Here is a 71,543-nt window from a genome sequence, read left to right as displayed (position 1 = left end):
TGGTGTCAATCTTCAATAACCAATAGCATGTGCATCTTGAGCTTCAAGCTCTAGCAGGATTCGAACTCTCAACCTAACAAACACCAGCAGTGTGTAATGAGTGTGAATGTTAATTGCCTGATGTCATTCAGGTGCTGTTCAATGGTGTGACTCAGAAGGCTCAATGGTATGGAGTGATGACACGAAGATGGCAGGTTTCGGTGCAACACAAGTTAACTTTATTTGAGTTTCAATTCATCTGTTCTTTTGTTCTTTACTTGTATGTGTGCTGCATCAAAGAGGAAACAAACAGAAAATGGAGTAATCAGTGAAATGGGGTAAATCAGTACAGATCCCAACTCACAAACAAACCAATTGACATTTGAACAATAAACTGAAATCATAAGGCTATATAAGGTACAACTAAACAATACTTGACATCCCAAGTCAACCAACATCACCTAATCATCTCTCACATGGGACTCCAACACACCAAACCAACAAACAAAGACCTTAACTTTACACATGATGGCAGAGCTACTCTACAAACTGATAAACATCACAAAAGTCATAGTGAGGGTGATTAAAGTGATGACTTACGTTAACTCAAAGACGCACACAGAGCAGGACACACTGGAGTGCTGGGTTGAGATGAACAAAAGAGCGAACTGAGGGCGAGCAAACAATTTATCCTGGTCTGAGCCCCTGCTCCGGAGCTACAGGGTTTCCCAGCGGGTAAACTTTGGAAAGATTTGCAAAGATTTGGAAAAGATTTTTGAAAGACTACAGTCTCAGACCCTCTCACATCTAAAGACAAGTAGTAGAGTTTTAAGTCACAGACTATGATTTTGCAATGACTAGGGATCTTGCAGGGTCACTATTTACAAGACTGCAACATGATTCCTTTAAATTATTAACCATTGTGCAATAGATAAGCAGGAACTGAAAATTATAGCCTACTAAACTCAAAGTCGTATTTTCATGTTTCTGCAGCATTGTTTCATGCGTGACATCCTTAACCGATATAGAGTTGTTCTGTCAAGTGGAAGAGCCGACTAAATATGTATAAGAAATGACAAATATTATAAGAATAACAAATAATTATAGGCTACAGCTTATAATTATACAGTAATACTTGCCTTGCACTACAAGTCCATATTGACAAGTAGCTGTAATGTTATAGTGTGTTATCCTCCACAACCCAACAGCATTCTATTGTAGTATGCTAACATCCACAACCCACTAATGGTTCAAGTGGGATTTGAACTCTCAACCTAAGGATTACCAGTACAAGGCATTATCCCACTGAGCCACTGTCAATCCTACATGTTGGCCAGTCACATTCACATGGTGAAAATGTGTATTGGTAAACACACAAGAAAAACTCCAAGCATGGAGGGGCGATTAGACATTTATAGAGAAGAACAGTAATGGATGAAATATAAATATGATAGACTTAATGATGAAGGAAAAATAGTAAACAAAGAAGTTCCCCTATATGTCATAGAGTGTGTCGGCATTCTGATTCTTGGCAACTAATGAGTGTGAATGTTAATTGTCTGATGTCATTCAGATGCTGTTCAATAGTGTGAATCTTCAATAACCAATATCATGTGCATCTTGAGCCTAAAGCTCTAGGAGGATTCGAACTCTCAACCTAACAAACACCAGCACTAGGCATTATCCCACTCTGCCACTGACAATCATACACATTCAGCAGTCACATTCAAATGGTGAAAATGTGTGTTGGTAAACACACAAGAAAAACTCCAAGTCCACATTTGACAATAAAATGAAGGGCTTTCCTGAAAAAATACACCTGAAAACTTTTAGATATTCTGGGGCAATTAGACATTTATAGAGAAGAACAGTAATGGATGAAATATAAATATGATAGACTTAATGATGAAGGAAAAATAGTAAACAAAGAAGTTCCCCTATATGTCATAGAGTGTGTCGGCATTCTGATTCTTGGCAACTAATGAGTGTGAATGTTAATTGTCTGATGTCATTCAGGTGCTGTTCAATAGTGTGAATCTTCAATAACCAATATCATGTGCATCTTGAGCCTAAAGCTCTAGGAGGATTCGAACTCTCAACCTAACAAACACCAGCACTAGGCATTATCCCACTCTGCCACTGACAATCATACACATTCAGCAGTCACATTCAAATGGTGAAAATGTGTGTTGGTAAACACACAAGAAAAACTCCAAGTACACATTTGACAATAAAATGAAGGGCTTTCCTGAAAGAGTACACCTGAAAACTTTTGGATATTCTGGGGCAATTAGACATTTATAGAGAAGAACAGTAATGGATGAAATATAAATATGATAGACTTAATGATGAAGGAAAAATAGTAAACAAAGAAGTTCCCCTATATGTCATAGAGTGTGTCGGCATTCTGATTCTTGGCAACTAATGAGTGTGAATGTTAATTGTCTGATGTCATTCAGGTGCTGTTCAATAGTGTGAATCTTCAATAACCAATAGCATGTGCATCTTGAGCCTAAAGCTCTAGCAGGATTCGAACTCTCAACCTAACAAACACCAGCACTAGGCATTATCCCACTCAGCCACTGACAATCATACACATTGAGCAGTCACATTCAAATGGTGAAAATGTGTGTTGGCAAACACACAACATCAAGAAAATTCCTAGCATACATTTGACAATAGAATTAAGGGCTTTATAAAAAAGAGTACATATCTGAAAATGTGCACTGTTAATGGTATCCACCTAATGATGGTTGTATGGTTGTTATCCAAGAAAAAAAAATTACTCATATAGGAATATAGGTGATATAGGAGAAATGGGCTGAGTGGTCGAACTTTATTGGCCTATATCTCTGAAATGGAACAACGTATCCAAATTCTTTTGATAACTTTTGTGAGGCTTTGTCTAAACATTGTCTGTGAGAATTTTGGTGAAGATTTGATAATTTTTGAAGCCTGTGAAACTTTTTATGATGTTTGGCTTTTCTCTGAAATTGTGGCAAAAGTAAACATTTTTAGAGCATAAGACCAGGGTGAAAAAGATGCATCTGAATGTAGAGATTAATATGATGAAAGAATTTTGAGTCTAGGTGAATCTGGTAAGGAGAAATAAGCATTTTTGACAAGAGCGCCACCTTTGGGTGCAGTACCCCAAATTTGGGTTATGGGTAGTGGGGGGTACTGGTAACAATACTTGAAAATGTCAAGTTTCTAGGACTTACGGTTTATAGGAATATAGGTGATCTAGGAAAAAAGGCCTAAGTGGTCTAACTTTATTGGCCTATATCTCTGAAATGGAACAAAATATCAAAATTCTGAGCGATAACTTTTGTGAGGCTTGGTCTAAACATTGTCTGTGAGAATTTTGGTGAAGATTCGATTATTTTTGAAGAGTGTGAAACTTTTTATAATGTTTGGCTTTTCCATGAAATTGTGGAAAAAGTAAACATTTGTAGACCATAAGACCAGGGCCAAAAAGATGCATCTGAGTTTAGAGATTAATATTCTGAAAGAATTTTGAGTCTAGGTGAATCTGGTAAGGAGAATTAAGCATAATTAACTTTTTTTTCCAATAGCGCCACCTTTGGGTGCAGTACCCCAAATTTTGGGTTATGGGTAGAGGGGGGTACTGGTAACCATACCTGAAAATTTCAAGAGTTTTGGAGTTACGGTTTAGGCTGCAGTATGATTTTTACAGAATTTTGGCCAAAAAATGAACGGTACAGAAACAATAGGGTTCCTGCAGCTACGCTGCTCGGACCCCTAAAAATAGAAACACAATGGGTGCCTTCGCAGCTTCGCTGCTTGGCCCCCAATGACAATGAAGCACTAAACAGATGCTGAAAACAGCACTGGTATTTCACACGGCAAAAGTGGGGGTGGGGGGTCCAAACTAACAATTTTAAAGAGTGGGTGGGTGTTTTGTAAGAATTTAAGAAATGTTTGTATATTTTGCATCAATCAGATGCACTTTCAAAATAAATTCAGAGGTCAGACTTGCTTATTTTTATGGAAATATTTGTGCTGTAGCCTAAGCATAGTGAAATTTGCTGACGACACAACTCTGGTGGGTCTCATCACCAAGGGCGACGAGACTCAATACAGGTTGGAGGTCGACCATCTGACCACGTGGTGCAGGGACAACAACCTCCTGCTGAACGTCAGCAAGACCAAAGAGATTGTTGTTGACTTCCGGAGATGTCACACCCAACACCTGCCACTGACCATCGACGGTGCTGTGGTGGAGAGAGCGAGCAGCACCAAATTCCTGGGGGTGCATATCAGTGAAGACCTCTCCTGGACCACCAACACAGCATCACTGGCGAAGAGAGCTCAGCGCCGCCTGTACTTCCTGCGGAAACTCAGGCGAGCAAGTGCTCCACCAGCCATCATGACCACATTCTACCGAGGCACCATTGAGAGCATCCTCTCCAGCTGTATCGCTGTGTGGGGCGGAAGCTGCACTGAATACAACAGGAAAGCCCTGCAGCGCATAGTGAACACAGCTGGAAGGATTATTGGTGCTTCACTCCCCTCCCTGAAGGACATTTACACCACCCACCTCACCCGCAAGGCGACCAAAATTGTGAGTGATGCAAGTCACCCCGCTCACAATCTGTTTGATCTACTGCCCTCTGGGAAGAGGTACAGAAGCCTGCGCTCCCGCACTACCAGACTCACCAACAGCTTCATACACCAAGCTGTTAGGATGCTGAACTCTCTCCCTCCTCTCCCCCCTCCACCCTCAGCTACATAACATCCTGGACATTGGACCCACAATGGCCGCCTGCACCACTCCACTTGCACACTTGTACACTTTGCAACTTGTTGTTGTTGTCCTGAAAACACAACACTTCTGCTGCTCTTACATAACTTGCACCACTATGCCACTTTATTTCTTACTTAGGTCAAACAGAACTACCTCAGCCTCTTATTGGCCTGACTTTGCACTAGTATTTTATTTTATTGACTGTCTATGCACAATTTCAACCATTTTTTTGCTGCTCTTATTTTTTCATTATATGTGCCCTCTTATTTACTTATTTACTTACTTTTTGTTTACTTGAATGTTATGTTTGTCTGTGGACTTAAAATTGGTAAAATATGTCTTGTCTCCACCGTGGGATAGTGAGAAACGTAATTTCGATCTCTTTGTATGTCTGGAACATGTGAAGAAATTGACAATAAAGCTGACTTTGACTTTGACTTTGACTTTGAAGCTATTTTGCACTTCAGAATTATAACCATGCACACACAGGTGGAATAGTTATGGTGATATTGCAATAAGTTCACAACCACAAAAACATATGCTACATTTCACAGTTCAGAAATGTGTGTACATTTCAGCACTCCATGAAATTATGCAGAAGTGGTCACCTGTGTTATTCAGCTAGTTTATTTAAGATAATATATTGGTCATTGTAATGGCCATAGCCTATAGCCTACATGATATTCCTTTTTCAGGATGTACCCATATCTGCATGATGTGAATGTTTGCATATGGCTTATGTCAGGCTTTATATCAATATTTGTGTCTCGTTATTTGATTTTCTTCATATTTTTGCATTAATGTCACTAGGAAGCATGCCAATATAAATATATTCATTTATCTGTAATGGGATTGGCTGGAACCTGACAATATAAGAACCATGATAGTGGGATAATCTATGGCTGAGCAATTTACAAAAATGTATGTAGGCCTACTGACAAATAGTTAACATTAGAATACATTATAATTTCGCCCCAATGAGGCTATGTAGAAATGTGTTGCAATTTCAAAACCGGATTACTCAGGAACCACTTATTGCACAGAGGCATGCATAAAGCATCCTCGTATTCGGTAGGTTTGCTGTTTATTGTGAAATAGGGTTTTCCACGTGTTGTGTGAAGGGTTAGTGAAATATTAAACCGAGAGTAATGGGTAAATGCAAATATGATTAGCCTAAATTGCACGTCGGTTCAATGTTAATTCTCTCGGGAACCATTTATAACAGCAACTTGGCGCTAGTATCATTGGAAAGCTTAGATTCTGCACGTTCACATGATGTGTGATATCATATGTATAGGTTTAGTTTAGTTGAACCACATCTGCCAGGTATTTGACCTACCAGGTTGACACTTCAGCGTGAAAAATACTCAATAATACTCAAAGCATACCTGAAGCCGGGGAAATGCGGGGGGGGGGGGGGATGCGCCTGGGATGGCTTCTGAAGTAGCATCGCAAATGAGAGAAAATTTAGAAAATTCCAGACAGGGGGTGCTCTTGAACCCTCTCACCGTCTCTGAAAGCATAATCGTGGCTCAACAGGTAGATCTATAGGCTAAACTCATTTTTCAGGCATCTGACCGACCGGGTTGACACTTCAGCGTGAGAAATCGGGGGTGTGGCGTGTGAGCGTGTGAAACTAATCAAATGCGTGTGTCTCACGGCCAATGCGTGAGAGTTGGCACCTATGCATACCTGTGTTGCAGCATGTAGGCTAATGTTAGCTGCATTATGTAATGACATACAATGTCGGAAATGCTAAAGGTTAGCCTGTCGGCTAGTGCTAGCCTACCTGAAAAGTTTGAGTAGTCTATTTGATAGTGTATTGGCCCTGACTAAGTTCGTGTGATGTATAAACCCCAATCCTTGTTGATACAAGTACGAATATTCGTCAAGAAAGTTTTTAATCACATTAAGATTTTCGCCATAGGCAGTAAAAAACTCCGCCATCTTTGTCAATTTGTGGGATTGTTCAGGATTGTGGGTAATGAAGTACTTATCCAAGAGATCGCGAATAAAAGGCATTTATCTCAAAACAAGGTTAGTGCCCCACGAACTCTTGGTGTCTATAGGAGCATATACAATCGCTTAGTACAACCGTAGTTGGTTTTAAGTCTACCACGTGCAGTTAAGTTTTTATGGCTTACACCGCAATTGTCAATGGAGAAATTGCATTGAATTTTTACATCCGGCATCGGCTGTGGGCGAGACTGTTAACAAACTATAAGCTATAGAGCTGCACAGTCACGGTTTTGTCATAACTCCCTCTATGCATTTTTGCATTTAGAATAGCTCTGAAACCGTGGGTGAACACGTCGCAGGGGGGGCGCCAGTGCGTGGATATCTCAATTGCAAAATTAAACAATATTTCTATCGGGCGCCTACCATGGACTAGGCTGGGTGAACTGAAGCCTGATCTGCCGGCGATTCCTTTTTGATTTCTTAAAAGATTGTGCTTGGTCTGGCGAAAGCCAGACTAACCATGGACCTCATAGTTGCAAAATGCAAGGGAACATGAATCAGCATATTATTTGCACAAACAATAACGGACAGTAGCTCTTCAACTTGGCCCGTTAAAATGTGTATGAACAGTCTAGCAACCAGGGCTCTCAAGTTTTGAAGTTTGCAAGGAGTGAGACTTTGTTTCTCAGGGGGTAGGGGGCGTGGCATTGGCACAGTGCCACGCCCCCTTCCCCCCTGATCGAAGTACATGAAAGTCCTACGTCTGCTTGAACTACTCGTGGCGCCACGCCCCCTCCCCCGATCAACAGACCCACCCTCCCCATGTCCCATCGACCCAGCTTCATGAGAGAGCACAAATTCCATTATTTCAAACACACTGTTTTATTTATTCTAGAACCCTATAGTAAATAATAATAACATAAATTATGATAATAATTTCACCCAAATGGGCCCTTTGAACAGCAGTGGCTCATTCTGCTCTATAAACAAACAGAAAACAACAAAATGAGAAAAAGCACATTTAGCCCCAAAATGGTCTCTTGAACAGTGGTGGTTCTGTCCGTGTGTGTGTGTGTGTGTTTATGAGTAATGTTGTGTGTTGTAAGTGTTTGTGGCAGATTTTGATGCCTTGATGACTGATACTGGGGGCTCCCATTTAAAGCACTGTGGTTCAATGTCAGCTATTTTCAGTCATGAGGCCATACTTAAAAATATTCTTGTTTGCAGTAACAGCCAAAAAAATTAAAAAAATGGGTCAGTAGGTAGGTCAATATTTTTTTTTTCAAGATTCAAAGTAAAAAAAAAAGTACAATTTTGGTCATGGTGATTACGTAGGTATGAATTTAAACAAATGTGCATATTGTGACGTAACTGACTGGGTCCTCAACCCGTGCCTTCAGGCGCATCACTGCAAACCTCAATCTGATGCAGGTTATGTAGACCAGCCTTTCTCAAACTTCTTTGACCTGAGGCCCAGTCATGGCAGACTTTGGGGTCATAGGGCTCATCTACACGTACCAAACCCCACTCCCTCCAAATCAAATTGTCATTATCATTATCACAATCATTATTATGCCTATATTGTTATACATGCACTTCTTACTTAAATGTTTTGTGACATGCACATCAGAGGACTGCTTTACTAATGTAAGATATAATTAGTTTCATTGCTTTTGCATGGTTGCATGATGCTTGCATAAGAAAAGAAATACTTCTCAAAACAGCAACAATTATATGGGTGCTATTGTTTTGGGATGTTTCCCTCATGCAAGCATCATACATTGGTAGGAAATGGAGGAAAAAAATACATGTTTTTTAATGAAGTTTAATTTAAATGCCGGATTCAGGAAACACAATACCAGCTTTTTTGGCGAGCAGATAGGCGTAAATCACTGATCTGTTGATCTTTAACAGATAGAAAGAAGGCTACAATAGCTTTGGGCCACGTTATATTCAAATTTGACTATACAATACTCAGTGCTATACAGTGTATTATACAGTGTCTTCTCTGTTTCTATGGAAGTTCCAAAAATCAACGTTGTTCTATTTAGTGTCGTTAAACAATTAAATAGCATTCAACAGGTTGAAGCGGAGCTTTGATACACTGTAAAAAATAACATTACATCTTACTGCAGTAACACAAGTATACTTTACTTACTATAGGCTGACCTAGTGTTCTTACTAGAGTAACATTAGTAATGTGCTGAACTTGCATCAATGGGGTCTAAAACTTGAGATACACGAGTAAGCTTCACAACTCAGACCTGAGTAAACTGGACTCACGCAGTGCACACGCGCACCGTCAGCAGAGGGAACATTCTGGATTCCACAGCCAACGGTCGGCAGTGTTAACGTTACGGTGTGGCTGACTTTTGGGATGGGAGTGTAACGCAGCTTCACCAGTGACTTGCTCTGTCCGGTAAGTTTACAGTATGTATTAATGTGTCAAATGTTTACAGTATAGGTTGAACTAACAGCATGTGTGCAAAACTGTACATTCGGTTTCATTAACAGCTGGGGTAATGTTAAGTTCAACTTGCTAAGTGGCCGATATATGCGCTAGCTGCTAACTGTTTGCAGCTAACTGATAGCAGCTATGCGAGTTAACATTGCCTCAGACCATGCAGAGCAGAAAACAAATATTCTAGGTATTCAAGCCCTTTGATATTTTTTGTTATCGAAGTTATGAGGAAGTGGTGGCGCCTGGGGTCTAGAACTAGCAGCTAGGCTGTATAAATTTGCCAATAGCAGTTGTCTTCATGAGCTCTTAATGAAGTTTAGTTCTAACGTTTCTCATGAGAAACGCTTGCTAGCATGCTAAGTTGATTCAAAACATGTAAAGATTAAACTGTGTATGGTTTACGTCGATATTCCTACTGTATTGATAAAACAATTAGGATAATTGAACTCATAACCTTACTGACCGAGAAAGCCATGGTCTTTTATCTAAAATCTTTCGTTGTGATTTAGCAAGAGGACTTCGGTTGCAGTGTGTGGAATTTAAATGAAGGTGCAAAATGGCGTCATATAATTCCAACGTATGATTGACATTTTAAATTCTATTGTGATAAATGTACTAGGCCTGAAGCAATAGAGAAAATTCAGTTGCCAAATCATAATATTTTTAGCTTAACAGTATTAATTAGGTCTCTGGAGAAATAATTTAAATGAACATTTAACTCTTTCCCGACAGGGCCAAAACAGGCCAAAAATGACTCCTTTGATATTTCATTCTGCTGTGGGTGACCTAAGCATATCTCAAAGAAACCATCCATTTTCTCTTGAAGCCAGATAGTTAGGCTACACAAATATATGTTTGACATGACAATTATGTATTATTTATATATACTAATTAGCATAAATTAGCATACCATTTGCATATTTCGGGCACATTTTTTGAGTTTGTGAAGCTCCTCAGCTTCAACACAGCATGTTATAAAAAAACTGAAATAGCAGAAAGTTGCATTTACCTGTTGGCTAAATAAATACCAAGTTTGGTAGCAATTGGGTGAAAGGAACTCTAAATAACTAATTTTGAAATTATGTATACAGACGAGCCTAAATAACCATTATATAGTTTTATTATCAATTAGTTGCAATATCACATTTGTATCAAAAAAAATAACTTACAATTTCATCTCATACATATTATTTTGGTTAATAATCATGTTTTTTTTTTTGTCAATGTGTAATAATCATCAACAGTTTAGACTGTTAAAACAGATGAACAGTTAAAATTACCCAACAGAGTCAGTGTTGCTGAAAATGACCCAACAGATTCAGATACCTCCCACACGGAGTTACACTACAGATTTGGCCCCTACCCTCTCACACCACACAGTTTCATATCACTAGACAACATGGGCATATGTACTTTTAAAAACAGATGAACAGTATGTCATTACTACCACTGAACCTCGGTCGATTGTCATTACTCGCCATGTTGAAATATCGCGATTGGCGCTTGACAACCAATCACAAAATATAAAATCTAACCAATAGCAAAAATACAACACATATCCAAGGAAAACCTATTTATTTGATTGGCTTAGACACTCATTGACATACAAAGACGTTTTCACGGGGTTTCAGTGAAGAAAAATGATACTTTTATTAATTTCCGTCATCAGTACGTACGTACTGATTTCTCTATGGGCTGTCGGGAAAGAGTTAAAGTGATACATTTAATCAGCTGTTTTAGTTAAACATGGCCAATAGATGCATATTGATAATAATTTTGCCCTCTTTTTTCTTTTTGCAGTTGGAAAACTGAAAATGCAGAGCAATGAACTGGACATGTAAGTTGTGCTTGTTTGGATGTGAAGTCAGAGGTCAGTTGCTCAAACACTACAGATTGAAACATGGAGGTTACACCAGAATACGACCGAAAAAAACTGCAGAGGGTGGTGAAAACTGGCCAACGCATCACCGGTTCCTCACTCCCCTCCATCAAGGCCATCCAGGGCAAGTGATGCTTGCGTAAGGCGCGCAGCATCATCAAAGACTGTTCTCACCTCAACCACAGACTGTTCACCCCACTCCCCTCTGGGAGGCGTTACAGGTCTCTCTGCACCCGAACCAGCAGGTTCAGAGGAAGCTTCTTCCCTGCGGCTGTCACCCTACTGAACTCTAGCTCTGCATCCTGGTGACAACCAACCAACTAAGCACCCGCCCGATGCCTCCTTGCCTGTGCCTGTTGAGGTGTCCACCATGACCATGGAAACCTTGACTGGGGAAACCCACCCCCGCAGACAATTGCACTACTCTATCCCACCCATAGTGTTCTATTTATTTACAAATGTACATACTGTAATTACACTTATACATGGCATTTTCTACTGCTCTTCATACTATTTATCCTGCACATACACGTATTTTTACTACTGTTATAATGTTACTGTTTCTGCACTACAGTACTGTTACCACACTGCACATAGCTGTATACTGTACATATATGTCTATATGGTTCATACCGAATATCCATATTTATTCTGCTAATTCACTGCACATATTTATACCTAATTTATATTACTCTAAACCACCTTCTGTAAACCAACTGTATACTACTGTTTACACCGCATATTTCTTATCCTGTCTATGCACCACCTGTCTTTGTAAATCACATTGCATTTTTCTGCTTTTTTTGCACTTCTATTTAGACGCAAACTGCATTTTGTTGTCTTTGTACTTGTACTCTGCAAAAAGACAATAAAGTTATCTAATCTAATAGTGACAACTATTTGTGTACATTCTGCAAGTAAACTTTACTATCCAACATAAAGTACCCTTTACAACTCAAAGTAAGGGTAACTCATTTAACAGTAGTAAATACAACTTTGTTTTTAAGTAAGCTTTACTCGAGGGCATGAAGTAAACTTTACTAGTTGGAAGTAAGTAACCAGAACTTTAAAGTCTTAAGTAAGGATAACTTCTTCTAAGTAAGCATTACTTGTAGACATCAAGTAAACATAACTTGGAAGAGAAAAGTTTTGTTTACTTAACTTATTTAAGGCAACGAGTTTCCACCCTTTTTTCAAGTAACCATTACTTATTATTTTTTACAGTGTACCAACGTTATCGATTAGTTTCAGTTTCTCTCGCGCAGACGCCTGCATTGAATGAATGCTCATACCACCACTTTATTGTATGGCTCCATGTTTAATGACATCGATAGCAGAAACGTTTTAGTTTCTTTTTTGTCGGTCCGCGGTATCTTGATCAACTGTGCAGCAAATTATCAGACGAAGCACCGGGCCTAATTTCACTCCACGACTCCGCGGACCAGCAGTCTCCACGTTGCGGACCCACATCAAAACATAACTATTTCCTGATTGGTTGAGAAATCCTATTTTCTGATTGGCCGATAGGTTAGTAACTGAACAGCAGCTCTCTGAGCTGAATGAGCGCACAGACAGCAACGTTTTGTGACACGTTTGTAAAATATAGCCCTTAGAAATGTCTGTGCGGGCAAGTTAATAATTTCTCGGAGTGAGAAATGCCATGTGTGGCGTGTGAGCGTGTGAAGTCATTGAAATGCGTGTGTCTCACGCTCAATGCGTGAGACTTGAGAGATCTGCGGCTTATAGAATTGCTCTTTTTAATACAGCATGCACATTCCAAAAGTACATTTCTGTTTCCCTGTATGTTAGCAGTAGTCAAAGCTTCGTAGAAAGCAGAATTCTCAATGAAATATTACTCAAATTGAATTAAAATACATAATGTAGATAAGACTGATACTTTTATTTTACACAAAACTGGAGAATCTGATATGGAAGATGTGTGCTCCACTGAAACATACAAATCTTAGAGTGATGTGGGAGCTATGTAAAGGAAGATAGCATGTAAAGAAAGATAGTCTTGACTTTTGGATTTATACATTTTGTAGTGTTCTAAAGTACATTGACCCTGAGATCACAACACAACAGTCTACCACATCACCACCTGCTGGACATCAGAGCGAACTGTGTCCCTGAACTGCATCAGCTGGTCCAGTCTACCACATCGCCACCTGCTGGACAGCAGAGCGAACTGTGTCCCTGACTTGCATCAGCTGGTCCAGGCCACTTTTCAGCTGCTTGGCCAGTTCCCGGATCTTTCTGGCGAACTTGGTCTCCGAGCCCTTCTTGAGCTGCTCCTTGTCCTCCTTGGAGAAGTAGATGTCCATGCTCATTGCGAATCCGTCCAGAACGCCGGAGGACCTTCCGTTCGCTCTCACAGAAATAGATTGGCTGCCGACCACCTGTGCCAACCTCAACACTCTCATGGCGTCCTTGTCTATGCCCCGTAGGATGCCAAGGTTGCACTTCATCAAGCACTCCATCCCCGTGCTGACGAAGTTCAGACAGGCCTCCACATCCTCCATCTGAATCTTGTAGTTCTGCATGATCTCCTCTACTCTCTTCCTCTCCTTGGTGTTGGACATTTTGTTCTTGATGGCCATCGATGCCCCGGTCACGCCCCCCGCTGCGGCTACTCCGATGCCAACAGCGGCCACCGCTAAAGACGCCCCAAAGGTAAAAGGTGCCAGGGCCAAACCTGCGACCGCTGCCACCCCGCCGACTGCCCCCGAGGTGCCCCCTGCAATGCCAGCGATCCTTGTTTTTTTGTGCAGCTCGTCCAGTTTGTCGGCCATGCAGTAGAGCTGGGTGATGTGGTCATTGAAGATCTGACCGCGGAAGAACAGGAGACCCTCAAACAGGTGCAGCGCCAGTCTTACCCGATGAGCCTCATTAGAGATCATCCTACATGGTGCAAGGTAGAGCAGACAAGCAAACACACTGACTAAAAAGGCTTTAAATACAGTGAATATGAGACAAAACATGCTAGAATGAGCTGTTTTCGACTGTCTTAGGAAACCACATACGTCAAATTGTTTTCATCGAATTGGTGATATATGCGCTCTGTCTCTGAAACACACACAAGGCAGCCGAATAGGTGAGTGTTTGACATGGGCAATGAATCATGAACATGAATGGCAGATATAGAAATAAAAGGCATTCAGAATCCAGAGAACACCACTCCTCATCCATGTACTTGGATATGTTACCTTAATCCATCAACGTCTCACCTTTGGCTGTGTTCCACCACTCCAGAAGTATCTCCAGCTCTTCCTGTGAGAGAGTAGGGAGACATAGCAGCATATATGGGTGGTGGTAGTGTAGGGGTGTAGGGGCTGGGCTAGCATGTGGTAGCCAGAAAAGTTGTGGGTTCAATTCCCAGCTTTCACCATTGTGCCCATTTGGGCAGCCGTGGCCTACTGGTTAGCACTTCGGACCTGTAACCGGAGGGTTGCCGGTTCGAACCCCGACCAGTAGGCACGGCTGAAGTGCCCTTGAGCAAGGCACCTAACCCCTCACTGCTCCCTGAGCGCCGCTGTTGATGCAGGCAGCTCACTGCGCCAGGATTAGTGTGTGCTTCACCTCACTGTGTGTACACTGTGTGCTGTGTATGTTTCACTAATTCACGGATTGGGATAAATGCAGAGACCAAATTTCCCTCACGGGATCAAAAGAGTATATATACTTATACTTTATACTTGCCCTTGAGCAAGGCACTTAAACCCGAGTTGCTCTGGGAAGAATAGCCCTTGTACAGTAATATGTCAGAGTTTGTTGTGTTGGCATATTCAATGAGTATCCTTTATACTATCACTCAAATATTCAATAGAGAGTTGTGGTTATTACTCATAAAATAATACACAGTCCTGGCCATAACAGACCTTTGATATATGGCGAGAGGTCTCCAGCCCTCGTGGAAGTCTGGCTGGGAGAGAGAGCTGGTGCTGGAACTTCTGTCTTTCGGCCTGTGAGTAATGATAAGTAAATAAAGACAATGTCCTCGAACATCCAAAACAGACCAAGTTCTTATTGAGTCATTGAGGGAAAAAGCTCTTTGTTTACCGGGACAGGTGGACTGGGAGAGATGCGGTTGCTCCAGGGACCACCGGGACTCTCAGACACAGAGTGGTGCAGTCTTTGGGGCTGCTCGAGTAGATAGGGAACAGAAATCTTATCTCAAATCTCAAATAGGTTGTGGGTGTATAATTCTTATACTATAGTGCCCAAGAACAGCCCATTTTTCCCCCTTTTTTTATTTCATGGACACATTCATACAGCCGGCACAAGTTACTGTACATGTTAGGTTTATTTATTAATGTATCTGAATCTCTCTGGAGAGGTTTATGGGAGAGTATGAGCATGATGGGTCACACACACTCAAGTACACAAAGACAGAGAGAGAGAGAGAGAGCGAGAGAGTTACCTGAGTGTTAAATGGGGGATCAGGCAAAACAGTGATGTACAGCGGCTCTTCAGCAGGCTCAGTCTGGAGTTGAAAAGGTTGGCATATAAAGAGAAGAAGAATGAGTGTGGACAGATTGTATTACATCTATTCTGTTTCCTGTGTGTAATAAGTATTTTACTTTAGCATGTCATCCTTTGGATTATTGTCTTATTGTCTTGATCTAGAAATCAATCAATCAATATTACATAGAATAGAATTACATAGGCCTATAAGAAAACAATTATGAATGAGTTTAATGTATATACATAGTCAGACAGACAGACACAAACTCATACACACACACACACACCAGACCTGTCAACCCTCCCATTTTTTCCAGGGTTCTCACGTATTTTAACTGTTTTCCTGCTGTCTTCCCGTTTTAATATTTTCCTGTAAAATATACCATATTTTATTAGGCCTACTCTCATAACATTAGCCCTACCATCGGACCTCCCTGCTGAATAAAAAAGCCTGACCAGCTTAACGTGGTTTGCTGGTTGACCAGCTTATTAACCATCTTGTTTGACCACTCTATGATGGTTGACCATAGCCTAGAAATCTAGACACCCTAGTGGCAGCAAATGTAATAGGTCTAGCAACTCTCCTTTGGCTTTTGAGCTGAAAACATGAAACTTAGACCAGGCCAATCACATCGTGTATGGCGACGGTTCCGCGTGAATTCCCTGCTACTTGAAAACAAACGGTCTTTGAACTCGAGTTAAACTTTATTTCAATTGGCAAAAGTTTGATCAACTAGCCAACTAGCTCTGCTGGTGGGAAAATACATGGGACTGATGAGTTGTAGCACTATCCTATTGCGTGCAGAGGAAATTTGAAAGATAACCGTTTATCCCGCCCCTCGGATTGAGCGCTGCCAATAGACCTCTGAAGTTCGCCTACAAAAAAGCTGCCATCTTTGACATCTGGTATCTGGCGATTTTTCCTATGGGAAAATAACATGGGGATTTTGAATAATCGCACAAGTTTCGTGGGGATGAAAAAGTCTGAAATGCAGACGTTTTCCTGAACACACTTTTGTCCTCTGCCTTCGAGTGGATACTGTGATCTCCGGTAAGTGAAGGCGGCACACTTAGATGTTTGCTACTCCAGAGCTAACTTGCAATGCAATTTGCCATAGGTAGTTAGCTTCAATTAACAACCGGATCTCCTTATATGGGCAAAGATGGCCGTTTTGGATCTTTTTTGTAGGCGAACTTCAGAGGTCTATTGTGACTTCTCAGACCCTACATCTTGATGTGGCTCTGGCTCGTCAGGCTAGGTCAGGGGTCGGGAACCTTTTTTGCCTGGAGAGCCACTTTTACCAATTTTTTTTTTTTTTAATCTCAGAAGAGCCACATAAAGACGGTTACAAGAAAAAGTTTAGATATTTAACGTACATTAACTTTCATTCAACAGAGGATTTTTTAATACATTTTCTACTAGTTTTAAAAGTAATGTGCAAGTAACTTGAAATGTAAAGTGGAATGACAGAAGTATAGGCCTTAGGCTTCCCATGTAGGCTAAACACCACCCCCTATTTTCCCAGTGTTCTTTTGGTATGCAAAGTAACATCATAGTTAACAACACAACACTCAATTTTCATGACATGACAAGTCATTGGCGAAATTGAACATTAGGCCTACTGTACCAGAGATTAGATTTGGTGATGGCCTTGGAGTCTGCATGGCTGGCTCATATTCAGTGAGGTGAAGTTTCATGCAAGAATTGAGGCTGTCATCATTTAAGGGCAACTCCACGCAAAACTGTCATATATCCATAATGCCAACTAATTGTGTTGGCGTTACAGATGTGACAGTTTTGCGCGGAATTGCCCTTAAACGTGAGCGCAGGTTTGTCTTTATATTTTTCATATGTGAGAAAGATTTCTCATATGCAAGTGGAACCGAACGTTGCAGTGTGCGATATATAATGGGCAGTTCAATTCGCGTTATGGAAACTTCCCCATTTCAGGCGCTTGTGGTCGCGCTCGCAAGCTGTGGTCACTGACGTTTCCTTTTGGACATTTTCCTTATCTACCCTACAGCAAGCGCACACATAAAAATTAAAGGGGAACACATTTTCTTTGTTTTGGATACAACCAGAGCCCGTCTATTAGACATTCTCTGATACAACCGTTAGCTAGCTGAATTTTTAAGTAAATCATCAGCGGATGGAATGTTATCTCGGCACAGCATTGTCCAATGGAATGGATTAAACTACATGAACATATATTATATTTCGAACACTATTTTAACATTTTGATTTCAGTAGGTCCATTTTTAATTTAATACAGTACCAAATTTATTCATGACTTATTGAGTAAACAAATGGCAGGTTTGTCCGAGAGCCAGATGCAGTTCCCAAAAGAGCCACATGTGGCTCGCGAGCCATAGGTTCCCGACCCCTGGGCTAGGTTGATCAGCTAGACCAGCAAAAACATACCTTCAGGGGGCGCTGTGGCACAACTGACTACAGTGCTCATGCCACACGGGTCCAAGTGCCCACGGGGACCCAAGTTCGAGTCCGACCCGGGTCATTTCCCGATCCCACCCCATCTCTCTTTCCCACTCGCCTCCTGTCTGCCTCCTCACTGTCCTATCGAAATAAAGGCAAAAAAGGCCAAGAAAAAGGCAAAGAAATAAACACCTTCTACTGGTTTACCCAGCTTATGATGGTAATTCAGCTGGCTTGTTTGTCGTACCACCATGCTAGCTTATGTTGATCATTATAGCAAACCAGTATGACCATCTTACACCAACAATGTCAAGCTTGGCAGGCTGGTCACCAGCATGACCATCTTACACCAGCTGACCCCACATGACAGGCTGGCCACACTAGCATGTCCACCTGGTGGCCCAACCAGCTACACCAGCAAAGACCAGCAAGAGCTGGAAGAAAACCAGCAAATACTAGCTAAAGCCAACTACCAGCATAAGCTGGTACCCCCTTGCCCTTCCAGTGATGTTTTCAAAGCATCGAAGGTGATAAGATAACGCAGTGGTTGTTGTGAGAGTACAATTTGATGCTAATCTGTAAACAAAGTCATGTTAGACCTAGCTTCACACCTTGTTTTAGTTAGTGCAGCAGTTTTGTAGTCTAAATTCTTGCGGTCAGCAGAGGGATAATGTTGACAGCTATGACACACACACTTACCTTGGCACGGATATGGAGCTCATCTGGTTCAACATACATGGGTTCCACAGTAGACTAAGAGTAGAGAGGTAGATATTTAAAGGGCTATAAATAACAATTTATTAAATGAAAAATGTTGAGGGTACGATAGGCTACCACACATCCTCCACCAACCACACATACATACACACACACACGCACTCCCTACCCACCTGGTATTCATCAATAGTTTTTTGCCTGGTTAAATGCCTGGCTTTGGAGGGTGGAGGGGGAGGAGGTCGAACAGGGCGCAAACCCTGAACAAAAAATCATCAAAACATATTCATGAACGGAATGGGGCTCGTGACAAGATCTCTGTATGACTGCTGTGGGCTTCAGCGTCCCTTTGAGCCTATCACCAAGACCACACTGCAGCCATGCTTAATAAATACCAACATGTGTATCAGCACATGTCTAAGTGACAAATTGGGGAAATGATCATTACATTGTGATAATATATTTTCTCACAATAGGAAGCATTAACAGAATTTGCTTCATGAAGACAAGTGTATAGAACAGGCTCATGTCACCTGAGAGGTTTTCTGAGGTTGCACATGGTAGTCAGCTTGTCTGTTATTAGTTGACGGAGCACTCAGGGCTGTTCCTGTGGTGTCCTGCGGGTGGCACTGTGGTGGTGGAAACGTTGGAGGCCGGGGTGGTGGAGGTGAGGTTGGAGGAGTGGGTGGAACCCCACCGCTGAGATGGGCCTTCAGCTCAGGCCTGTAGTGCTGCTGGGGATTGATAGTGTGCAATGGTCAGATGCGATATGCGATGGTCAGAGAACAGTTTCACCGGTCTTGACAGTAGGAGTCATTGAGAGTTATGATTCTCTAAGGTTCTTGTTATTGGGTACATGAGATTAATTGAATGAAACTTGAATATATGGAAGGAACCTGTCTTGTGAATATTGGATTAAACTTGAGAGTATTGAATGAAAATCTGAATATATTAAATTAAACTTCAGAATGCACTGGTGCCATCTTGAGTTTTCGATATGTAGTATTAGTATTAGTATGTAGTGGAACCCAGAACAGGCTGTTAAGCAAGTTCAATCAGCATTGAGGCATAGGGATATAATGGGCCATGTGCAGCATGGGTGGGGAGGTCTAGGGTTAGGTGCAAGTAAACCCTTGTGGAGCAAGGCTTCTGCAAAAGAAAAGAGGAAAATGGTAGTGGAGGAAATGCATAGACAGGAGGAGACTGTAAGATGTACTAAGGCAGTGTCGCAGGCAAAACAAGGGCAGTGGGTGAACTGGGAAGGGGTGGAAAAAAGACAGATTAGATGGAAAGATCTATGGGGCATGGAAGCTGGTAGGATCAGATTTATGTCAGGTGCTACGTATGATGTGTTCCCATCTCCCAAGAACTTAAGTCAATTGGTGAGGATGATAAATGCACACTTTGTTTGTGTGTGGGCAGCCTCCACCATATCCTATCAGGGTGCAAGGTCAGCAGTGTTTGGAATAACGCCGTTTAAAAGAACGGCGTTAGGTAACGACGTTATTTTTTCACTAACGGAGTACACTAATTACTTTTCCCGTCGTTACAACGCCGTTAATGTTACTGGACGTTAAATGCAGTGCGTTACTATGCATTGACTGAATAAACTGTGTAATCCGAACGCACCCTGGCTCACAGCTAGTGAGGAGGTGGGTTAATAACGACGTAAGCGATTATGATTGGCTAAGACAGAGTCATGTTTCATGATAGCCAATCAGAGCCAGTGTTTTTACACACTTGGCAGCACACTTGCCACACACACACACGCAACCGCTAAATAGAGATTCGACGAAACAGCAGAGGTCAGGAGCAATCCGAAAAGTTGGCCTTTTCAAGGTGGAGATATACAGTAAGCACTACTTCAAATTCATCAAGGCAAGAATGTGCATGTAATGTGTACATTATGTCCAGGAGCGAAGACTTTGTCGACATCAGTTGTAAGCAACTCTAATTTAATGAAGCCTCACACACGCATCTAAAGCTAGTGGCCAAAAACACCGATACCTCCACCACAGACTCGGAGCAAAGTCCTCCAAGCAGCAAAAGCTAGATCTTTCTGCCTCACAACAAAAACCTATGACACAGGCTGAAGTCTACCATAGGTCTGTCGATGTGCAATATCTTGAATTTCCCCTTGGGGATCAATAAAGTATCTATCTATCTATCTATATATCTATCTATCTATCTAATAAATATTGAAAGTTATGTAGCCTACAAACACCTGTCTGTTCTACTCATTTCAACTGACTACTCAAAACTGCTCAAAAAAATCCAAACATATAGCATGACATATAGCAACCTTTTTTTTTGTAACAGTAACGCAAATAGTTACTTTCCCTGGTAACGAGTTACTCTTATCATAGAGTAATTCAGTTACTAACTCAGTTACTTTTTGGAACAAGTAGTGAGTAACTATAATTAATAACTTTTTTAAAGTAACATTCCCAACACTGAAGGTCAGTCTCACCCAGGGGCGGTATACATGGCGTCACAACCAGGTATTGAAATGTTTGGCAGCGGCAATTGAGGATAAATTGAGAGTCAGTTCATTAGCAACTAGTAAAGGGGTTAGGCAAATTAACTTTGTGGAACGAGGTTTATCCCCCTGACGTACAAAGGCCAGGTGTAAAACCGGTCAGTTGGAAAATGGAGCGGCCTGGAAATGAAGGTTGATCTTGTCCAGCAGATGCGGTACCTCCACATAATAGTGAGCACTAGATTAAGACCGGACCTACTTCTGTGGTCGGATTCAGAGAAGATAGTTTATTTCATTGAACTTACTGAAATACACTGAAATAGCAGAGGAGGCAGCCCAGCGAGGTTGGAATGCGCGACTAAGGGACCATTCGTTATTTATAAACGGGGTCACAGGAGGGATTTTGAGTGCTTCAATCAAAAGTTGCTTGACCCTCCCCTGCCTGTAAGAAATTGTTCAACGACCCTCATGCAGTCTTTTCAAAAAAGACATGACCCTCCCCGGCCAACTGTCGATACCTTCCACCCACGCTGTAAAGCGCTACGAAAACACATCGACTTACGCTATTGTTCTAAATTCACCCTCTGCTTTCTGATCTTACACATCACACTTCACCAAGATGGTGGCCATTTCAGTAGATTTACTCACTAACATTGTTGTGGAAACACAATAAGCATGGAAAAAGTATTCACATGAAATAAAACAATAAAACATTGAGACCATTCAACAAAGCACACTGGGTAATAACAAATTCAACACATGAACTTGTTGCTATTGACTCGTCTCTAGGCTTCCTCAGTCATTGTAAAGCTGCCGAAGCTGAACATTATCCAAAACTCAATTTCTCAAACGAGCGTCAATTTGGGAGCTTGCTACACTCCTTCCTTCTCAAATGACTTGAAAAGGCCGTTTGCACAATTTCACAAATAATCACAGGGACCGAAAAATACCTAACATGCCAACTTTTTCCGGGTTTAGGCCTATCATTTTAACTTTTCCCCGCTGTCTTGCCGTTTTAATATTTTCCCGTAGAATATCCCATATTACTGTAATACTCTCATAACATTAGTCCTGCATTCTGGCCTGTCTCTGTGTTGTCCTGTTGTTACCCCTTGCCCTTCCAGAGAAACAGATATTCAAATCATTGTTTTGCTTGCTTGAATGCGAACTCAGAGTGATGTTAAACCTAGGCTTATTTAAGTTAACGACGTGGTTGTCGTGAGAGAACGATTCATTGGCTACTGTAGACCATAAACTGGCTATTTATATGACCAATGTATTTGTTCAACTTTATGAAGCAGAATTACGCACTTCTACTTGGAACGTAACACATTTTTGTTGGCAGGAGAGAATGACAGCGATTAACAAATTGCACTTGTTGCTGGTTACTAATAAATAGGGCCTACTACATATTTTTTTGCAAACAACAAAAACAGAAAGGATGGAGACAGCAAAGCTAGAGATGGGCAGGAACAAGGTCAATTGGTAGAAATGCTTGTCAAAACGTTATAGAGCTGGATGTGTGGATGAATGAAGCACAAGTATGCTTTATAAGCATGCACACTGTTTAAAGTTAGGCTAGGCTACACGGTAAACTACAAGTAAACCAAAGTTAAATTTAGCTTTTTTAGGGCTGGATGAAGTTGACCAAATGGATATACACTGTTAGGCGTGAATAAAGTAGGCTACTTTGTTGCTCCAACCCTTCCAACGTTAATGGGGACGGATGTTGACATTTTCGTGAGAAACCCGGGAAATCTCCCTTATTTTCATTGTTCAATGTTGACAGAGCTATGGAACGAAAGAGAACGTTACTGTATATGGCGACAGAAATCAACAATCAAACAAGCCACTTTGATTTTTTGGTGTTTTCATTAATACAAAAGATGGGTGACCCCCCTCCTAGACAAAAAAAAGTTAGGTGACCCTCCCCTCAACAAAGAATAAAAAGACATGACCCTCCCCTATTTTCCTCTGGTGACCCCGTTTATAAATAACGAACGGTCCCTAAGGACTATTGAAATCGGCGCACAAGGGTTTGTGGCCAGATCTGCTATTGGCTTGCTGTCTGAATTGAGCGTTTGTGGACGAAGTCTAAGGCAGGTGGTTAGTAACATGTCCTTGGCAGCAGAACAAGTAAGTGAATGGTTGTGGGTAAGGAGAAGTTACAGTTCTTGGGGAGCAAGCTAAGGTAAGCTAACTGACTCATTTGTTTGTGTTTGTGACGGACTGTGCCTGGGTCGATGGTGGTTGGTTAGGGTTTTTAGGGTTATGGTTCAGTCCGCATCAACAGGACAGACCAACCTAACCAACCTAGACCATGCCTAGGTTGGTTAAGAGTATTTTGGATATATATTGGATATTTCAATGTGGTGAATCCAGAGAATCTTAACAGTGAATCCAGGATGCTGGTTTCACTGTTAAGCCTTCATGAGATGTCGTGGGCCTAACTTAACGAAACATCAGTGAATGAGGGTGCCCACTTGATAACCCCAATGACATGCTGCATACTGTATACTGCTGTTAGATGGGCCATTTGTCTTGTGTTTGTGACCATTGTTTGGCAGATTGGTGGTTAGCGTGCTTTTTAAAATTAATTTGGGCAGGGGCTTCTGAATGTGTTTTTGGCACAAGGGATTATAACACCTAATCCTGTGTATTAATGTAATTACTCAGCACAGATGCATCTGATACAGACAAATCAGCATTAAGGATCAACTGAGCAGATCTAGGCATTAATAAAAGGCTACCCAATCAGATCTAGGCATTAATAAAAGGCTACCGAATCAGTTTGCCTCAAAGGGTTGCATCTAAAGGGCAATATTTTGTATGATCTGTGGGAGGATACAAAAATGTGTATCTTGATACTGGTGTTTCAAGAGTTTGTCACGAAGACATTAGTGGGTAGCCTGACGAGCCAGACCCACATTAAAATGTAGGGTCTGGGCACTCACCGTTCGCAGTGCTCAGGCTCTGCCTGATGCACACGCGTCCAGCTTTGCGGGGCCAATGGTGGCGCTTGCTCTAATTTCTGCCTCCCTTTTTTCGCCAATCACCGCACAGCGACTGCTCATTTCTTACCAATGGAATATTCATGCTCCATTTCCTGCCAATCAAACGCCGCACCGGCTCTTCAATTTCTGGCCACTCGTGTCATCCAGCGCTGTCTGTCATCTCTACGAATCACGGATCCCAGGTAGGCTAGGACATTTTTTCTATTAATAATGAATTATTACGTTTATTTAGTTTAGTAATTAGTTACATTTCTCTAACTAAGACTATGGGACAGTGGTGGTATGCTGCAGCATTTGTGACATTAACTAGCATTAGTGGTAGTATAACTGTTAACGTAAGGTAAATTATGTTGTTGACATTAGCTTGCTAACGTTAGAACCAGTCTGGATGGTTAGAACTAGCCAACATTAACGTTAGACAGCTTCTTTTTGTTCTGTCTCACCTTCTCACATTTTCTCACAATTTGCCAGACTGTCAGATATTTAACGTTAGCTCAACAACGTTTGAGTGAATCATATCACAATTTACGATTGCGAAGTTGTTATGATAGCGTTATAGGCCTATCTATCATGTTAGGATATAGTTTACAATGTTGACAGTCATATCATAATTGTAATGGCATCAATGAAGACATCGGGAAAGGAGTGGTATACCAGACTTAAAAAAGTATGCCAACACAGGGACCTGACCCTAAGGTGAAAAAGTGGCACGAACTCTATTAAAAGGTTACTTTACAGTAGGCCTACTCTGTGTTCTGTAGGCTATTGTGTTAACAGACTCACTGGATCAATAGGACAAGTGAGCTAATAACCAATGAATGAAAACCAGTGTAATTCACCTGTCTTGTGTCTTAGTATGCACAGTATGCATGTCTGTGTTACAGATTGAGAAATGTCCGGCGCAGCTTAGGGGCCAGACATCACTTTGTATGGGTCAGGGTCAGCAGACATGTGCATGTGGTTTCCACTCTGCTGAGGTAGTGTGTGTCACTTATTATTCTGACAGCAGTATTGATATCTTTGGTGACGATTTAAAGTGATTATTTTTAATTCCTCAGCCTAAAAGTGCAACACCAGCTCTCAAGGACACAGGTGTCACACCATCAGGTCCAGTTCTGACCGCTCATAATGCCACAGGTGCCACACCATCAGGTCCAGTTCTGACCGCTCATAATGCCACAGGTGCCACACCATCAGGTCCAGTTCTGACCGCTCATAATGCCACAGGTGCCACACCATCAGGTCCAGTTCTGACCGCTCATAATGCCACAGGTGTCACACTAGGAGCTCCTCCCGCTGCTGCACCTGGACCATCAGGCACCTCCCCTTTCAAGCCCTGGAAAGTGCTTGATAAACTGGTGAGTCAAGTCCTGCCAATTCTTTTATCAAACAATTTTATTGTATTATTTTCACACTGGCCCACACAGACATACAGTCACTCACTTTCTTTGTGTGTGTGAATCAGACTTCCATTAGTGTGGCCCCCACCAACAGACATCTTGCTGTCATGTGTCAGGACCCAGCTGCATCCTCCATCCAAGCTTTTGGACATTGACACCACCTCCTGCATCACCACTGGCCCGGTCTCCTCCTCCATCACCACTGACCTCACCGCCTCCTCCATCACCACTGACCTCACCGCCTCCTCCATCACCACTGACCTCACCGCCTCCTCCATCACCACTGGCCTGGTCTCCTCCTCCATCACCACTGGCCCCGCCACCTCCTCCATCGCCTTGTACACTGGCCCCGTCACCTCTAACTCCTGCTCTGTTGGTCCAGCCATCAGAACTGGTAAGTAAGCTATTACTTAAGACTGAAATTATCCTAAATTACTCATATAACTAAACTATGTCAAACTACATGTTTCTAAATAGTAATTAATCATATAAATATGATTGTCTCCCTCATAACTTTTACTCATTATGTTTTTATTTACTATATTAGTTTAGGCTGTAGACGAACATAACATGCCAGGCATGGACAAGGTGGACAGCCCAGCTGAGTTCCTGGTGGATCTGCGTCATGAGCCATCCTTGACCCTTACCAACCAGCAGGCTGGCAGAATTGTAAATCTGTGGCAGAACCTGTTGCCATATGACCAACAACGTGTGGCCTTTGCTGCACGGGACCAAGAACGGCTCAACCAAGGACGGTTCCGTTCTCCTCAAAAGAAAAAGGACTTCACACCAGGAGTGCCACTTTGCAGCGGATTGCCTACTCCAGCCTTTCCCTACGCCAGTTGTTTTTACCCTCCCAGAGCCCAGCCACAGGCACTGTTTTCCCCTTTACCTGCTCCCTCTGTGCATCCCAGACCTCCTGCTATCCTACAACAGCCCTCACCTGGCCCACAGAAACCCACCTCCAAGGCCAAGTTTAATAAACGAACAGTGGAGGTGAATTCATGCCAGAAATGTGGACAGTTCCGGACAAAGGCAAATGGCCACAGACAGTATAAGGGCACTATATACAGCCCAAATACAGAGCCTAAGTCAAAAGAGGAGTGGCTGAAAGAAATGAAAAGTAAATTGTAAATGTGTACACTACTGGTGTAGTTTGTAGGGTTGTTCTCATGCTCATGCGTGTGTGTGCAAATAAATACATTTTAATTGGTTTTCATTGTGTCTTCTGCATTGATTTTTGTCAATGTCAGTTATTCTTATACAGATTCTGCATAGTGGTTTAAGTCAGATAAAATATGTGCAATATCTAAAGTATTATACTTTATTAAATTATATATATAATATATATATAATATGTAGGCTACTCTTTACAGGTACAGCCCATTGTTAAGAACTGCTTACTCTGTGAATCTGAGTGTTATAGCTCATGTGGGCATGAAGATAAAAAAAGTATGCATGCTGCCCCTAGTGGTATGGCGGCAAACACATCCAAAATATCTGAAAAATAATAAAAAATATACTATGCATTTTTTTGATGATTAAAATGTCTGGATATATCCACCTGCTTCATTCACACTCCTTTCTTTCCCCCTTTCTCTTCTTCCCCCCTCCAGGTAGACGAATGTTCCCCTCACCCGACAGCGCTATGAGTCCCATGCGTTTTCCCACCAGCGGAGCTAGTGGGCTAGTTCAAGCTTTTGCCAACTTAAAAAAAGCTTAACTCGTGTCACACTGTTCGCCAACAGCAACATCCATCATCTTTGTTTTCAAGTAGCAGGGAATTCAAGCCAAACTCTGCCATCACAAACCAACGGAGAGTTGCTAGACTAGCCCTGGAAGCAAATGTAATTTGCTGCCGCTAGTGTGCGTCTAGATTTCTAGGCTAATTAGTGGCAGAGCACAGATAAAATGCCTCACAGATTTAAGATCTGCTGTGAGCTCGCAGTGCTTCTGTGGTCTTGTCTTGGGGCTTACGCATCAAGGCATCACAAAACATGTCAAGACCTGGCATCCGAGCAAGCGTGTATTTCTTGTTTCTCTCAAGAGAGTAATACTATTTACCACAATGAATAATGTATCGTACAATTCTTAGACCAGAATTTGTGAAGTCAAATCACAACATGAGAGGGAAAGGAAATTATCTCTTGTGTTTACATAAAAAAATGTTTGTCTGAAAAAGTTCACCATACATAACCTATTCCATTAAAGCAATAAAATCCTATCCTCAGTGAGCCAGACAAACCTGCAGAACACAATTTAAATTTGCGAACAGGTTTGTCTCGGTTCACCCACACTACGGAAATCCCTTGAGGCAGCCTTTATAGTTTAACTCCTCAAGTCTGAAAGTCCAAACATTCATCCTTGCAGATTTTTCTGTATGAGTTACCATGTCTGCAGGAAACATGACCAAATTATAAATGCCAATATAAAGTATAGTATGAGTATACTCTTTGATCCCTTGAGGGAAATTTCCCAATCCGTGAAATAGTGAAACAGCTGTCTGCAGCATGATGTAGTATTGGTATGTTGTTGATAGAAAGTATGCCAAAAGAATTGTATGGTTACTACAGGGGGTGAAGACAAACACACAGTGGCCAACATGTTCATCTGAAGTCACCTCAGTGCTCTAACTCTGAGAGAATAAGTTACACCAACTTGTTTTAAATAGGACACTTTTAGTTTAGGGCCTCTTTGTTTTTAAACTTTGTCTACAGTGTCTACACACAACTGTGATCAAAATCCTTCTTACCCACTTGTTTACTCTGTAGTATTCAGATGATGTTGAGTTACACCGTCATCATAAAAGAATACTAAAAAATAATTTCTTATCTCACCTTTGCCATGTGTTCCAATCAGCAATCTCCACTCATGAGTGTTGGGTGATAATACCGCAAATCTTCATCTCACTTTCATCTGATGCCACTGATGAAATGCGAAATGGAAGTACTTCTTTGTCCGAGTACAAAAATGTCTACGGCATGTTGAGCTGACTTCTTAAGATGTCAAACACTATTGTGAAACAAGTGACAACCAACCAAACCTGTTTATCCATAGAGGTATCTAACATGTAAACATACATGACCTAAATCAGTCTCTCACTACATTACAGCATCCTTGTAGTCAGTGCAGCGAACTCCACAGAGCTGACACAGCAGGACTCCGCCCACACCCCACCCTCCTTCCACTCCGCCCACTTAAACCCCCATGTTTCAACAGTGTAAAGAAAGGTGTGGAACAGAGGCCATGAGTTTGCGGACGAGGCCTTTAATCAGGAACCACTACAGAAAGGACTCTCTTGGAAATCATCATCATGAAACTGTTTCAGCATTCTCATTGTCCTCTCAATCACCTCCTGACCCCATGATTACATCGACTGCGTAGCACAATGGAGAAGCTGTTATATAAGTATAAGTATATATACTCTTTTGTTCCCGTGAGGGAAATTTGGTCTCTGCATTTATCCCAATCCGTGAATTAGTGAAACACACTCAGCACACAGTGAACACACAGTCAGGTAAAGCACACACTAATCCCGGCACCTGCAACAACAGTGGCACTCGGGGAGCAGTGAGGGGTTAGGTGCCTTGCTCAAGGGCACTTCAGCCGTGCCTACTGGTCAGGGTTCGAACCGGCAACCCTCCGGTTACAAGCCCGAAGCGCTAACTAGTAGGCCACGGCTGCCCCCGAGTGTCGTCTATTATCCCTTACTTAAAGTGTATATGTCAGATTAAAAATATTTTTTTGACAAATGGGGACATGAAGCAAGATTCATTGTATTGAATTAAATACAATAGAACAATATTTACAGTTATTCCACTGCTTGGTTGAATTTCCCATTGTCCTACGTAATTTAGAACGAGCATTAACCATATGTTATTTGCACACCTATGAAGTAAATCCATTTTTTTGGCCTTATCACACTTGTATATTAATTCGCCGAACTCGTTGTGAAGTTTAAATGAACCGTCACGTTGCATCCGAGCTGTAAAATGCAGACGTTCAGAACATAGTAACATTGTAGCATATGACGGAGGTGGCTTTTAGCTAGATTCGCATGTCCAAATTTCCGTCAAGGATTCCCGGGACACTGTAAGACCGGTGTAAATGAAACTTGGTGGGCATGTAACCCCACATGGATAGCATGGAACCTCCTGTTTTCGTTTTGATCTGTAGCCCCCCCCCTGCTGGACTGGACCCCCCGAAAGGAGGGTAGGGCAGACACAGTTTTCTGTGAATATCTCGACAACCGTTGGGTTTAGGAGGACCAATTGGAAGTGTAGGATCATTATGACACCCTCTGAATGCACGCCAAGTTTCGTGGAATTCCGTTCATGGGGGGCCACACAATAAATTTATTTATGTTACTATACCCCAACTGGCCGGAGACAGTTTTCTGTGAATATCTCGAGAACCGTAGGGCCTAGGAGGTCCACCTTTGTTTTGTATGTTGGTCTTAAGGGGGCATGTCAACCTATCCCATTACCACTTATTTCATGTATAGCGCCACCTAGTTAAAAATTAAAAAGCAAAACATTAGGTGTTTTCATCACATCAATATCTCTGGCTGACATGGTCAAAACTGCACGAAATTGAAAGTGTAGGATCATTATGACACCCTCCGAATGCATGCCAAGTTTCGTGGACTTTCGTTCATGGGGGGCCTTACAATAAAATAATTTATGTGTACATTTAGTGACCGTACACCAACAAGGATTCCCGGGACACTGAAAGACCGGGGTACACGAAACTTGGTGGGCATGTAACCCCACATTGATAGCATGGAACCATCGCTTTTTGTTTTGATCTGTAGCCCCCCCCACTGGACTGGACCCCCCGAAAGGAGGGTAGGGCAGACACAGTTTTCTGTGAATATCTTGAGAACCTTAGGGCCTAGGATGACCAATTTTTTGCGTATGTTTGCCTCCAGGGGTCATGTAAACCCATTCCATATGCACACATGTGCATAAACAGATACACACGCAAACACATACATTCACAGTAATCCTACGTATGACACATACTCACACAGTAGACATATATACGCATGCATGCACATGCACACACACAGGAACATAAACAGGCAAACACACACATGCACGCACACCCACCCACCCACACACACATAAACATAAACATGTTACACGCACACATGCACACAATTCAAGAATTTCTCAGAATTATGAACAGGCAAGATGGGGGAGGGGTTGTATAAAATGTATATTACATGTGAAATCTGTGAACTAATCATGTTTTGGTACTTGTTGTCTAGCAGATACCAGTGAGAATTTAATGTGCATAATGCAATTCAGTGAGACAGTTAGAATCATATATGCCTTTCAGCGTGACTTATTTTTGTGGAAAACATGTGCTGGACTGGGCGGCGGTCATATTTTGTACCACTCTGCGGTACATCTAGTTTGTTTTCAAGTAGCAGGGAATTCAAGCCAAACCGTTGCAACTCTGCCATCAATCATTATGTTAAGACTCTATACACGATTTCATTGGCCTGATTAAGTTTCGATTTCTGGAGCTCACGAGCTTATTTTACGCTGATAAGGCCAAAAATGTCCTCTATGACATACAAGTGGTTCATAAGCATGAGCCTGACTGGCAGGGACAAAGTGAAGACAAATAGGCTACAACATTTAAGTAAATCATGGCCATCAGTGAGAAATTGATTAGGGGTGTGAGTAGGATCGGATCACTATTAGGCTATGTATCATGGCTTAAAAATGGCAGTTGTGTCATTTTCCATCACATAGGCTTTTATATACAACAAGTTAAGTAGAATCAGTAAGCAAATGAATAGTCTGTCTATAGCTAACATTAGTTGATAAGCAGATGGATATATAAAGAGCAAATGTGTGGTAGGCTAGCCCATATACACTGATGGTTTTATAGTCAGGTCTCTAAAGCAGGAAGCATGTATGCCCATGGTTGGCTGAACACAGACTAATAAGTTGCTTACTGATTATATTTAGTTTAGGCTATATAATGGCCTATATGTGATGGCTAGTGACACAACTGGCATTTTCAAGCATTGCTACTTACCCATATCCTCTTCATCACATTTTAAGATGAATAACGGTTGCCAGTGAAGAAAAAATGTATCAGGATAATTTTATGTCAGGCAGGTAGTAGACTCTAGCATGACATACTGGAATGAAGTCATGTTTTTGGCCTCATCAGTGTAAAAAAACCTACTGTATGATCCCTTATCCCATGTGTTTTAATTGACCAACTTTGCTGGACTCCCTCTTATGAGGTCATCATTGTGTCTGGAATGTTTCCTGGAATGTTCATAAATTCAGTTATAAAAATAACTGTAAATATTGTTCTATTGTAGGCTATTTAAAGTTGATTTTTCAAGAAAAATCACTAGGCTACTCACTACTATCTTGCTTCATGTCCCTTCATTTGTCAAAAATGTTTTTTAACCTGACATATACACTTTAAGGGTTTTGACACTAGTGCCATTTCGTTCCATTGGTGAGTCGTCTTATGATTCATCTTAGTTAACTATAAAATCTTTGCTGCCAGTGAGTAGACACATCTCCAGTAGGCTACATGATTCGTAGTAGTGCAGCAGATTAGTAAAAAAATCGTTCACTTTGGTATAGAAGCATGAAATTTGGCACAGATACTCTCTAAGGGCCACTATTTTGGAAAAAGGCGCTGGCCTTTGCAAAAATTCAAGGCATTTTTCAAAGTGAGTGTTGCTTTAATAGTGTACTCTGTTGGGACTGAGTTAAAAGGAAGGATTGAAAAAATAACATAAATTCACATTTTTACCAGCTCAAAGGCCTTGTGGTTAGAGTGTCCAGCCTGAGCTTGAGAGGTTGTGCCCTGTCGAGTCATAATAAAGAATGTTAAAAATGGTAGCCAATGCTGTGTTTTATTGGGGGCAACATATCCAGGAAGGTGTTCATATACATCATGGTCCAGAATCAGGAAATCGGCTCTCGCCCACTGCAAACTTACTTTTTTATTCACATTTGCAATTGCACAGTTCTGTGCAAGTGAAACCCAATCTAAAACATTTGCATCCTCCACGGCACTCTGATTTGCAGCCACACTTGGCTAGCTGTTCACAACTTTGTGCAACTGGTGCATTTGCTGTCCAGAAGACCCCCCATTGTTCACCAAGCTTTTTTCATCTCCAGTCAGCAGGACTCTGCTTCTGACTGACACTGGGTTGCTTGATCCCATATGCAGCCTGCCTGATATGCAGCACATTTAGTGTGTTGAAGCAGAGCTGCCCTTGTTGGAGGAATGGCTTCATATGGCCTCTGCTTTCGGGCAAACATGTCAAGTCTAGCGTCATCTACACTGACAGCTGTGCTTGATCGATCATACAGCAGGACCACAAACTTCTCAAGGATCTCCAGGTCACTATTGTGAAAGAGTGGAATGTTGGTGGCAATCATTTTATAGCCATCATGTTGAGAAACATGATGGGTAGGTGGTGATAGGAGGGGTTCCTTTGTGGCCAACATTTCATTCACTCTTGGCTGACATGGGATTTTCATTTGCCATTTTGGGGGATTGTTGTCTGATTAAGGCCGAGGGGTTATCCTTTTACCACCTCAATCATAGACATAGTACACATTCAAGTATGGGATACAACTAGGTTTGGGTCACCTACACCTAGCCAGATCATTCATCCAGTGCCATTTAAGTCCCGTGTGATCTGTACACCTTCCAAGTCATTTATTGCCCCGCTTACCCTTGGCTCGGCTCTCCCGTGCTGGCACAACCTGTCAATTCAGGTGCGGCTATCTAACTACATCTAGCATCACCATTTGAAAAATTGATGTAAGGATTCAAGAGAAATGGCGGCCATCTTGAAAAATGGTTGTCATCTTGAATTTTTGAGGGACAAGGACATTTTCCAAAAAAAAACATTCTTAAGAGAGTATTTTCACAAAATGTTATGCCTACATCACTGTTTGAACGATTGACTTAATGACATTTGACAGAAATAGCGGCCATCTTGAAAAAATGGCCGCCATGTTGAATTTTCGGGTGGCCAGTGCCTTTTTTCCCAAAAAGTGACCCTTAGAGAGTATCTGTGCCAAATGTCATGCTTCTATACCAATTTGAACGATTCTCTTGAAATATGCCATTAATCTGCTGCACTATAGGCTAACCTTGGAAGCATCGGATCTTCTGTCGTACCATGTGCGAGTACGAGTAGCCATCTTTGTAGGTGGACCATCCTTTGTATGGACCATCTCCTTGCTCTTGTGTATTCTTGTTATCTCATAGTCTTTTTGTAGAGTGGAAGTATTCATTCATTTACTGGTTTTGTATGAATTAGGATTCGTAACTTGTGTCTGACTAATAAAATGTATAATATTTGGACCTAAGACTACTTGCCACTTCCATGGAGGAGTTTCCCAACAGTGTTACTGGCCAACCACCATAGTAATTAGAGTGTTTAAAAAAACAACAACAAAAAACAATTCCAATATGGCTGCAGTTTAATAATTCCTAATGACAACAATCTGTTGTAGACACTTCCTGTAGTTTAAATATGTGATATTATAGCCCACGTTATCATGGAAAGTAGCCTGGAAAATCCAGACCCTGATAATCTAGAAAGATTAAGGGTCTGGCCAAGAACAATGTAATGGCCCAACTCGAGGGGCGGCAACAAGCATGCATTTAAAAATCTCACTGCACGCAATTGGATAACACTAGACCATGTTTACCCTGAATGATTTCGGACTTCGACGCAATCGGATAACACTACGACCAATGTGTACTGTCCTCCAATGTTGCTGAGCTGTCTTCATCAGTTTAGCTGGTTCCCCGGAATGTTGGGGTAAAAGTAACGTGCATCATTGCTCTTTGCCAGAGTGTCTCGCAGAGACAATTCCATTGTGCTCTCGCGAGAACTCTTGATTTCCAGGGTACATGGAAAGGGCAGTGGCTGGCAGATGTGGGAAGCTGATAAGCGCAACAATACTACTATTGCCACATTTGCAGTTACTTACCTGCATTACTGCTCCTTTAAAGCAACACCAAATAACTTTTCCTCTGTCGCACACACGCTATTTGTTTATCCAACGGCTTTGTAAATAACGACGTCCATAGACAAGGTAGAATATGTTGCATGATTTAATGAAAGTAGGCTACGATGTATTGCGACATCATGCAAGTCAAATTTGTAGTTTCTTATGTCTCATTCCATCAAACTACAGATCCGCTACCCGATCTGGCAAACTTACATAGTGCGGTTATAGCCGATAGAGGGCCGCGAAGCGAATGCAGAAATGCCGTTCACCCTGTTACGAGTTGATGAACCACGGAAACAATTTTGGAAACATTATTTTAAGGTACAAAAAACTCTTTGGTGTTGCTTTAAAACTGTGAATATGAAGATCAATTGAAAACCATTACTATCAAAAAGCCCCAATGGATATGAATGAATAACAGTATATCTCCATTTACCATCCAGTTTCATCACAAAACTGACAACAGTCATCCAGTGTGCCATTATAATATTCTTATTTTTTATTTTTGTATTATTATTTAAAATGATCTGTAACTATAGCAGGTGTGGGCTTACTGTACATCTTGAGTTGGTAGACATCAGAACCAAACCTACAGTAGTAAATGGTAAAGTAAATGGTAAATGCCAACAAACATACCGTAATTTCCCGCCTATTAAACAAGGTTTACACATTGATTTAGCATAATTGAGTTATGAGGTTAATTATACACAGAGGTGGGCTATACAAGGGAATGCATTTCTCTTTTTCAGTCTTTTTCAGGATTAAAGCACTAACCTGGTTCTGATTCATTGGGATATTGGGCACTGTGGTCAATACACAATTGCGGTTAATTCATGATGTCATTTTTGTTTTTAATTAGTATAAAACACTGTCCAGCGGTTTATACACATTGCAGCTACAGTAATACTCAGGAAATTACTATACAGTGTAGAAAAAGGTCCTCGTTTAGAAGGAGCTTCATGTTAGTGCTTTCATCGTTGCTCGTGCGTCTCCGCCTGCTCCACGGCGGCGCGTATCCTGTTCCTCATCAGCATCAGCTCGTCCAGCCCGCTCTTCATCTGCTTGGCCAGCTCACGCACCTTCCTGGCCAGCTTGGTCTCCGAGTCCTTCTTCTTCAGCTTCTCTTGCTCTTGGAAGTAAATGTCCATGCTTGCCGCAAAGCCCTGCAGTGCTTTAGTGGGTGAGGCTGCTGGCTGCGTTTCGCCCAGGCTTTTGCCCAAGATCTGCGCCACCCTCGTCATCTTCACGACCTCCTCGTCCACGTCCTGCATGGTGGCGGGCTCGAACTTGCGCAGGCGCTCGGTGCCGGCGTTGATGAACTGCAGGCAGCCCTCCACGTCCTCCATCTGGACTTTGTGCTCCTGCAGAATCTCTTCCACCTTCTTACGCTCCTGGCTGCTGTACCACTTGTCGGTGATGGTGGACGAGCCGCCCTTGGCTCCGCTGACTGCCACCCCTACGCCGATGGCCGTGGCGGTCAGAGACAGGCCCAGGGTGAAGGGGGCCAGGACGATGCCCGTGGCTGCGGCCACGCTGCCCCCCGCGATGCCCGCCACCTTGGCCTTCTTTTTGGTCTCGTCCAGTTTGTCGGCCAGGCCGTAGAGCTGCGTGATGTGGCTGTTGAAGATCTGACCACGGTGGAACAAGAGGCACTCAAAGAGATTGAGAGCCAATCGGACCCGCTGAGCTTCCGAGAAAAGGGTCCTAAATCACGGACACATAAGAATTAACCAGTGAGCTTTATTTCTTAGTTATTTACAGAGGTATATGTATTTATTTTCGGTGGAAAAATGTACATTCACAAACAAAGAACACTGACAGAACTCTATACATAGCCACTTAAAAACAGTAACATGAGTGCTAAAAAAATTAATTGTGAACATACTGTTTGTTCTGCTCTTGCACTTGGTGGTCTATGTCAGATTTATACATGTTCTCCCAGCCTGAAAGAAAAATTAACACAGCATTGAGGTTTTGCTAATTAACCATACTAATAGGCATTTCACCAAGGAACCACACTAATAGGCATTCCACCAAAAGAAATACTCTTAAGGAACCACTCTTAAGGAACCATTATTAACTTACATTTGGCAGTGCACCACCATTCCATGAGCATGTCCAGCTCTTTCTGAGAAAGAAACATACACAGACATGCAGCAGAATTAAAAATGGAAACATCAAACCACAAGGGCTATTTAAGATGCCCTGAAAATAATTAAGACCATAGACAAATAATTCATACATAATTCATACATAATCAATGTAATGCATTCTTATGATCGCTTGAAACTCAATGAATTTATGAATAAACATGCAACAGAGTTAGAATGGAAATATCTCAGCAAAATCAAACCAGATGGGTTATTTAAGATATCCTGAAAATAATTAAGAACATACCTATTAAATGTAATGTCATCTCTTAACATCTCTTATTCAATGTAATATCATCTCTTAACTTAAATTTAAATCTAAATTTATTTAGTCACAATGCAGATGGGTTTTCTCAACCATTACAGCCCGATATCTAGGTGGAGTCTTTGGAGGCTCTGAGCACCTGCTGCCCCCAGACAGGTGGAGCCAGAGAGCTGCTGTGCTGTATGTTACCTTTGAGTTGTGGAGGGACTGTTGCTGTAACGTTACCTTTGAGTTGTGGAGGGACTGTTGCTGTAACGTTACCTTTGAGTTGTGGAGGTACTGTTGCTGTAATGTTACCTTTGAGTTGTGGAGGGACTGTTGCAGTAACGTTACCTTTGAGTTGTGGAGGGACTGTTGCTGTAACGTTACCTTTGAGTTGTGGAGGGACTGTTGCTGTACGTTACCTTTGAGTTGTGGAGGGACTGTTGCTGTAACGTTACCTTTGAGTTGTGGAGGGACTGTTGCTGTAACGTTACCTTTGAGTTGTGGAGGGACTGCTGAGGGCTCCTCGCTGTGGGCAGTTGGCTTGGGAGAGACAGCTGTGGGTACAAGCTGAGTTTCGGACTGGGGACTGTCGGTGTGTGGCGGTCACCAGGGCCACTCTGGCCTCTATGCAACACTCTGGCCTGTGGTCAGAGAGAAGAAGTACTGTAGGAGACAAGGACTTAGGACCAGGATGAGACTCAGACAGGGTCTTTGCAGGCTAATGATGCTACATAAGGCAAGGTTTCTAGGAATGCAGCTGGGCAAATGTTCCTTAGTTTGTGTTTGGGTACATTCCCATTGATATTGGGAATATCCCATTATTTTTTTTGTATTCTGGATTACTTTAATCATCAGTTGGCAAAATGTCATGATCTCCCAATTGTGGTTGCCCAGCAACATTGTTGCGTTGTGTATCATCAGTTTCAGTGTTGATACCATGCCACACTTGGTGGACCGGAGGAGACGAGGCTTGCCTACCTTGTACCAGTCAGGGGCAGGGGAGGAGCCAAGGGGAGAGGAGGAGCCATGGGAAGAGGAGGAGCCATATGAATGGGAGGAGCCAGGGGAAGGGGAGTGGCCAGGGGAAGGAGAGTAGCGTACAGAAGCACTTCTTGGCGGTGGGGGACGGAAGGGCTTGGGTTTGCCTTTGATCTAGTGGGGTGAGAGGGAGTGTAGGTTATAAAGTGGTGTAACTTGGAGAACTGGCATATGCAATGCTATATATTCTACATACTGTATAATGTGCCGGTATTCCATATTATAATAAGCAATAAGCCCAAGAGACCATAGGTTACATTGATTATGGATAGGGCTGTCAATCGATTAAAACAATTAATCTAATTAATTACATACTCTGTGATTAATTAATCTAAATTAATCGCACATATAATTTTTGCTGTGAAAGTATTTTAAATATTTAAATTCAAATGAATCATCTGCATTAGTAACATTAAAGTTCAAAAACTCTTTTTATTATTATTTTCACTGTTCAAATAATTGCCATGATTACTCTGGTGATATGCAAATTCCTTGCTGCAGACATTGCTTTATTTTACTTTATTTTCAACACTTTATTTTTTATGAACACCATCAGGCCTTTTTAAAAAAAGTAAATGTTCCAATCAATGATCCAGGCAGCACATTTTCTTCTCTCTCCTTCATTTTACAATCTAATTTTTACTGACTAGAACGGCTCAGGGTCAAAGGTCATACGGAATCGATTAATCTGCACTAATTTCTTTAATCAGTTATTTTTTCTCAAATTAATTAATCGAAATTAATCAGTTATTTTGACAGCCCTAATTATGGAACAGCTAAGGGCCGTTGTGGTTGTGCACCTGCCCATATCACCTTTGATAATGCGCTCTTAAAATAACATATAAACAACTTGCCATGGACTTCTGACCAGGTTACTCTTGGTCAGTGGCGTAATGCGTTTTAGGTAGTGTACGATAGCGATTTTTAGACAACACGCTAGACCCCTCCTTAGGTCGTTAATTGCCACACCCCTTGGCACATTGCTCAAAAAAAGAGACGTGCAAGATAAGAATAAACATTGCACTGGGATGCTATCCCGCTTTCCGCCATGCGCCAGGTTGGTAAATAGGGCCCATTATATCATATTATTGATGATGCGGTTCATATAGACAAGGCATCACTATGGCAACTACTTGCAATACCATATCTTACCGGGAGGTTGAGCTCATCTGGATCAATATAAAGAGGCTCTTCCATGACATCAATATACAAAGGATCCACTTGTGCTTCTTCCTGGACATATCAAGACAAACACACAGAGGCAATCATTTTAAAATGGAACTACATTATTAAGAAACAAAAAATAGGGAAATAGGGAAAGCCACACCTTTAAGTCCTCCATAGAGCCCTGTCTGGTGAGCACCTTACTGCTGTGACGCTCTTCTGGAGGCAGGGCAGGGCTTACAACCTAGGGTCAGATTTTATTAAAGAATAAACAAAATAAGCTACAGAATAAGGAAACAGATCACAAAGTCAATCGTATTATTTTATAATATATATTAATATTATCATTAATAGCATTATTATTAACAGTATGTTAATACAACTAATACTGTCCGTCTTTTGTTTTTTGGTTTGTTTGGTTAAGTTCATTGTAAAGGTGGTTATCAATTTGTCCCATCTTCACTCACAGTTTGAGTGATTGAGCAAACAAACACAAGTAGTCAGAGATCAAAGTTCAAAATAGCGCCATTTTTCCCTTGACACAATCGCCTCACCTGGTACGCATACAAACACAATACAAAAATCCCAAACATTTATTCAACACTTAATGAAATTCGAAATTAAATGATTTTCTATCAATTGTTTTCATGTTGTAAGTTCTAAATTGGGTAAATTCTATTCTAAAATCAATCGGGTTTTCATGATAGAGTTATGGATATTTGTAAGCCAAATCTTTAAAACAGGCAGTTACATGAAATATTCTTATACACGTTACTAATCAGCACTGTTTCACATTAAACACCAGATGCGAGAGCAAAAGAGGAAAACTAGCTTTTCCACTACCACCAAATTCCACACTAGACTGGGTGGCACAGCTGGCACACTAGACTGGGTGGCACAGGTGGCACACTAGACTGGGTGGCACAGGTGGCACACTAGACTGGGTGGCACAGATGGGTCCTTTCTCACATGTCGTATATGAAGAACAAAATAAAGCCATACCAGAGGTTTTAAGATGTAAGGTGCATTCTCATGTTCTTTCCCACGCTCCCCTGCTGAGACTGTTGCCATCAGTGGCTTAGTGCACTGGGCAAACCACTGCCCACGGCTGCTTTCTAGGCTAGACTGGGCTACTTTGCAGTTCTGATGATTTATGGCCCGAGTTGCATGTTCTCATTTACACCAACCAAGATCCCAGATAAGCTTTGGTTGAGTGCCACAGCGCAATAATTCCAGGTTTCACTATGTGTCGGCAAATGCATGTGTGTGTGTGTGTGTGTGTGTGTGTGTGTGTGTGTGTGTGTGTGTGTGATAGAGAGAAAGAGAAAGTCAGTGTGTGTGTGTGTGTGTCTTTGTCCTCTGACTTTTTCTTCATGACTGAAGTAATGGCCTTTAGCATGCAGATCATGAGTTTAGATTTTCCATTATGGTCTCTTTCAGTACTGATTACTGAACAATGAAAGGTGAAGCTAAGGGTAGTAAACTCAATTAAGTAAATAAATAACTTTAATCAAGTGAATAAATAACTGTGGGGTGGGGTGTGGCCGTCTGGGTACTGCAGCACATGGTTTGGTACCACATGACTTAGGTCACTATAGCTTTGGGATCTTCAAAGAGCATCCAAAACATATCTGTTCACCTTATTTCTAACTAATTATTTTCCCTACAGTACATAGTCACAGTGTATGTTTACGGTTATTGTTATTATTCTGTTAAATTCTACTTAGTTTTTTTTTTAGGCCATTTGATTAGACTATAAACTGTTAATTTCTATGTTAATGTATTGATGTCAATGTAAGTCGCTTTGGAAGAAAGCTTCTGCTAAATACCATAAACGCATCATAATCATAAACATAAACAGGTTGTATTGGTCATCAGTACACTGGGTGTGTAAAACAGAGCGCTCTGTCACCTGGGGATCACTCTGCGCAGGCCGTGTGGTCTCTAACGGGCCGTCAGGCTGTGTGGTCTCTAACGGGCCGTCAGGCCGGAGCTGTTCTGAGTCTGTTTCCGTCTCCGTCTGCCTCTGGGGAGATGGAACAGATCTGCACACTTAAATATAAACAAAATTCTCATTATTTCATTTAAGACCTTCAAAATATGGCGAGAGTTTGGACAGGTTTTTTTGTAATCCGGCAAGAAGCTTTTCCCTTTTTACAGAAAATAATCCATGTGATAATGTATACACTCCTGAAATGAGAGCTTTATTGTAACGGGGGTATATCTATATGGTTAGTACCATGAGAGGAGGCCTGAGCTCTGCTTCCTTGTAGGCTGATGCTCCAGGCCTGAGAGGAGGCCTGAGCTTTGCTTCCTTGTAGACTGATGCTCCAGGCCTGAGAGGAGGCCTTAGAGGAGGCCTGAGCTCTGCTTCCTTGTAGGCTGATGCTCCAGGCCTGAGAGGAGGCCTTAGAGGAGGCCTGAGCTCTGCTTCCTTGTAGACTGATGCTCCAGTGCCCTCAGAGGCCCAACGGCGTAAAGCTATTTTACTCGGCGGCGGAGGACGGACAGGCTTCGGCCGGCGACTGACCTCCAGAGGAAGAGGTTCACAGAAGAGAGGTCAGTGGGTCAAACTTAGGAGATACGTTTCGCACATACCTAGACAGAGTATTTCAACAACCAAAATGATGTTTACAAGTACAAATATCATGATGTTTGTTGATATGTGTGGATCATACTAGTGTTGGTCAATCTGCCTTTGATCCCTCAATTTTCAAACCAAATTGCTGTGAGGTGGTCTTACAGGGGGGGTCAACTCATTTGGGTTGCTGTACAGAGGCTCGTCATCTGGGATCATGTAGAGATCCTCAGCTGGGCCAGGCTGGACACACACACACACACACACACACAAGGGAAGTGGGAGAAGTGTGTTAAGACCGGAACAGTCAGATGAAATTTAACAACCCTTTGCACTACTTTTACATGATCACACATTACTTACGTTATGCATTATTAAAAGGCATGTCTTCATTATCAGACGTCATCTTTGAAACGATTACTAAATTGTGAGGTGGTTTGAGCAGTTTATTCAAATTCATTTAACTGACATAACTTTGCCTTCTGAGCTGAGGTGGAATAGCTCAGATTAGCTCACCTAAGCGCCTCCAAACACGTGCAGGTAGAGCCAGAGATTTTACCCACCAGGGTGCCAAAGGTGAATTCAGTCATCCCCAAAAGCGGTTTCAAGTGGCATCCATGAGCCCATGAACACAGTAAAGCAGGGGTGTCAAACATACGGCCCAGGGGCCAGATCAGGCCCGCCAGCAGGTTTCATACGCCCCCCCCCCCCCCCCCCCCCAGATGTTTTGGGTAGGAAGGGAAAATTATTTTTAAAAAAAGATATTCACATCCACTTGTCTTCAACAATGTGTAATAAGCAAAGTATCTATGATATGATAAATTGATTAAACCTAGCACTACAAACCATCCTGGAGAAAGAGCAGTATGACAGCAGCACAACAACACTCCAATCCATGCAGGAAAATGATAATGACCATGACAATGATTGCCCTCATGATGTTGCACTTCAACATATCCGGCCCACTGCCCATGAGTTTGACACCCCTGCAGTAAAGTTTGAGAACACCACAAAAGATCACCTGCGCTTCCTCTGGGTTCTCAGTGTTTCTGTAGAGCTTCTCATCTGGCTGTGTCTGGTCCGCCCTCACTATCTGCTCTCGGGTGAGGCTCTGGGGACTGGGTAGGGGTGGGGGAGGAGGGGGATGATTGGGTTTCACTCTACCTTTGCCTTGAAGCTTCTGAGAGAGAGAGAGAGAGAGAGAGAGAGAGAGAGGGCTTAATCAGTGTAAGGTGGTAAATATAGTGGCTATCCTTCCCCAGATCTGTGTCTTCACACAACCCTGTCTCGCAGGTCTACGGACAATTATCTTGACCTTGTGGCTTGGTTTTCACTCTTACATACACCATCAACTGTGAGACCGTATATAAAGAGATGTCTACCTCTCCTAATAATGGCCAATGGATTCATTTAGGCACAGGTGGACTAATCAAGTTGTAGAAGCATTTCAAGGACCATTGATAGACCATCATAACAGAGGGTCTGAATGTAAATGGAATATTTCAGACTTTTATTTTTTTTTATAAATTTACAGAACTCCAAACACCTGATTTTTTGTGGAGTGTTGGAGTATTGTGTGTAGATTGACGAGAGAAAAAATGAACTGAATCCATTTTAAGATGAGCCTAAACATAACAAAATGTGGAAAACTTGAAAGGGTCTGAATACTTTCCGGTTGCACTGTATGCTGGATGGAAATATGCTTTCAAAATACAGATATGAAATTTGAGAGCAAACTACACCATACATGATTTTAGGTATTTTTGGCGAGTTTAGAGCTCCCTCTAGTCATGATGTATTTATATGTTGCTCTATTGTAAATAGCAAACTTCTCGCGATGTATCCCCCCTGTAGGCCTAGGGGCCTACAGTACATAATGTAAATGCTTTTGTTGTAGAGGTGAAAGTTTTTGCCTGTTGTTAAACCATCTCAAAAGAGCTATATCAACTGACAAGGTAATGTTTAACGATGCTCGAGAGTTTTGGCAGGGAGCCGCTCTTGAAAGTTGCATGGCTGGTTTTCTCGGTAGGGACTCCCCTGCGTCACAGACCTACAGTAGGCTATGTCACCGCCCATTTGGAGGTGCAAACAATCGGATTTTTGATTACCGGTGTTACATGGCAACTGGCACCCATGTTAACTGGCTGCGTTGATGACGTTTCACGAGTGATGACGTTTCTTTGACAGATGTGGCCGCTTGCAGATTTGTCACTTTCTGATGGAAACTGGAGACGAACAAATACAAATATGCATGACATATTTAAATGTCAAAACTGTCTGTGGTACGCTACATACACTGGACGATGGATATGCCACCAAAAAAATAAATACCCAAATAATAACTCCACGTGGGTATCGAACCTGCTTCCTAAATGAAACCTCCTACATGCTAACCATTTATCTACGTACTTGCCCCACGAACCAGCTGATAAGTCATAGTGAAATTTACTTGACTTAGTCTATACAATTAGAAGAAGTCAGCTGATGATTGTAGCAAGTTAACACGGCTGATGGTGTTGTCTTGCTACAGCAGTTGCCCAAGCCAGTAGGTCTTCAAAGTATCATGGTTAAGTTTTCAAACATTTCACTGACTGCTGGTCAGGCTCTCTGTTGCCACCTAGTATCTGTAGCCTAAATTGAGTAAGCGTTGCTGGTCTATAAATAAAAAAAGATAATAAAAAAAACGTGTGATGAGGAGGATTGAACCCATGTCGAAAGCGTGAGTAAGCAATATAGGCATTAACCTGTTGGAAAAGCACCAACTTGTTAATGTACAAGTTCATTAACTTCAAAAAACATCAAACCCATGTTTACATGTCAGCAACATAACGTTAATAGCCTATAAGCCTAAGAGTTTTACTCCCTGTGCGCAAAGTTTGTGTAAAATATGGACACGTTATAGACTTCTCCTGCCCATTGCAGTGTGCGTTTCAATGCCTGTGTTTCATGAACTGAATTCTTAAAAGAATAGGCTGGACAAAAGGATACACAATTAGGCAACACATTTTTATTTTATTTATTTGCTGACGTTCATGTGGCTCTACAGACACTTCAGGTAGGGGCGGCCACAGCCTAACCTCAGTGAAACGTTTGTAAAACTTAACCATGATACTTTGAAGGCCTACTAAATGGCTTGGGCAGCAGTATCATGATAACATGGTAGCCAGATAACATGAACAGCTATGTTAACTTATTACAATTATAATAACGTTAGCTGACTTCTTTTAATCATACAACTGAAGTCAATTTCTATACCGACAGCTGGTTCGTGGCGCAAGTGGATAGACGCTATTACCATGAAGACAGGTCAATTTATTCGTGGTTCGATACCCACGTGGAGTTAATTTATGCTATTTAGGTGTTTGTTTTTTTGGTGGCATATTCATGGTCCAATGCATGTAGTACTACATACAATTTTGACTTTTAAACATGTCATGCATATTTGTGTGCGTCTCTAGTATATCAGAAAGTGACAAATCTGCAAGCGGCCACATCTGTCAAAGACACGTCATCAATCATGAAATGTCATCAACGCAGCCAGTTACATGGGAGCCAGTTGGTACTTAACCATCAGTTAACTTTAAAAAGTGCATTTTACTTTGGATAGACAATAGCAATACATCATAGGAGTGTAACGGCACAAATTAGGCTCAACATTCAACATAACTCAACATTTGACACCTCCGATATGTTTAGTGTACTAAACACATCAAATAGCCCGTTATCGTAACCAAATTAATAGCCAAGGAGCCAGAAGTGAACACGCATGAATGGCTATAAAAACTGTGCCTTAATTTTACAACTAAACACGAGAAAACACTTTAATAACCCTTGACCCAGCTCCCATGTGATCTTAATGGAGATAGAGCGTTTGTTTGCACCTCCAACAGCATGGCACACCTGATTAGCCTACCTCCCAAAAACGCCCTTAACGCCCACAAATACGTAGCCTAGGCTAGCCTATGTGTGAAAAAATAGCTATGCTAGGTGAACGATTCGCCTATTACAAGTTCGTTTACCATGAAATTGGCTTCATAAAGGTTTATTTATATAAAATATTGATCAGCTTAATGTGTGCGGGAGTTAGGACACATAATAAGAAAGTGAATAACTTGCTACGTTGTGTCAGTTGTGAATGTCATTCTAACACGCCCACTTCAATGTAGGGCAATTCCATGCAAAGGTCATCCTTACCATGGAAAAAAAAAGTTGTGCATACACAAATAGAACTGTTGTTAAAATCTTCATTTAGGTCTATATTTTATTGTTTGTAACTGATCTGATTGAATTTGATAGAGAATGACACTCTTTTTACATCATAAATATGGTGTGCAACCATACAGAAACAACATTTTTCACATGGTAATATTATACATATTTCAAAAGTGGATAAATGGACCCAATGTTCAAACAAATTGTGTCATTTGACAAATTCCAGATTGACAAGGGAATGGTAGAGTAGGCCTAATGTCTATGCTCAGCTTGACTTTAAGAGCACAACTCCTTACATTTGTAAGGCTTTTGTTTTTAAGTCAGCAAGTTCCATGGCCATGTCACATCCATAACGTTTTATAGGAAACGTTTATGCTACACATACAGTGTTGATGCGACAATGTCCATAGTGTCTGTGCAAAGCTGATTTATATCAATGTAAAGGGTGATGACCAAATTGTGCCCCTTTCTTACTTTTAAAACCTTTAATGGTGCGTTATGGATGTGACGAACTATGGATGTTACATAATGTGAATTTACAAGACTGGGGACTTTATTATACCTCAAAGCCGATAAAACGTCTGTTCTGGTGGCATGTCACTTTCAACGCATTTCAACTTAGTGTTTACAACTGACATTTCAAAGATTATTAGGTTGATCAAAACCACAGGGAGGCCTTGCCTAACCATTAGCAAAACAAACATAATATTAAAATACCTCCAGTGATTAGCCTAGCCATAGCCTATTTTCAAGTGGCCTAATAACGAAAATATGAGCGATTATCTTCCTGTAACTGTCATACTAATGTTGTACAGTAACTGGATTATCGTGTTAGCTGGTGAAGATGGCTGACTTTGCAGCTGGAGTTAACATAGCAACCTCCTTCTGTTGCAGATCTGTTCAGCCTGCCGTTCACGTCTGCTTAACACAGTTTAATTTTAAATGTGACGCGATATGACAGCATTTGAGGTGTCAGGTCCTCTGTAGCTAATACCCACAGAGTAACATGAGTAAGGGCAGCAATAAACTAGATGTACCGCATAGCGGTACAAAATATGACCGCCTCTCAGTCCTGCATATTATCTTCGCAAAAATAAATCACGCTTGTCAATTTGTCTCCATCTCCTACTCCTGCAACTCATGTGCATGTAAATGAATGTGTGCATATGTGAGTTTGCTTTTGTTTATAAGAGTGTGTGTGTGTGTGTGTGTGTGTGTGTGTCTGTGTGTGTGCATGTGCGTATGCTTGCCTGTGTTTGTGTGTTTATGTGTGTGTGTGTGCGTGTGTGTTTGCATGCCCACGTGCGTGCCTGTGTGTGTGTGTTTATGTGTCTGCATTCATGTGGGTGGGTGTTTGTGCATGTGTGTGTGTGTGTGTGCTTGCCTGTCTGTATGTGTTTATGTGTGTGTGTGCGACTGCGTGCGTGTGTGTGTGTGCACGTGCGCGTACTTTATGTGTGCAAATCACAAATGAGTGGGTGGGTTAGGTTCATGCCGGCTCTTGAGACTAACATACCATAAATATTTTGTCATCTTGGGTGCAACGGTTCAGGTAGGGCTAGTTATTCAGGGGAGTGGCCACCAAGTTTCATGTTCCCTGGTGTTTCAGTAACCCGGGAATCACTGACCAAAATTCATGACGGTAAAAGAAAAAAAATAATTTATTTTTTTTATTTTAAATGACTTGTTGTCCTGATTCTTCCTGTGGATCATAGTGGGCACTGAGGAAGCAATAATTTCATCGCTAGTTTTTCATGATTACTATTTCAATTGTTTCATATCAAAATTCACTACTTAATTATGTGTTTTATGCAGTTTGTCGAGGACTGGTTCAGACACATCACATCCATAGCGCCAGTTTTTCCTATATAATGCATTACGAAAATGACGCATAGTTTCAAAAACACACTTTTTGTGTTCATTCAAGTCTCCTTCATGGTACATATATCATAGTTTCGGCAGTTTCCTTCAAAATTCACAGTTTGTAGAAAACCTGTAATCTCTCACAAAAGGTGTGTCCATTTCATGTCACATCCATAACGCTGATAAAATGCCTTGTATTCTTAGGATGAAATTGATCAGTATTCAGAGGACAGAGGTTGCATTAAAAGTTATGCAAATTAATTCACTGATACTTATTGACTAATCAGTGCCACTGATAAGGCATTTTTTGTTTACCAACATGAGTCCAATTGTCACATCCATAACGCTGGAACTGCCCTGTAGCCTACTTAATAAGTATCGGAAAATCTGATATGGTGGTATTACTCCTCACTGTCCTACATCTTATCACAAGAAAGCATCATTAAACACACACACACACACACACACGCACAAGCTGCCATTACACTGATCATGGCTTTGCCTTGTTTGGGAAATTAAGCCCTGTGTCTTCTTTAGGATGATTAACACTTTAAGTTAACTTAACCTGATTTGTCGCTGAACCACATATTAGACATTATACCACTGTGATCTATAGTCCAACACTGTAGTCAGATCTAATAGTAGAAACCAAAATTATGTGTACTTACATTTGCCATTTTCCTGTGCCTCGACTTACACTGGGCAGGGTCAGGTCTTTCTTCTGAATTGAATTAATGGTTGTCCACAGCAACACTCCCTCATTCCAACAACATACCTTATAGCTACTACTCTGAGCAGTTGTGAGGTTAACATTAAATAAAATCCAAGTCTGAAACTGCAGAACTCAAACCATACATTCTCTTTACAGAGTAGGGTAGCTTTTTGACAACATGGCCACCATGTCATTAACATGCAACCAGCACTCAAACCAGTCTAACCAGACAGGCGTAAGCCTTTACTGGTTGGGTTAGCAACAAAGAATTGAAATAACAAAAGCAGGAATTGTGAATAACTTTCAATTGAGACCTATTTCATCTAAGTCTCTGGCAGCTAGACACCCACAGTATGACCCCGTCCCAGCTGAAACATGCGGTATGAAGCAGCCACTCACATTCCTTACTTCCAATTAACTAATGATAAACAAATAGGAAATATGGAGTCATGATATTTTTAATTTCATTACTATAATACACAGCCATGTGGTAAAAACATGTTTGAGATACAGGAAAGAGTAGTCAGCCATGAGAGCACTGAAAAAGCTGAAATTCAAAACAGGATAATGACAAGAGCACTCACACTAGTGTATGACGACATGCTTTAGTCAATGTCTGTGCCACTGGTGAATTCACTGTCGTTTCCATAGAAACAACATTGTCCAGGCTGTCCTTAGTCCATCAGTGACTGGAAGATAACATTCCTGTCTTCAGGAAAGCCACCTCCTCAAAAAAATATTGCCATTATTCTTTGAGCAGTGTGGTTCCATGACTTGACAGCCCCATTCCAGTCAGTACACAATTCCCAAGTCTGAGCAGTCCTTTGAGACACGCACGCATCACATTGGAAGTTCATGAGCTTCCGGAGTCTCTTCTCAGCTTCCACCCTCCACAATTTTGCCAAAGTATTCCTTCTGGAATTGCTGGAATTCATCCTCTGTGAAGATTGATTTCTCTTCCTTTGGTTTGACAGCTGGCCGATCTGGACGATACCTTGACTGTCGACCAGAGTTCTGATTGACGATCTGGAAAAAAAGCAACTTTTTGATCACTCACAACCACCATCCCCAGCAATAGCCCAACATCTGCAGACTTTAGTTGTTTTTCTCATCAACATACATTTTAAATATTTGAACCTGATCTACACTTTTACAATTTACGACATCTATTAGAGTTATATTTTCTGAAATGTTTCCACATAGCTGACATCTAATTTAATTTAATGCTTGTTATACCTTCTGGGTTGCACTCTGTTTCGTTGAATGGCTAGTTCCAAGAAAGTACTGCAGGTTGGAGCTAAGATGGCTTTTTGCCTGTTTCTTCCTGTACTCATCTGAAAGGAAAACCAACACACACACACGGATTAGCAGTATGCCACACTCATTGATAGACATGAACCAAATGAGCATAAATTCAGTGTACCTCATCAAAGCTCACTGTTCATAAATTACAATGCTGAAACCTTCCCAGACATCAGGGCAGACGGTGAGAGAATAAAGTATGCAATCCGGGTTTCTGTTTCCATCCAAATCTACAGTCTATCGTATTGTTGTTAAAAACTAATTTCTGGAAAGGTTGCTGCACAAAAAAACAACACACATACATCATATACATGACATGCTCATTAGACATACCAATGGCAGACTTGACACGCTTGTCCTTCACTGTGGCCTTGCTCTTTGCTGCCCCCTGGTGCCCCTGCAGCCTACGGAGCTGTTTGCTGACTCCCTGCCTGTTCGAGCTGATCAGGTCCCTCGCAGATGCTCCTGCCTTGCGATTCTTCTGTTTTTGCCCGCTGTGTACATCTATGAGAAGAGAATACCATTATAAAAAAAATATCCTTCTATGTTTGAAACATGGTGGGTAGTCAGCGAACTGGGGAGATACAGCCACTGTGAGTAGTCACAGCAACTGAGACTGGCCAATGCAAAAGGTTCGCGAAAATGGGCACCTATACTATGAGCGTTGCTACCATTAATGCACGTTTGTGGTGACAGGTTTACAGGAAACTGGATCCACAGTACCCAAAGACAGACCCCTCAGAAACAACAAGGTTCAGAACTTCAAGCACAACTGTGCATTTCAATGAATACATTTGAAATTGTTATGATTAATTTTGCAATTGTCGAACTGAATTAGTTGTGTGATTTGAGACTAGTATTGATACGTCAGGTATGCAGCGGAGGGATAGGGAAACACAAACGAAAGAGCAGCAGAACCCTAGCAGAACCCCTGCTCTTGACTCAACATAAACACATCACATATCATCATATCATTTACCATCATATAACTTACATCAACGACTGCTGCAATATCAATGAGCTTTCAAATCCAAATATTTGAAGGCTTGCTTTATTCGTAATCTAAAAAGCTACACAATCACATTCCACCAGTTCCAAAAAAGTTATCTTAGCCACAACAAGCTGACTTGCTTGTCCTACCTTTTAAATCTTCGCTTAGTAGCTCCAGTCCTCTCCGTACCATTGACGCCGACATTGTGTATAACGTTTAAATGTTTAAATCCTATTTTACAATTAAAACCAAATTATGTGTATCAGATGAAAACGCGTTAGCTATCGGCCTAAATTCATCAGTGAACACATGTGATACTAACTTCCGTTTTGACATGGTGTTTCAGTGAAAAGTTCCTGAAGCTACAAAGTAGCGCCAATAGGGTTCCACACTTGCTCTTCTATGAGGTTCTATGACAGCCTCTACCTAATGTGACTATTTTTTCCATGAACTGTAAAAGAAAACACGTTTTTCCCGCTGTATTCATATACGGTATCCCACACAGGATCACACTTGACACAGGCAGATAAAAAAGCACACTGTTCACAGCATACCTGGATGACAGTCCAGGAGTCTAGAGTGACAGATGGCAGGTCAAAAGTGACATGGTGGATAGGGTTGTGGCTAGATGGGATACAGCTAACAACGGAAGTCACGTAACAGATAGTGAAATCTCCAGTGAAATCTCCATAGAAATAAACAGTATCAGGACAGAAAGTAACCTAACCCTAATCCTAACCCTAACCCTTAGCTGTATCCCTTCTAGACACCACTGGTGGATAGGGATGCAGAGCGTAAATCCACAAACTTTACAATAAATAGATCAATGAAACTAGTATGAGTAGCATAAAACCATATAGAAGAGTATTGTAAAAACATGTAAAAAGATGTGCAAATTATACATGCTTGTTAGGAGAACCTTTTTTAATGAGGTACTGGTTCAGGGATGGAGAGCTGTTTAGAGATTTAATGGCTCTGCAGTATGTGCTGTTGATAAAGCGGGAGGTTTTTGTCTTAATAGCCCTCAGCCTTCTCCCTGATGGGAGGATGGTGAAGAGAGAGTTGGCAAGGTGAGTCTCATCTTAAAGGATCTTTAAGCCTTTCTGGTGGATATGGGCCTTGTAAATCTCACAAATGGGGGAGAGTTTGCAGCCAATGATTTTTGAGGCCGTATTGACTATCCTGTCCAGCTGCAACCTCTACTGGACAGTAGAGTTGCCATACCAGACAGTAACAGAAAAAGTGATGTGGTGGCTCGGTAGAACTGCAACATTCCCTTACAGGGTACCCCAAATTTCCTCAACTGTTGAAGGGGAAAAAAAGCCTCTGGTGGGCTTTTTTGGTAATGTTGTTTTTTTAAGTGGATGATATTGTAGTGCCCAAAAACCTAAAACTGTCCACACGATCCACCACCTCTCCATTGATGTACAAGGGCTGGGACACCCTCCCACGTCTGCGGAAGTCCACCACTAGTGCCTTAGTTTTGGAGACATTTTAGACATTTAGCTCTAAGTTGTGGATGGAACACCATTCAATCAGTAAGAGGACCTCATTTCCATAGGCAACATCATCATCCCCAGAAATCAGCCCCACCACTGTTTTATCGATCTGCACATTTAAACAATTTAACAGAATCAGTGTGTGACGTGCAGTCATTTGTGTACATATAGAAGAGGTGATAAAACACACCCCAGGGGGGCACCATTGTTAATGTGCTTGACCTTAGAGATCTTGTTACTGATTTTGACCACTTGTGTTGTCTGTAATAGGAAATCCAAAATCCAGTGACATAAGGAATTATGGATCCCCATTTGTTGGAGTTTTTGAAAAGATTTGTTGGGTAAAAAGCAGAGCTGTAAAAGAGGACCTTGGCATAGTTGCCTGGCCTCCAGGTGCTGTAGAATGGAGTGGAGACTTATGAATGAATATCACTCTCTCCTGTTCTCATGTTCCCTTTGTCTTGGAAAGATTTATACTGACATGTTTTCTTCTAGTTCCCACAATGTAACTGATGGCCACAATACTGCAGAGCAGATCTCTATCATTTATTCACGTTTAATTTTCCACCGATTCTCTAGTCCATTCAAAACATGATAGTTCCACCTGTTACGGCCAGCTCGAGACCATAACATAAAAGAGGAAGGCGGACAAGATGGTTTGGTCAACCAAAATATATTTATTTAAAAGCAATCATTAAATATTAAATTATTGCTGTTCACTAGATGTCTAGGGGAGAATTACAATATATGTAAGTGCGTGGGTGTAATGCAAGCGTCAGTATGGTGTTGCAAAAGAGGAGTGAAAGAAAGAGATAAGTGTGTAAGAAATCTATCAATGTGTCTTCAAATTAGAAATGTGCCTAACCCAGAAGTGACCCAGCAAGAGAGAGAGACAGAGAGAGAGAGAAACAACCCTGTATATAGCCCAACCCATTAACCCAGGTGTATACCATTAACCAATTAGTGGAAGCAAGGACACCACTATCAGTGCATTGGCTATGCCAAGCCTGAAGAGGGCACAGGGGGTCGTAACACCTCCCTCCCTAAAGAAGTTTTCCTCAAGGAAATCTTCAAAACAAATTCAAAGACCTCCTGTGGTCCTAACGATATCCACAACTACCTCCATATCCTGGGCCCTAGGACAGTAGAGAGCAGAATGGACAAGAGAAAACACACAGAGGCTATGCATAATAAAATTAATTAAATCCACAAACAGACAAAAACACCATCCCACATGATAAACTAATCAGTGTCAAAATAAGGCCTATTTTCCCACGCAAAATTACCCTGGAGTAGTTTTTGGAAACAATGGGGAGTGTTGCCAAGACTCTCCTTTGAAACCCAAATAGGTTTGCCACAGAACCAGACTACCACAGTGATGACCACCAGTAAAGGACACAGAGCAACACCTAATTTGCCCCACTGTGTTGGGATCCTCCACAGAACACAAGCACCAAACGGGTGGCGCCAACCCGAGCTCAGTACTATGCACTGTGAAGACAGAAACAAATGTCATTAACAAAAACAATAACAGCAATAATGACAATAAGAGTAAATATGCTGGTAGGCCACCCTCAGTCTCAGCTGAGGCACTACCCTCAATTTCCACAAGAGGCTCCACCACAGATGCCTCACTCTCCGCATCAGAACAGTTACCAGCTACCTCAATGGTGTGAACAGGCAGATTATTCACCTGACCAACAGGTGAACCTAACAAGTCACCCTTATTCGTACACTCAGACTTAGGAGAATTATTAGCCAGTTGTCCAAAACCTAAATCTGGGAGCTGCTTTACTACGGTGCAAACTGGCACTTCAATGCAGTCTCTACACAAATGTCTCACCTCAGACACGGGCACACCTACAGGTGACGACACCACACACATTTCCCTACAAACTTTACCTCCCGCCAGATCGTTCCCAAGAATAAATGACACTCCCGGTACTGGAAGGGAAGGCCGCACGCCCACTACAACCTTACCAGTGACCGTGTGAGAGGCCAAGTGAATCTGGTGGAGGGGCACAGGAACAGACACGGCCTCAAAACCTCGAACCCAAACATTCTTGCCCGTCGCAGTCTGGTCCGACAGAGGAAGCACGCCATCCAGCAGAAGAGACTGGGTAGCCCCTGTATCTCTGAGAATGCGAATGGCAACACTATGATTTTGACCAGGCAAGGAAACTTCTCCCTCTGTGATAAAAGGAGCATAACCAGTGGGATGGCCATACAGGGTAGCATGGGCTTGCCTTGAAACAGTTGCTATCAAACCCACTGATTTAGCCTCTTCCTTTTTCTTAAGAGCACGACATTCAGAAATTTTATGGCCGAGCTTTCTGCAATAAAAGCATGTGATCTCCTGCTTAGTAGTTAGGGCACGGCTAGGGCTACCTGGGGGAGAGGACTGTGTGGAACCGGAATCCCTATTCCTCCGTCTACCCTGGTCGCTCCTGTCATAACTGTTACCCCATCTACAGTCAACAGATTTGTGGGTGAGCACATACTCGTCAGCCAAAACTGCTGCCGCGTCCAACGTACGGACTTTACGCTCATGTAAATAAGTGGCTACCTTCTCAGGAAGGCAATTCCTAAGCTCCTCAACAAGAACCAGCTGTTTGAGATCCTCCATGGACTCAACTCTCTCAGAGCCACACCAGCGCTCAAATGCCCGCTCCTTCTCTCTGGCAAACTCGATGTAGGTCTCCTGATCTGATTTCTGATGGTTCCTAAACCGTTGGCGATATGCCTCAGGAACTAATGAGTAAGCATGCAAGATAGTGGTCTTTACTAAGTCATATTGACAGCTTTGCTCCAAACTAAGGGCAGAAAATACATCTTGAGCTCTACCAGTCAGAACACACTGAAGCAATATGGGCCAAACCTCTACAGGCCACTTCAATGTGGTAGCTACCCTCAAAATGTGAGAAATATTTCTCGACATCCTTCTCTATGAAAGGTGGAACTAAACGGATGTTACGAGTGACATCAAACAAAGGCGCTACAGGGGCCAATGGATTGGCTGGGTCAACTGGAGGTAATGTACGGGAAGGAGAGACTGGTCCTTTGGCACCAAATTCCAGCTCAAGTTTCTTCAGAGCAAATTCATGCTGGCGCACCTGCTCACGTTCTTCTTGTTCCATTCTCTTTAACTCTATTTCATGCTCAAGCCTGCGAAGCGCAATGTCTCTCTCCATCTCCTTCTCCTGAAGTAATCTTACCTCACGGTCAGTCTTCAGTTTTTCTAAATCAGACTGGCCCTGCAATACCACTGTACTCCTTGTTGCATTGTAACTACCCGCTGCAGATGGTACTAATGAAACAGGTTGGCTAGGATGATCAGTTTGTGCAATAAACACACCTTTATTAACCAGCTGATTTTTAATGGCTAGAAACAATGTTTCTTTTACCTTTTTCTCTTGAGATGTTATAATAAACTCATAGTGCTCAGCAAGTTGCCACAACTGGTCTTTAGTAAAACCTGCAAGCAATTCCTCTGAGGGATCAGCTATGAATTCTTCGAGAAATGAAGCCATAACCTCACTGATCAAGCCTGCCACCTAGATAAAGGAGAATTTAAACCAGTACAAACAGTAAAACACAGGCAAAATCTCACTGTGCAGACAACGCAGAATAGCCAAAGAGAAGTTAATGCTACCAAGCTGTGATTTAAAACAAGGGGGTCACAATAAACAATGGCACAATTATCAATGGCACAATTAAGATTCTCTACACACATAAAACATGCACCAACACAACAGCAACAGCTAGAGAGGTTACTGCAAGCAGAACACTAATAGCATAAGAACCAAAGCTCTCAATTCTCTACACAGCATAAACAAAATGCTATTTAATGGTTGCTTAATTGGCAAGTAATTCCCACTAACTGTGCTACCACTCTGGGCCGAGTTAACGTTACTTTTAACACGCACCACAATAATAACGCATACTGCACATTTTCAAAATAATTGTATGCTCAAACAAGTAACACAAGTAACTCAAACAAAAGATCAAGCGTTCGCGCACACACAAGACATTGAGCACTAGCGTTACACGCAAAGTCAGTTATAGAGTTGTCTCCAATATCGTAGACGTAATTAGATTAACAAACAATGAACGCTTTCACACAAACTGCAACACTGACGCAACATTCACTTACCCAACTTCATACGCACTGCATAATGTACTCCACATAAATCCAGGTGAAACTAGCCAGCCAGTCGCTGCTATTTCGCTGCATCCGATATTTAAACAGAGCTCCGGTCCTAATTATGCCCACACCCAAACAACTAACTCACCTGGCTAGTCTTCGAGGGCCTGCTGGCCTCGGGGCGACTGGATAACGCATGAACTCGTCACAGTATGGTGAAATAATTGCGCGAAGCCCCGACAGGAATGCGTGACTCCCGACCAGGATTACCCCCCTATACGAAAATAAACTTAAAACAGGATAACAAAGAAATAAACAGTACTCCGATGGAAAGGCTGCAAGCAACCTAGCTGGAGCACTCTTACTAGCCGGAGTCTGCTAATAGGCTAATTGAATCAATCAAGAGCTTCTCACCTGGATTTTTGCGAGTTATCAAAAATAATCCAAATTTTACAACTTGTTTGTTGTTCCGGACGAGAACCCCCAATTTATGTTACGGCCGGCTCGAGACCATAACATAAAAGAGGAAGGCGGACAAGATGGTTTGGTCAACCAAAATATATTTATTTAAAAGCAATCATTAAATATTAAATTATTGCTGTTCACTAGATGTCTAGGGGAGAATTACAATATATGTAAGTGCGTGGGTGTAATGCAAGCGTCAGTATGGTGTTGCAAAAGAGGAGTGAAAGATAAAGAAAGAGATAAGAAGTGTGTAAGAAATCTATCAATGTGTCTTCAAATTAGAAATGTGCCTAACCCAGAAGTGACCCAGCAAGAGAGAGAGAAACAACCCTGTATATAGCCCAACCCATTAACCCAGGTGTATACCATTAACCAATTAGTGGAAGCAAGGACACCACTATCAGTGCATTGGCTATGCCAAGCCTGAAGAGGGCACAGGGGGTCGTAACACACCCAACCACACTCCAAACTTGTCTGAACTGCTAATATAGTTATAGAGTGGTTATGTCTCTGGCCCTTAAGGTTCACCCGATAGTTAGCCTGAAGCTGTTTTCGATGAAAAACCATCCCGTCTCAACCTGCAAAGCACATACACGCTCAGCCATGCTTGAACTATCCAGTCCAGGCAAAACTGATGCATTGGTATACACCAAACTTCCATATTCCATTTTTGATTTAATCAAATAGGCTACACATACATTTATTTTGAGGATGTCTTCTTTCTTCTTCATTCCCCGGCCACCTGTTCTGAGCTCAGCTAAAAGTGACAGATGAGATGAATGTAGGACTATTGCTTAAGTGACAGAAGAGATGAATGTAGGACTATTGCTTAAGTGACAGATGGGATGTCTATATATCCTATTGAATAATACAAGATGTAGCCTAATCAAATCTGTCAAGTGGACCCAAAAATATTCCGACTCTAATTGATCTAAAATACTTCTTTTGTAAGCCTATCTAATTCATACAGTAAACCATGGATTCATCAAGGTAAGCTAACGTATAGCACAGACTACAATATAAGTCGTATGCCAATGCATTTTGTATCTGACAGATCTGATACACTTGTTGTATCATGGGTTTGGTTACCTCTGGGCATCTGAACAGGCAACTAACTGAACTGACTTGATATTATGTCATATATTATGTCTCCTATAACCAGATATGTTGTAAAAGACATTTCAAACATTTGCAGTCTGTCTTTTGGGCTAATAATAGTGGTCAAAGAAATAGGTAATATGTGGCGCACATAAGGTTCAAATCATATTTGCTTATGGCATGCCACATGGAACTTGTGGGTTGGAATTTATGCTCCAAACATGGAAACGCCCCTGGACTTCCAACTGAATCTACAGGCGGAGAAGTGGGCGAGGACTTTCTTCGGCATATCAGTGGCTCTACTGACAGTCTGCATTTTCGTATGTGCACGGAGACTTGAGATGGCCGTCCAAACCAAGGCCCTGGTCTCGGCAAGGTGGCTTGCAGATGCCATCAAAGCCAATCGGATCGGACCCAACCTGCGCGTACTGGACTCTTCTTGGTACTTGCCAAAACTTCTGCGTAATGCTAAGAAGGATTTCAAGCAGAGACACATTCCTGGCGCCCTCTTTTTTGATATAGACCACTGCAGTGACAGAAACACTCCTCTTGATCATATGCTCCCTCCTGCCCGGAGGCTCACGGAATATGTCGGAGAATTGGGGATTGGCAACAACACGCATGTCATAGTTTATGATGCCAGCGAGTATGGAGCTTTCTCTGCACCGCGTGTCTGGTGGATGTTCCGAGTGTTCGGCCACGAGTCTGTGTCAGTCCTCGACGGTGGCCTCAAGAAGTGGTTGAGCGAGGGACATTCCGTCACTGACGGGAAGTCGAAAGCGGAACCCACAGAGTTTCGAGCGACTCTGAATCGGTCATGGGTGAAAACATATGAGGACATGCTGAAAAATATAGACACTAAAGAATTCCAGGTGGTGGACGCTCGACCTGCAGGGAGATTCCTCGGTGTTGACCCAGAGCCGAGAGATAGTAAGTGCAAGTGACTTTTCTCACTCAGATTAAAACTGTCAGTGTCGGTGAGAAAACGTTTTCCTTGGCGTGAATTTTATAGGCTGAAAAGGCTCTTTCATTCATCAAGATACGTTTTGCTGAAGGGATTGGTTAATTAGTGCTGTTGAAAGTAATTTCTCCATAGATATGAGATGAACACTTGGTTAGCAGCCACTCATACCAGAACATTTTCTTCATGTCATCATGTTTCTCAAGAGAAGCCACAATAACTTGGAAAGTCGGAAAGTAATGCAGCCTATAATGCAAGGTTGGGAAGAATTTCTGCACAACTTTGTCTTGTGCTTTGTTGACACAAGCTGATAGAGGCTTTGTTGGTCCATTGATCACATTACAGGTCAAAGCTCACCCACTGAATTTGTGGTAATTCCTGGCCAACTCTGCAGATGTAGACTGTTAACTGCTCTGTCATAAGCATCTGTGATCAGCATGTATATGAGACTTCCTTAGAGAGGTGGTTTGACTGTCACCTGACCTTTCGACCTTGTTTAGATAAGACTTAGACATCCTGCACCTCTCTTCACGTTGCCCCTCCCTCTCTATAGAGATTGCAGACACTAGTTGTTGTCTGTCAATTGATTGCATTGCACCTGGTGCTAAGGTCTGACTCTGCTAACATTGTGATCAGGATTTAGTTATTGACCACATCAAGTATAATTCACACATTCTCTCATTCTCTCTCTCTCTCTCGTTCTTTCTCTCCCTCTCTCTCTCTCTCTCTCTCTCTCTCTCTCTCCTTCTAACAGACACTGAACCTGGACATATTCCAGGCTCCATCAGCATGCCCTTCACGTCCTTCCTGGGTCCGTCTGGTGAGCTGCTGTCCCCTGACCAGCTGAAGGAGCTGTTCCGGCAGGCCGGCGTGGACCTGGGCCGGCCCATCTGCGTGACCTGCGGCTCGGGCGTCACCGCCTGCCACGTGGCGCTGGCCGCCCACCGGTGCGGCCACCCCGGCGTCGCCGTCTACGACGGAGCCTGGTCCGAGTGGTACACCAGGGCCGCCCCCGAGAACGTGATCTCCAAAGGCCGAGGGAAGCACCGATGATCTGTCGGAAATGCCAACCCAGATCATAGCCTTTCCTGTTCTCAGAGCCCCTATCAAACGGGGTGTGAAGGACACAGTGGAGAACTCATTTGCGTCATGCAAGACCAGCACATGCTGCACAGTATTTGTGTTTTCATGTAACCTAGAGATGTTCTCTTTCACAGAGGGATACTAAGCATTAGTCTTGTATGTACCATCATCTGGGAGTAAGCTGTACAATTTTCAGGCTTATTCATTTCACAGGCGGATGAATGCCAGTTGAAGACAACTTTAGAAAATGGTTCATCGGTCATAATACATTATGTTTAGCAATGTCAGTTGCTGTAAAGACTTTAGAAAAGATGACATTAAACAATGCATGTGAAACAAAAGTCAAAACATGGGTATCTTTCTTCAAATGAAAACTCTTCTGTTTGGTCTCTGGACTGTTGTCAGTTAGGACTCATCATGAAGTCATCGCATGCGCTGAACTTGGAACTTTGGTCGGTAAACCTGTGGGCTCAGTGTAACACATGCATGCAGACCTATAGTAGTCATAACAACATGCCATGGGAGAGCCACACAAGGCCCAGAGCACGTACACACCACAATAAAGATTCCTTTAGATCTGCAGAGCATGTACACACCATAATAAAGGTTCCTTTAGATCTGCAGAGCATGTACACACCACAATAAAGGTTCCTTTAGATCTGCAGAGCATGTACACACCATAATAAAGGTTCCTTTAGATCTGCAGAGCATATACACACCACAATAAAGGTTCCTTTAGATCTGCAGAGCATGTACACACCATAATAAAGGTTCCTTTAGATCTGCAGAGCTTATCTCTCACAATCTCTGGTTCACGTCATACCTGTAGTTCTAGCTTAGAACATGGTATGAGGAAATGGAACAATATTAGAGTTGCTCCATATCCTTTCGAGCACAAACACACACGCACTTCATGTATTTTCACTAAGTCCTTTGACCCCTAATCCCCCCCCCCCATTTGTTAAGCGACCTTGGGTGAAAGGTGCTATAAGTCCAAGTTATTATTATTATTATTATTATTATTATTATACATTTGTTTGGGTAGAGTAGATGTTGAATGAGTAGATGCGTTGTCCGATATAGTATTGCAATGATATACAAGGCAGTTGCCAATGTGTGTTCTCTTTAATTCTGTGAGAATACAGAGACTTTTAGGGTAGCTTAGTGGTTCATCAGATAACGAAAAGTCTTCTATCGCTTTCTGCAAGCACACCCTCAGCAGAGCCTGTCTGGAAGAGATATGAGCGGTCAGAATAGCAGCACCCATATGTTTGTAAACAAAACACACACTTGTTCATTCACTCTTGCTTTAATGTGGTTCATTCCACTAAATTCTATCTCCTGACAGTGTATAGTTCAGTGACTGCAGCATAATTCTTGGAGTTACCATTATTGACCTTTGTGCCTTTAAAGGTCAATTGTGTAATGTTGTGGGGTTTATGTATTTTTATTTTTATGTTATATCCAGAGCATGACTTTTTTTTTTACAGATTTTTAACTGTGCTGTAAGATTTCATAGTTAGACCAAGGCCAGGAGTGCTTTAGATTTACCCATTGTACCCCTTCAGTGTGTGCTCTGTGCCTCAGGGTGGAGGTGAAGGCCAGCACGGCTGTATTCTGGAGCTTTGGCCTCTTCTATCCAGAAGGGGGAGCAATTTGCAAATAGTTACAAATAACACACTAACACAGTTACAGATATGGAGTTGTGCATTCAAACCAAATTCTACCTAACCTAAGTTTAGTTTTCACTAAACTTAAGTTTATTTTTTACTAAACTTAGAGTCATCAAGTGGGTTATTATTACTTTGTACATAAACATAATAGAAAATGTATTAATGTATTAAAAGCAATATAATGTAGCCTACCTACTATGGACACATGATATACACAAACCAATAGAAAAAAAAACATTTATGCAGTATCACAAAATACAGTATACAGCGAGCTTTATAAGTAATCCAAACACAAAACAGATTAGTTTATAGGCCTACTGTCTGTAGGTTAGTCTATTAGTATAGACTGACCTATAGACAGTAGGCCTATAACTATGCAGGGGATGTGGTATGAGGTTGTTCGGAGAAGACAATGTGTGAGAAAAACTGATGGGAAAGAAATAAGTGGGTGAACTTGTGGTGTGTTATGGAGTAGATATCTGTGGTTGGAGCTTGCTCTGAAAAAATGTGAGCAAACAGAACATAGACTGCATAAGAAGGAAACAGTGGCCTGACAGCCTATGTTCACATTATGCAACATTTAAATTGACATGTATTATATCTCTCTTGAATACATTATCCTGATTCCACACAGATTTCTACTCAATCCTCTTGAATCTTGTAGTAGTATAATCAGGGATAAAGTGGAGGCTAAACGCTAGTAAATGCAGTTTATCCTCCTCTGATATTTCAGAAGTAGAGTTTATCCACCTCTTATTAATTTATCCACCTCTCAAAAGAGTTTATTCAGCAATTGCAACTTTTAACATTCAAAAATCACACTGTATTATTCACATACACAATATGTACACTCATCAACACTCTAGGAACCATGCAATACTCCTGGTATTTATAAACATTGGACAATAACCTCCACCATCATCAAACTGTTCTGAATGCCTTTTTAAAAAATCTGATACCACCTCCGATAGTCCACCTTACCATGGTCACAGAACTCATAGTTTACCTCTTATTTTACCACTACACCCCTGAGTATAATGAAGTAGACATTGATAGAGCTTTTATTAAACTGTACTCATGAAACTGAAAAGTCTTAAGAAAGAGTCTCCTATTGCACTGGTACCTTAATATTATTCCTCACTTGTGAGTTGGTTTGGATCTGCTGAATAAATGTTAATGTGAGTCCAGTTGGTGGTGTTCTGGGGTGAAGGGACTGGACCATTCCCTTTCAAAGGTTGGTCATGTCGAGGTAGACTATGGCATGTGTAGACACTACAAAAACACTGATAGCCTCTTAAATTGTCCTCATGACACTGAACCCTCAAGTGACAGACAAGAATGTGAACCATTTAAGAGAAGGGGAATTCACTCACTGGGGGAGAAGTGAGAGTGGGTGGATCAACATCAGAGTTTCTTTCTCTCTCTCTCTCTCTCTTTCTCTCTCTCTCTCTCTCTCTCTCTCTCTCTCTCTCTCTCTCTCTCGCTTCTCAAACATACCACTCGGCTACTTGGAAACCACAGCCGACGGCGGGTTTTGCGAAGAGCTAGGCTACATCTCAAAGACTTTACAATCTGAGCGAGGTAGCGGGCGGTTCACCGCCCTTGTATCACCAATGCCATCTACTCCTCTGTCTGATTCATTCACGTGACAGTGAATGAGAGCAAGTGTAACAGACAGACACAGACACCGAGGCTCAACATGAATGGGTAAGTCGCTTCCTTTTCGCTAATCCGGGAGAGACCTAAGTGAAATGTAACACTGTAACTGTTTCACATAGACATATCAAGTGGCAGAGTAGGCTGTGGTTGAAAGAGAAGTCATGTTTAAAATAAGAATTATGAGTTATGTTTATAATGGAGATGTGATACTGCAACGAAGAAGAAGAGAAAAAGAAGAGTTTGATGATGATGATGATGATGATGGTGGTGGTGGTGGTGGTGGTGGAGATAGATAGATAGATAGATAGATAGATAGATAGATAGATAGATAGATAGATAGATTGATACTTTATTCATCCTGAGGGAAATTTGATGACTCTACCAGGCAAAAAGACATCACTTCATCCCCTCACTAACATCCCGCTGCTCATTGATAATACCATGCCACTCACTGCCAGTTCAGTACAATGTTCTACACTTAGGCCATAGTACCTCTGCTTTACAGGGATTTTGGGAAACATTTAGAATATTTAATGATGAATTCATGTCACATTTGTTTTTTCGTTAGCTTTATCAACTAAGATTTCTGCTCACTAGTGCTCACTTCCTGTCCTATATTGTCACTGTTGGCCTGTTGGGTGACTCATGGACGGTGTGACTTCTCATGTTATCTCTCCATCTGAATGGTTTAACACACATGCGTATGGTAACGTATGTGTGTGAAGTTTGTGGGGGAGGGGTAATTTGTTCCACCCAGGGCTGAGGTTACAGGCCTGGAGGTGGTGTCACCTGTGGTCAGAGTTCTGAGTCTGTTATCGGAACCACCAATCTCTACCAAGCACTGTGTGGCCTCTACTGGGAATTACAGAGATACTTCCTCTGTGTGTGTGTGTGTGTGTGTGTGTGTGTGTGTGTGTGTGAGAGAGAGAGAGAGAGAGAGAGAGAGAGAGGACTGCTATCTTGTTCTTGGATGCCAGGACTCTTTATGATTCCGTTAGTCACTGAATTCACATTCTCCTCAAAGTATTATCTCCATTGTTCTAAGGGTTATACAAATAGAGTGTAAATTGCAGCAACATATTTGCACAATCAACCATTTTAATAGCGCTGGCTTTTCTATTCTGTATTACATTGTAAGACACTTTCATTCTCAGGTGATTGACTATGAAACTTTATGAAGTTTCAATTAATTGAGCTGAAATGACTGCTGGAACAGAGATGAGTAGTATAGCTCAGTAGTATAGTTCAGTTTATTGTTCCCCAAAGCTGTTCAGTAGGCGTTCACAGTGAGTGAAATAGGCTGTGGACATTAATTGTCTAAATAAAACATATTCTGCAAAACATGCAGAATATTTCAGAAATCACCAGATTTGTATCTAGACTGCAGGGTTATGCAGATTACAGACCCATTAAACATTCTCATTTTTATTTGTACCTACCTCTCTGAATTCACTGGCTTCAAAATGACAAATTTAGTGGATGGTTACTATAGAGGTTTGTGGAAGTTAGTTATTATAGGGAAGCTTGCTTAGATGTGGGAGAACTCATCACACTATTGATTGCTCTGTTTAATGTTCATGAGTCTCTCTGTAGATTGTTAGGTTAGGTCAACTGAGCGTTGACTCAAAAGGAAACAGAGAACTTATGAAAATCCCGAGCTGACGGGAAAGCCCACCCGCTTTTGTTGCTTCATGTAAACAAGAGTGAGTGACAAGAAAGAAAAACTAGGACGAGAAGGGGCTTCTGTAAATTATATTTGTCGGAGCGCTGGTCAGCAACAGGCTCAGATGAGTTGTGGTGCCCTGGTTTAGAATCTGATGGATTTGAAAATTGAGAAAATCAAAAAGCAGTCAAGCTACGGTTCTAGTAGCAGAACCACCACGCTATCATGCAGACTTGCATATATATATTTTTTTCTTTCGGCTCTGCTCTAATAACAGCTGGGTGTTTTTTACACTAAACGTGTTTCTGGAACAAACCACAACCTCTAAGCCCCCCCCCCCTCCAACCTCACTCAAACTTTCCATCACGCACCTCTGATGAAGAAGCGTGTGCGCAACTGCACCTGAAACTGCTCCCGTTTCCCCTGCAATGAAACCACTGACCTTTAACAGGCGGTGCATGCATTTCTCCTTTGACGGTTTAGGCTCTTTATCAGCACACACCTTTCTCTTAGAGCGGCAGCGTTCACAACGCCAAAGTTCACTTCGCCTCACGCAAAACCACAGCCATCTGGCACAGTCACATTTCTGACATTTTGCTGTATTGATGCTCAGTTTTATTGAATCTCCCATTGCAGTTGAATATACTGATACGGAGAGTGAGTGTGTATCTTTAGCATTTTTATCAGTATCTTGAGCATGTTTAGCATCAGCTAATGCGCCAAAGGTGTGCCCACTAACTGTGGATCTGCCACTGGGTGGAGCGCTGGCACTCTGATAACAAAGCCCTATGGAAAAGAAACAAAACAGGACGTAGTGTGGGCAGTGCTTCATCAGGTGTGAAAACATGCTTGACGTGGGTAGGTGTGGGGAACAGGAGAAGAAGAGAAAAACAAGATGTACACACAACATACACGCACACACACTCTCACACACACACACATATCCACACACACACACACACACACACACACACACACACACACACACACACACACACACACACATATTCACACACACACACACACACACACTCACACACACTCACACTCACACTCACACTCTCACACTCACACAAACACACACACACACTCTCTCTCTCTCTCTCTCTCTCACACACACACACACACATACTCACATGCACACTCACACTCACACACACACTCACACTCACACACACACACACACACACACACACACACACACACACACACACACACACACACACACTCACACACACACACACACACACACACACACACAAAGGAGGGGGAGAGGGACAGTGGGAGGGCCAAAAGAAAGAGAGAGGTGTTTTCTCCTACATTTTCTCTGCGCGTTTTCTTGCTGCGTTGGCTTCTGAATGTTAGACATGGTCAGCACTCGTTTTGGCTCATGCAGCAGACCAGGCTGGGACCCCTAGAGACTGGACATAAGCATAAGCAACAGGGTCAGAAGGACCCCTAGAGACTGGACACAAGCATAAGCAAGAGGGTCAGAAGCACAGGGAGAGGAGAGGAGAGGAGAGGAGAGGAGAGGGAGGACAGAAGGGCTCTTAAAGGTAAATGACCATTTCCATTGCATGCTCCTGAGAGAATGTACTCAGCAAGCTTTATATTTTGTGTGTGTACGTAAATGGGCTCGGGAGTTACAAAATGCAGATGATCCACCTCTGCTAAACAGATGAGAATGACTTTCCCTTTAATGTTGTTTCCAATGCAAAAAATTACCCCATTTAATGAATGAAAGATCCAAGCTTCTTTGGGGATGCGTAATGCTTTGATGTTGTTACTCCATGCAGTTGCATGTCAGAAGCAGTTGAGTGGTTTAGGATATAGTTAATCTGTTAAAACTGTTTGTTTTTTTCACTTGGACATAAATGTCCTCTTCTAAGCTTTAGTCATGCCATTCAGTGCACATGACGGTTGCATTAGTTTTGCTTGTATGCCATGCCAGTATGTATAAATCTCCTATTCTATGTGCAACTCCAGGGGCTTCCAAAAAGCACATCTTACCATACCTACTCTAATACTTTCGTAATCACAACGTCTCAGAGTGATTACGAAAAAGGTAAAAAAAAAGCCAAAACAGAGATTTAAGCCAAACCTCACTGTGGTACAATACCATGCCCAAGAGAGACTATGTTAGTCCATTACATCATATGTCAAATTCAGTCTGTGCGAAACATCACACTGTTACACGCAGGAGTCTCTGTTGCGGACTACTAGACAGTCATAATGAATCAGAATGAAGCTGCAGTGTGAATAATATCTTACTGCATCACAATGAGAGGCAAATTTACATAAAAGTTGTCCCTAAACATGATACAAATATGCAAGTAGTATATTTTCCTAAATTCAGCACTAATCAGAATAAGAATTGCTGCATTAAAAGCATACATTTCTTAATGTTGTAAAGTAAAACTTTGCATGTAGTAGGGCATCATACCATACCAAGCCAGCACAGAGTATATTTTTTTGAATACTATATGTATAGATATTTAAGACAAGAGTGATATTTCTAAGTTTGCTCTAAAATTCAAGTCACTGGATAGTCATTTAAGTTTGAGAAACATTAGTTATTTCATCATGGACTATAAGATATTCACATTTAGTAAACAACTAAAATCAATAATGAAAAAAAAATCCACCACAAATGGCCTTTATGCCTTCTTCTATACTGAGAAATGCATGTAAAAAAGATATGTGAAATGTGATGCCATGCCATTATGAGGTTGATTTTCTGTTGATCTTGCTTCTGCAATTGGCTCTTGGTTTCACATTTGTGGGAGTTTGTAAGCCACAGCTCAAGACTAACGCCACCTCGCTTATCTCACAGATTGTCCTCCTGTTGTTGTCACTGCGTAGTCAATTCACACCATATGACTCCCACACTGAATGGAAAATAACATTTCTAAAGATAGAGTTTGATGGGAGCCAGCTGTGAGCTGTGTCTCCACCAATCAGACATCTTTACATTCATCAGAGCCGTGTCTCAACAAATCAGACATCTTTACATTCATCAGAGCCGTGTCTCAACCAATCAGACAACTTTACATTCATCAGAGCCGTGTCTCAACCAATCAGACATCTTTACATTCATCTAGAGTCGGCCTAGAACAGTGTTTTTCAACCACTGTGCCGGGGCACACTAGTGTGCCGTGAGAGATCATCAGATGTGCCGCAGAAAATTACCCAAATGTCACTCACTGGTCCAGAAAACTGTTGCATCAAAGAATTTATAACCACATGCTCTCATTAATTGTATGATTGCACTATTTGTGGTATGCAGGCATTGTACAATGGGGGCCCCATATCCAGTATTCACAGAATCATCACATATCCAGTTCATAACAATTACATTAGATATAGTTGCCTACAAATGAAACAGAGGGCGCTTGTTTTATTGAGCAGGTCTTGCATAGAAGCCATAATAAGGCCATATCTCTGTATTATTTGAAATTTTAGGCTATGGTATGTTTATTTTTTCTTCACACAGGATGTTAGTGTGCCGTGGGACATTTTAAGTGTCAAAAGTGTGCCGTGGCACAAAAAAGGTTGAAAAACACTGGCCTAGAATAAGTGTGAAAGTAGGCCAGTTTTGTGTATGTGGATTAAGCCTAAGTCTGGTGTAAAAGAGAACTTTAGTGAAGAAGGGCCTATCCATACAGGAGACTGGCACTATATGGTGGATATGAAGAGTTTGGTTCCAAAACGCCTTTTAAAAAACATTAAAAAGTCATGCTATTTAATTGTGTATTTCAGGTAATGTCAATCAAATTGCAGTTATGTTGTTTTGATTGAGTAAAGATACATCAATAACAATACCCAAATACAATTCTACTGAAATTACTTGGAAAACAAAATGTAAAAAAAAAATATTTATGAAAATTCATTAACCAAACTCTTCATATTATGTTAGATGACATACTGTCCAATGTTGCATATTGGAGATGTAACCATATTACTGTCCCAACTGTATCTTCAGGTCACTGTGCCTATCTCTAAGGAAATGAGTTGGACAACATGGGGACACTTCTGTGCTTCCTTCTGCTGATGACATGGCTGGACTCAGGGCTTGGCCAACCAGGTAATGTTGCGATGCAACAGCAGAGATTATGGGGAGAACACAGTCAATGGCGACAGAGTGGAAGATTCTGTGACGCAGGCTGTATGCCTGGTTTGAGCTGATGCCCGATGCCTGTGTTAACAGACTACCTCCCTTTATTTTCTCCAGGTTTAGAGTGCTACAATGACTTGATTGACAACATCACTTGTAAGCTGAAAGGGACGGATCAGCTCATGGAGCCCCAAAGCGAATGCATTCTAACGGCTGTGGAAACGGAAAGTGACAGGTGCATAATAGCTCAGTTTATCCTGTCACATGCAAATACAGCACATGAATGCAGCATTTACTAATTACGTGTTCTACGTGTTTGTGTGTGTGTGTGTGTGTGTGTGTGTGTGTGTGTGTGTGTGTGTGTGTGTGTGTGTGTGTGTATGTGTCTGCAGCCATGCAATCGAGGCAGAATGTGTCCTGAAAAAGCCGGGAGGTAACTTTACGGAGTGTGTCCTACACATTCCATTTATAGTAAGTTTTTTTTAAATATATATATGCATTATATATATTAAAGGTTTAAAAATATGTTTGTCTTTGCATCTTTGCATGTACAAATTTTTCAAACTTTCTATCCTGTTCAGGGATATTTTGTAGCTGTAATTACGTATGATCTGGAGGCCTCCTGCAAAAACAAAGCTGTGGCAAGTCTAAAAGGCTACGATCCATATTATCAGAGTAAGCATGTGATTAATTCTCATATATATCTACCTAACAAATGTAATATAGTGATCAGCAGAACATCAACAACAACAGCAGCAGTGCAGCTCCATCTCATTCATCCTAATTTTGCCTTTTAGTGGTGAAAATGCCCCCTCCCAGAATGCCAACCATTGAGAATACCACCATCTCCTGGACGCTTTGCCGCACGTCACTCTTTGAAGGCAAAGGGAGGACAGAAATTGTGGACTATAAGTCTGAACTTCAGTACAGAACTGATCGACAGAGATGGAAGGTGAGGGCCTGAAATGAAATGAGTGGTAGAGTTGAAATGAACATCTCTGGCCAACCAGCCTCATGAGGACGGACTCACTAACATGCTCCAATGGGTGTGTGCTCCTCGACTGATTTCAGGATGTCAAAAGCATTACAATCCAGAAAGAGACCAGACGCCATCTGCAGGAGGAGCTGAAGAAGGGCCAGCGGTACCATGCTCGCGTTCGAGTCCGGCCTACTTATGACGAAAACATCTCGACGTGGAGTGACTGGAGCCCCGTTGCCTCCTGGGATACTCCAGGTATCCAAACGTTTGTAAATGTATGTGGATGACATTTGTGTGAGTTATGTTTTGGCGACATTTGAGTGGAATCCTTCTCGGATCTTTCAGCTGATCTCACGGAGGACCTGGAGACGTGGTTGATCTGGTGGGCCACGATCGGTGCTTTGGCTGTGATTGTCTTCCTCGTCGTCATCATGTTCATGGGGTGAGTAAATAGACTTGAGTCCTGCTGTTATTTTTCTCTGGGAGTCGGGTGGCCAGTCTTGGAAGGTTCAGGAAATCAGGTGTGACTTTCAAGTCTTTATCTCTCTTAAATCCTTACGTGTCTTGGTCTCTGTTTTAGTGCTCGCAAGATAAAGCCGTCATTCATACCTGACCCCGCAAAGTACTTTGATGGTCTTCATTCTGTCCATAAAGGCAATTTCAAGGTGAGTTCTGGGTAGTTGCACTGGGGCTACTTTTTGAACGGGGTAGTTCACAAACACTGAACTAAACTACTGGAGATCTGGAGTGGAAATGAAGTAGTACAGAGCACAAGAGGCCTAGAGTGAAATCGCTCAGAGATTCAGCATGTTGATTTTCATGTTTTTTGTAAACTTCCTTGCAGTTGCATTGTAAATTGCCAAAATTGTTAACTATGTGGAATTACAATGTTTCTCAACTACCGTGGTCAGTTCACCACAGTGTGCTGGCAGTGCTGTCTTTAGCTGTAAGAGAATGAAATTAAACGGATTACTGTAACTGAGAATGAGATGAAATTGACTGTTTAATTGGCAATGGTATTAAAGTAATTCACTAATTGACAATAAGCTTAAATGAATTGTTGAATTGAGAGTGTGCTAGATTGCTGACACTTATCTGCCCATATGCTTCTCTTTCACTTTTCTCCAGACCTGGTTGGGCTCTTTCCAGGCGGTGGACATCTTAAGCGTCGAGCAGCAGTATGAGTACACCTCGCCAGTGGAGGTCCTGAAAGGTCAGACGTCCAGCAGCTTCAGCAACATCCAGTACTTCTATGGATCTCAGGAAATCATAAAGATCCCTCCCCATCCCTACCCCGACAACCTGGAGCCCTGTCCAGAGTTCTCCCCTTACGACGACATGAAGGCTGACCGGGGTTCCAGCACGGTGGAC

At 41.9% G+C, this 71,543-nt stretch overlaps 5 protein-coding genes across 7 annotated transcripts in view; 2 read left to right on the top strand and 3 right to left on the bottom strand.

Annotated features, from left to right (window-relative positions):
• Window positions 1-12,927: 12,927 nt before the first annotated feature.
• LOC143132235 (uncharacterized) lies at window positions 12,928-28,657 on the bottom strand. Of its 2 annotated transcripts, none has more exons than XM_076291629.1 (10): window positions 28,389-28,657; window positions 19,192-19,392; window positions 18,835-18,918; window positions 18,644-18,697; window positions 15,467-15,529; window positions 15,106-15,186; window positions 14,925-15,008; window positions 14,274-14,316; window positions 14,070-14,112; window positions 12,928-13,947 (listed from the first exon to the last, which is right to left on the bottom strand). In XM_076291629.1, the coding sequence occupies exons 1-10, from the start codon at window positions 28,395-28,397 to the stop codon at window positions 13,200-13,202; spliced, it is 1,410 nt and encodes a 469-aa protein (XP_076147744.1). In that variant the 5' UTR covers window positions 28,398-28,657; the 3' UTR covers window positions 12,928-13,199. The 2 variants fall into 2 exon arrangements, with proteins under 2 accessions (XP_076147744.1, XP_076147753.1); XM_076291638.1 differs by having other exon boundaries at window positions 19,192-19,389.
• Window positions 28,658-34,968: 6,311 nt separating this feature from the next.
• LOC143132226 (uncharacterized) lies at window positions 34,969-48,763 on the bottom strand. Its single transcript, XM_076291616.1, has 12 exons — window positions 48,498-48,763; window positions 42,776-42,934; window positions 41,920-41,997; window positions 41,416-41,706; window positions 41,089-41,202; window positions 39,340-39,420; window positions 39,165-39,245; window positions 37,953-38,126; window positions 37,466-37,615; window positions 36,660-36,702; window positions 36,460-36,517; window positions 34,969-36,278 (listed from the first exon to the last, which is right to left on the bottom strand). The coding sequence occupies exons 1-12, from the start codon at window positions 48,504-48,506 to the stop codon at window positions 35,546-35,548; spliced, it is 1,971 nt and encodes a 656-aa protein (XP_076147731.1). The 5' UTR covers window positions 48,507-48,763; the 3' UTR covers window positions 34,969-35,545.
• A 220-nt stretch (window positions 48,764-48,983) lies between these two features.
• On the bottom strand, window positions 48,984-51,156 carry rps19bp1 (ribosomal protein S19 binding protein 1). Its single transcript, XM_076273045.1, has 4 exons — window positions 50,984-51,156; window positions 50,177-50,347; window positions 49,778-49,875; window positions 48,984-49,567 (listed from the first exon to the last, which is right to left on the bottom strand). The coding sequence occupies exons 1-4, from the start codon at window positions 51,036-51,038 to the stop codon at window positions 49,418-49,420; spliced, it is 474 nt and encodes a 157-aa protein (XP_076129160.1). The 5' UTR covers window positions 51,039-51,156; the 3' UTR covers window positions 48,984-49,417.
• A 6,995-nt stretch (window positions 51,157-58,151) lies between these two features.
• On the top strand, window positions 58,152-60,432 carry LOC143110072 (3-mercaptopyruvate sulfurtransferase-like). The gene is made up of 2 exons (XM_076272929.1): window positions 58,152-58,970; window positions 59,756-60,432. Exons 1-2 carry the CDS (start codon window positions 58,262-58,264, stop codon window positions 60,052-60,054), a joined length of 1,008 nt encoding a protein of 335 aa, XP_076129044.1. The 5' UTR covers window positions 58,152-58,261; the 3' UTR covers window positions 60,055-60,432.
• Window positions 60,433-63,250: 2,818 nt separating this feature from the next.
• LOC143132217 (interleukin-21 receptor) overlaps window positions 63,251-71,543 on the top strand; it is an 8,821-nt gene continuing 528 nt past the window's right edge. The window contains exons 1-10 of one of the 2 annotated variants that reach the window (XM_076291594.1): window positions 63,251-63,464; window positions 69,062-69,163; window positions 69,311-69,428; window positions 69,586-69,664; window positions 69,775-69,868; window positions 69,991-70,145; window positions 70,265-70,427; window positions 70,518-70,614; window positions 70,753-70,837; window positions 71,301-71,543. The exon at window positions 71,301-71,543 is cut by the window's right edge and continues 528 nt beyond it. In XM_076291594.1, coding sequence (XP_076147709.1) covers window positions 69,100-69,163; window positions 69,311-69,428; window positions 69,586-69,664; window positions 69,775-69,868; window positions 69,991-70,145; window positions 70,265-70,427; window positions 70,518-70,614; window positions 70,753-70,837; window positions 71,301-71,543 — 1,098 coding nt within the window. In that variant the 5' untranslated portion in view covers window positions 63,251-63,464; window positions 69,062-69,099. Of the gene's footprint in view, window positions 63,465-66,371; window positions 66,636-69,061; window positions 69,164-69,310; window positions 69,429-69,585; window positions 69,665-69,774; window positions 69,869-69,990; window positions 70,146-70,264; window positions 70,428-70,517; window positions 70,615-70,752; window positions 70,838-71,300 lie in introns of those variants that run through there. The other variant, XM_076291602.1, reaches the window with a different exon arrangement.

The sequence above is a fragment of the Alosa pseudoharengus genome, unplaced genomic scaffold, assembly GCF_046254945.1.
Source record: "Alosa pseudoharengus isolate Yale_2024_CS ecotype anadromous, Long Island Sound unplaced genomic scaffold, YU_APseudo_1.1 YU_APseudo_1.1_scf_1, whole genome shotgun sequence".
Lineage (NCBI taxonomy): Eukaryota > Metazoa > Chordata > Actinopteri > Clupeiformes > Clupeidae > Alosa > Alosa pseudoharengus.
Note: the sequence above shows the minus strand (reverse complement) of the source record. Positions and strands in the feature narration are given on the sequence as shown.

Bases quoted from the DNA above. Each gene is read 5' to 3' on its own strand.
- LOC143132235 (XM_076291629.1), bottom strand. The intron at 15,009-15,105 runs GTAAACAAAGAG...CATTACTCACAG, and splicing joins CTCCCAGTCCACCTGTCCCG to GCCGAAAGACAGAAGTTCCA. The intron at 13,948-14,069 runs GTATGTGGTTTC...TGCACCATGTAG, and splicing joins TTCGATGAAAACAATTTGAC to GATGATCTCTAATGAGGCTC.
- LOC143132226 (XM_076291616.1), bottom strand. The intron at 39,421-41,088 runs GTGACAGAGCGC...ATCTGACCCTAG, and splicing joins CTGCGCAGAGTGATCCCCAG to GTTGTAAGCCCTGCCCTGCC. The intron at 36,279-36,459 runs GTATGTTCACAA...TCCGTGATTTAG, and splicing joins GTGCAAGAGCAGAACAAACA to GACCCTTTTCTCGGAAGCTC.
- rps19bp1 (XM_076273045.1), bottom strand. From the start codon at position 51,038: ATGTCGGCGTCAATGGTACGGAGAGGACTGGAGCTACTAAGCGAAGAT. The intron at 50,348-50,983 runs GTAGGACAAGCA...CTCTTCTCATAG, and splicing joins ACTAAGCGAAGATTTAAAAG to ATGTACACAGCGGGCAAAAA. The intron at 49,568-49,777 runs GTATAACAAGCA...CTTTTTTTCCAG, and splicing joins AACAGAGTGCAACCCAGAAG to ATCGTCAATCAGAACTCTGG.
- LOC143110072 (XM_076272929.1), top strand. From the start codon at position 58,262: ATGGAAACGCCCCTGGACTTCCAACTGAATCTACAGGCGGAGAAGTGG. The intron at 58,971-59,755 runs GTAAGTGCAAGT...TCCTTCTAACAG, and splicing joins TGACCCAGAGCCGAGAGATA to ACACTGAACCTGGACATATT.